Source organism: Toxorhynchites rutilus, chromosome 3 (genome assembly GCF_029784135.1).
Source record: "Toxorhynchites rutilus septentrionalis strain SRP chromosome 3, ASM2978413v1, whole genome shotgun sequence".
In the NCBI taxonomy this organism is placed as follows: Eukaryota; Metazoa; Arthropoda; class Insecta; order Diptera; family Culicidae; genus Toxorhynchites; species Toxorhynchites rutilus.
Genome location: NC_073746.1, coordinates 305,935,306 through 306,007,394, shown reverse-complemented (window position 1 = coordinate 306,007,394; position 72,089 = coordinate 305,935,306). Strand labels below are relative to the sequence as shown.

The following is a 72,089-nucleotide window of genomic DNA, read 5'->3' as shown; positions in this document are numbered from 1 at the left end:
CAATACAGGTCCAGTTACATTATAATTGGAAAACAAGTTTAGTAACTTATGTCGATCTATTGTTTCAAAAGCTCGTTACAAATCAATGAAAACACCCAGTACTACTTTAGCCCAGTAGCACAGCAATTGTTGTGGCAGTCAACAACTGAAACTAAATGCGACGTTGCAATGATCGCAGAATCGTACCGAGTTCCTCGCGATAACGGAAAATGGGTGGTGGATAAAGCAGGGATGGCTGCAATACTAGTGATGGGAAGGTACCCCATCCAAGAAGTGGTGGAAAGCTCACAGGAAGGTTTCGTGATCGTCAAAATCAACGGAATCTTCATGTGTAGTTGCTATGCACCCCCAAGATGGTCAGCGGAGTAGTTTCACGAGATGTTGGACGTACTCACGGATAAGGTCAGCGGCCGCAAACCAGTCATCATCGGAGGAGACTTCAACGCCTGGGCTGAGGAGTGGGGAAGCAGATGCACCAACGCCAGGGGGTACAGCCTACTAGAAGCCTTCGCAAAACTAGACGTCACACTTCTGAACGAAGGCACTAGCAGCACCTTTCGAAGGGACGGCCGCGAATCCATCATCGATGTAACTTTCTGCAGTCCATCACTGGCGGCTAATACGAAGTGGAGAGTGTCGGAGGGATACACACACAGCGACCACCAGGCAATCCTGTATAGTGTCGGCCAACGGAATCCCGCAGCGGTACGGAATACAAAAACCTTTGAGCGGAAGTGGAGGACAAAGGTTTTTGACAAGGAGCTTTTCGTCGAAGCACTACGCATAGACAGCAGAACTCTTAATCTGAGCGCCGACGGGCTGACAGGAACATTGGTGAGGGCATGCGATACAGCGATGCCGAGAAGACTGAACCCGACGAATGAACGACGTCCAGCCTACTGGTGGAACGAGACACTCAGCATCCTCCGCGCTAACTGTCTACGAGCCAGAAGAAGAGTCCAGAGGGCACGAACCGATGTAGAGAGAGAGGAGCACCGCGCGTCTTTCCGAGCGACCAGAGCCGCCTTGAAACGAGAGATACGTAGGAGCAAATCGAACTGCTATAGGGAGCTGTGTCGAGACGTCGACGCAAATCCTTGGGGTGAAGCATATCGAATCGTGATGGTGAAATTCCGTAGTTCAACGACTCCCATGGAATTATGTCCGGAAAAACTCGAGGTCATTGTGAATGGACTCTTTCCGCAGCACGACCCACCGACGTGGCCACCCACACTGTACGGTGAGGACGAAGCAGAGAACGCACAAGTCACCAACGAAGAACTCATCGCGGTGGCAAAAGGTCTAAAGTTGAAAAAAGCACCCGGCCCCGACGGAATTCCCAATGTGGCCCTGAAATCGGCTTGCTTTCCCCGACATGTTCAGGGTGGTGCTGCAGAAATACCTGGATGACGGTCTCTTCCCTGCGGAATGGAAGATACAAAAGTTGGTGCTGCTCCCGAAACCAGGAAAGCCACCTGGAGATCCAGCGTCGTATAGGCCTATTTGTTTGTTGGATACTTTGGGAAAGCTCTTGGAAAGGGTTATTCTCAACAAACTGGTGAAATGCACGGAGGATGACCACGGATTGTCGAAAATGCAGTTCGGGTTCCGGAAAGGAAAGTCGACAGTGGACGCTATTCGGACAGTTATCGAGAAAGCTCAGGTCTCGCTTAAACAAAAACGAAGAGGCGACCGCTACTGCGCGGTGATTTTGATTGACGTGAAGAACGCCTTCAATAGTGCCAGCTGGGAGGCCATCGCCGAGGCGCTACACAGATTGAAGGTCCCTAGCTACCTGTACAGGATACTGAGGAGTTATTTCCAGAATCGGATCCTGGTATACAACACAGACAGGGGACAGATAGTGAAGAATATCTCGGCGGGAGTTCCACAAGGTTCCATCCTAGGTCCTACGCTTTGGAACACGATGTACGACGGTGTTCTAAGGCTGAAGCTACCCAGAGGTGTGGAGATCGTGGGCTTCGCGGACGACATCGTAACAACGGTAATCGGCGAGACGCTTCAGGAGGTGGAAATGTTGGCGACTGAGGCTGTAGACATGATCGGTAGTTGGATGGACAGCGTAAAGCTCCAGATGGCACATCACAAAACCGAGGTGCTGTTAGTGAGCAATCGTAAGGCAGTGCTGCGGGCAGAGGTATCGGTCGGAGGACATACCATCGTTTCGAAGCGGGCGGTGAAGTACCTCGGAGTCATAATCGACGACCGGTTGAACTTCAACCAGCACGTCGACTATGCATGTGGGAAGGCGTCAAAGGCCATCAACGTGGTGGCGAGGATCATGCCAAATAGCTTTGGCCCAAGCAGCAGCAAGAGGCGTCTCTTGGCAAGTGTATCTTCGTCGATACTGAGGTATGGTGGCCCTGCCTGGTTGGCGGCTCTGGAAACCCACCGAAATCGGAGGAAGCTGAACAGCACATTCCGACTCATGGCCATGCGAGTCGTAAGTGCTTATAGGACCATTTCGACAGAAGCTGTGTGTGTAATCGCCGGAATGATTCCCATCTGCATCACTCTGGCGGAAGATAGCGAGTGCTACAAGCGACGGGAAAGCAGAGGTATCCGGAAATTGATGAGAGCGGAGTCGTTGGACAGATGGCAGTATGAAAGGGGTACGGCAGAAAATGGTAGATGGACGTACAGGCTGATACCGGTACTTGCGACCTGGTTGAACAGGAAACACGGTGAAGTTAACTTTTACTTGACGCAGTTTCTGTCTGGGCATGGCTGTTTCAGGCAATATCTACACCGGTTCGGGCACGCAGTTTCACCCCTCTGTCCGGAGTGTGGAGATATGGAGGAAACACCGGAGCACGTCGTTTTTGTCTGTCCCAGGTTCACCGAAAGGCGCGAGGGGCTGCCTGCACTTCATGTCGGGAATATTGTGGAGGAGATGTGTCGCGACGAGATGATCTGGAATGCCGTGAGCAGTGCAATCACACAAATCATGTCGGAGCTGCAGCGAAGGTGGAGGGCTGACCAAAGTGCTGACAACGTCCGACGGTGAAAGGTGAACAACGGCGACGGCTGTTGCAAGAGATGGTACCTCACGAGAGTAGCTGTGACGGGGTGCGCGTTGTGTTGGAGGGCACCACCTAATCGGCTCTCCGCTGGGAAGAGAAATCCTGCGAGGGTGACTGTGACGGGGCGCGCGTCAAGTTGGAGGGCGCTTCCTAATCGGTGCACGTCTTGACAGGTAAACGGATGCCGATTTAATAACTACGACGGAGTGAGTGTCAAGGAGGGCGTCTTCAAACTGGTGTATACCCCACGAGAGCTGCTGTGATGGAGTGCGCGTCATGTTGGAGGGCACTACCTAATCGGCGCTCCGATGGGAAGAGAAATCCTGCGAGGGTGACTGTGACGGGGCGCGCGTCAAGTTGGAGGGCGCTTCCTAATCGGTGCACGTCTCGACAGGTAAACGGATACTGCCGCGGAGAACAGCAAAAGGCCTGCCTGACAACGCCTGATCGTGGCCTGGATGGAGGAACACCGCGAACATTTCGAAGGAACGAGCATCAAGGATGAAGCCACGATCAAAATGGTGAATACCCCACGAGAGTAGCTGTGACGGAGTGCGCGTCAGGTTGGAGGGCACTGCCTAATCGGCGCTCCGTTGGGAAGAGAAATCCTGCGAGGGTGACTGTGACGGGGCGCGCGTCAAGTTGGAGGGCGCTTCCTAATCGGTTCACGTCTCGACAGGTGAGAAACCCCGCGAGGGTGGCTGTGACGGGTTGCGCGTCAAGTTGGAGGGCAATTCCTAATCGGTTCACGTCTCGACGGGTAAATTCAAAATGCCTGCGAAGAGGACATCAGCGCAGTGGAATTAATAACGAATGGAAAGAAAAAAATATTGAGAAAAAGGGAAGGACAACGCTAGTTAGCGTTGAAAACTCGAGAAGTGCATGAGCACAGCCGCCCCCTGAAGTAGTTGCCTAGATGTGGTCCCAGGGGGAATAAGGCAACGAGTAGAGGGCTTGGTTTTTGTGGGTGCGATCCCCACTCGACGTCTGGGTTAACCCTTCCCAGGTAAGGCTGGTAGAGCGTTCCTCACCTCTTAAAAAAAAAAAAAAAAAAAAACCCAGTACTACTTTCTTCGCCTCTATAGTCTGTTTCCACTTCAAGAGTAACAAGTTGAGAGCTGTTTCACAAGAGTGATTTTTTCTAAACCCTGACTGTTCATCTACCAGTATCCCATTTTCCGTTATATGTTCCAATAATTGATCTTTGACAACAATTTCTAGAATCTTTTCGTACAGTGGTAACATATTAACTGGCCTACGGTCTTCTGGTTTGGATGATTTTGGATTTTTTGGAATCGGTATGACAACAGATTTATTCCAACTGTATGGGCATTCGCCACGAAGCATTGACTCATTTACTATATATAGTAGATTCTCTTTGATTAAATCAAATGCATCTACTAATACTGTTTTATTGATATCATCAACACCTGAACAGTTTCTTAAATCCATTACTATCTTCCTCAGTGTTTCCATGCTGATGGTTCTAAAGCATCTCAATTCTGAAGACAGACTTGGAAAAGCAAAATAATGACGATTCGTAGGAGATACAATATCATTGTGGATTTCCTCCACACTTGACGTGAAAAATTTGTTTAGCTTTTCTGCTGTTACGAAGTCACTTTCCTTATTACACACAAAGCTTTTATTTTTTTCCACAGTTTCTTTGGATCATGCTGAATTGCGCTGATTTCATTTTGAATTAATTTATTTTTGGAGCTTTTTAGTTCACGTACATAAATGTTTCTCCATACTCTGTATGTGTTCCAATTTCTAATACTCTTTGTTCGTTTCGCTATTAATGGACAATGGTCTCGTCTTCTATTCTCTCTTTATTCATGACAGTTTTTTCAATTTGAAATATATCAAATATCGACAATGATATTTAGCTACTTATTTGTATTGAACTGTAAAATGGTTTTCTCGAGTCAATAAATATGTTGATTCGAAATGATTTTATTCTGTATTGGTATATTTGACATAGCCCCTCAATCTACGAGGGGCGGAGGCTTGGTTTATACTTTTGAGCTTTTTCATGTTGCGCATCATCCGAATAGGAATATTTTGATCATAGACGTATTGATATAGAAATCATTTATGTTTGAATACGTCATCAAATGTTGGAACATCATAATCGACAAAGTGAAGGGTAGCAATACAAAAATTATATGAAAATAAAAATAAATAACAGTTGTTTTCGATTTTTTTTTTTAAATCTTTTAAATATTTTTCACCTTCGAAGCAGCTTGAACATTCTGAAGCGAGCTTGTTAAAACTGAAATCTCTCATCGTTCGCGACGCTTTACATTTTGCCCCCCTTTTCCACCGACAATATCAGGCAAGTGGCTGCCGATGCTAACGCTCCTTTGCCACCCACTTAACGTGCGAGAGCCTTCTTCCACGAGAGGAGGTACTTAGCAACTGTGGCAAGAGTAATCCAGGTTGCGTTTTGCTTTCTAGCTCCGAGCGCTGGGGTTCAGTGGGGAACCGACTGAAAGTAATGGATGCAATTTTACGGTCTGTATGCAAATCTTTGCCTTGAAATGGATGTGAGTGGATATAAGGGTTAGTTTATGTTTCCATAAAGTAAAAACAGATGTTGGATCCGTTATGAGAATTTACCGAATTGTTATGGAACATAAATATTTTCCATTGACTGATCAATTTGAGAACTGCTTACTACACTCTGTTTAATAACTATAGAACCATTGTTAATTTTTATGAGTTTCCAGCGAAATAGTAATTATCTTCGTCTATAAGACTTGTTGCATTATCTTGGTTGTTCTGGTTCAGAATAAATATATTCAAAATAATATATTCATATTTTTTTTTGGTTAACGGTTGTTTCAAACGAGAATGGATAGAGGTACAAATTTCGATATTTCGCAGCTTGCTTTAAAACATCGCCTTGTTTTCAGTCAGCGCTCAACTTCTAAGCGGAACAGACGTATTGTCCTGCTAGAAGTCACAAGCCAGCTATATTTTTCGGATTTTCGGATCGATTCTCGGATTGTTATATATATTGGTTTCATCATTATTTTGTTTCGTGAAGTTCTCCCGCCGCGAATATCGCCGCGATGAGTGTTCGACGCGAAAACACGTTTCGCATAGATTATGCCTTCATAATGAGGAGCTTCACGACTTTGTTGCTTCCGAGCTGGGCCTGTCGTATGAGCAAGTCCTTCGTCTCCAGCCAAGCAGAGCACTTGGCTGTGCCTTTGTAAAGGTCATCGGTCTAGAACTAGCGCAGAAAATAGTGGCAGAGCACGACAACAAGCATGAGACAGAAGTGGACGGTAAAACATATAAACTTCGTATTACATTGGAGGACGGGGCTGTAGAGGTGAAGCTGACAGACCTATCCGAAGATATAACAAACGAACAAATCGCTGAATTTCTCAGCGCCTACGGTGAGGTACTCTCGGTCACCGATCAACTCTGGGACAGCAAATATCGCTTCGCTGGACGCCCGACTGGTGCTCGTATTGCGCGCATGATGGTAAAGCGCAATATTGAGAGCTACATCACCATCGACGGTCAAACAACGAATGTGACGTACCCCGGCCAGCTGCAGACATGCCGCCACTGCTGTGAATTTGCACACAATGGCATCTCCTGTGTACAAAACAAGAAACTACTTGTGCAGAAGACATATGCCAATGTAGCAAAGCAAAAGGGTTCACAACCTTCTGCTCCGAAACCTACCTCATCGAAACAGAAGACCATGTCTGTCGCACCTTCGACAGCGAGCGCCGCTGAGAGAGGTAGACAACAGACACAACCACCGACTCAACAACAAAACCCAACCCAACCTTCGCTCGCTGCTCCGAAGCTGTCCGCGAAAACAAACCTTCCCGAACAAAGTACCTCTCTTATGGCACCACCGCTGTTGGTAGGTTCAATCAGCCGAATGGTTACACGTCAAAACAACGATGGAAATGAAACAGACAACTCGTCAGCTTCGGGAAGCAGTCGGAGAAAGAATAGTAGTCGTCCTCCAGGCAAGAAGCAACGACAGAACTATGCTGACGATATGGGCGAGGAGATGGACAGCGAAATATAATGTCTCTCACGAACTATAACATTACCACGATCAACATCAACACCATCACCAACTCGACAAAACTCAACGCACTACGGACTTTTCTACGAAATTTGGACATCGACATCGCACTCTTGCAAGAGGTAGAGAACGAACAACTTCTCTTGCCTGGTTATAACGTCGTTTGCAACGTGGATCACTCACGCAGAGGAACGACAATAGCGCTTAAAGAGCATCTGCGTTTCTCAAATGTCGAGAAAAGCTTAGACGGACGATTGATTGCGCTACGGGTAGAGATGTGCCATCCGCTCATGAGCTGTTCCGAAGAATCGACTCTTTGAAGTGAGTTGACGCGGAACAGCTCGCAAAAAAAATCAAACAGCTCTTCAGCTCACTTTGATGATGATGAAGGAGAGAAAAGAGCTGTAGAATTGAAGAGAGTGTGTGAGCTGTAATATTCAAATGAACTGACCGTCTCTCGCTCTCCGTGTTATGATATCAGTTCAGTTTCATTTGTTCCTTGTCTTTTCAACTGTTATATTCGGGTTGACGGAATTGGGCTTTGTTTTAGGGGGCGCCAAAAATAATAATTGACTTTCAGGCAGAATGAGCACGTTTTTAAAATTCAAATTATGAATGAAAATTAAAATCTGTGTATTAAATTAGTCTAAAACACTTTGTTTGTAGGCGGTGAAAAAATCTCAAAAAATTCTTCTTGAAGACAATTTTATATTATAATGAAAAGTCTCAGTAAAAATATCGGAAATGTATAGACCAAATTGAAAGTCGCCACCAGATGTCGACTCTGACAACTGAGCTGAAGAGCTGTTCATAAAGAACAGCTCTTCTAGATGAGCTGAGCTGATCTGAGCTGTTCATCATGATGAGCTGGATTGCACACCTCTAGCTACGGGTGCAAAATACGACTATTTGCAGTATTTACGCTCCCTCTGGTACGAACCTCCGAGCGGAGAGAGAGCGCTTCTTCACCAACACTCTGGCTTACTATCTCCGTCATAACACAGAACACACATTGATAGCAGGTGATTTCAACTGTGTGTTAAGGCAGCGTGATGCGACTGGATACAATCCCAGCCCCGCTCTTCTATCATCCGTGCAACAACTGCAGCTCCACGATGTTTGGGAACACCTCTGCCCGAATGTGCCCGGTCATACATATATTACACAAACTTCATCTTCACGCCTTGATCGTATGTACGTAAGCCGTGGACTACAGAGCATGTTGAGAACAACCAACACCCACGTTTGCTCCTTTACTGATCACAAAGCCGTTACGGCGCGAATCTGCCTCCCGAAATCAGGTCGCGAACCTGGTCGTGGCTTTTGGTATCTCCGTCCTCACCTATTAACACCAGATAACATCCACGAGTTCCACGTGCGCTGGCAATACTGGACCCGCCGGCGTAGACATTACCCATCGTGGATTCAGTGGTGGCTGTCGTACGCTAAACCTAAAATAAAATCATTTTTCCGTTGGAAGTCGAAGGACGCTTTCGACGATGGCCCTCCTCCACTTACCCCGTACATGGAAATTTATATGTTTGGGCAAATTTATCTAAAAAGATAATTTTAAATTAATTTCTTTGAAAGCTAATGTCCTTGCATTGTCTTTGATTCCTATGTACGTCCATCAAAACCTTTTTTATAATTTTTTTTTTTTTGCATTTTGCTGCATCATCATATTTTTACATTTCAACAAAACAGTTCAAACGCAAACACAACCACTTATTTACAAAGCCACATTAGTTCTGACAAATGTCACACAATTCCGTTTGAACTCATTCACACTAGCTTCTTTCATTTGTACCGGTAGCATATTATAAAGCCTTATCCCTTTGTAGAACAGTGAATTCTGAGTGCTTGCTAGCAGAAACGATGCCGTACGGATGTTATTAGCAGATCTTGTACTATATCGGTAGATGTCCCTTCCTCTTATTATCCTGGACGTCAAGTATGCTGGAGCTGAACCTTTTGCAATTTTGTGTATCAGTAGTAGCGTGAGATACGTCACGCGTTGCTTTACTGAGAGCCATTGGAGTGTTCGAAGCATCAACAGAACGGGAGTCCTTCGATCGCATTGCAGGATTATACGCATGATCTTGTTTTGGATTTTCTGGAGGCGACGCATTTGCTGATCATTGGCGAGATACAAGATTGATGGGCAGAAATCTATGTGCGGTGATATCAGGGCTTTGTACAAGTGAATCAAACTCCACTGCGATAAATCTTTCTTTAGTCGACAGAGAACTCCAAACTTCTTCGCAATCTTTTTCACTGTGTGGTCAATATGGCTTTTGAAGCTTAGTTTATCATCTATTATAACACCTAAGTATTTAATTTCACAAACACGTTCTAACAAACGATTATCAATCGTCACATTCACACTTTCACTATACACTGACTTATTGCTAATTAACATGTATTTTGTTTTGTCAATGTTCAGCTTCAATTTCTTAAATTTCAGCCATTTGGCCAAGTTTGAAAGATCACAGTTCAATTTTTCAGTAGCAGCAATAGCATTGTCGGAAGAAATGTATATCACAGTATCGTCGGCAAATAGGTTTATATCACAGTGCTTTAGTATTCTCTTTAAGTCGTTAATATATAAAATAAACAAAATAGGACCTAACACACTGCCTTGAGGCACACCAATATTTGTCTCTTTGGTATTGGATATCACAGAATTGTACTTGGTCCTTTGAGTTCGACTGTCAAGGTAGGATACAAACCATTGTAGAACAGTGTCAGTAATACCATACTTTGTAAGAGTGTTCAGTAGTTTTCTTCTCGATATCGTCTCAAAAGCCCTTTTCAAGTCTAAAAACACCGCAATCACATTTTGCTTCTTCTCGAAGGTCTCCTTCCATTTTACAAGGACTAGGTTTAAAGCACTTTCACAAGAATGTTTCTCACGGTATCCAGATTATTCAGGAACTAGAAGGTCGTTTACTACAATGTATTCCAGCAACTGTTCCTTGACGATTAGCTCCAACACTTTCTCGTACACTGGAAGCATGTTTATCGGGCGATGTTCTTCTGCTTTCACTGTTCCATTCACCTTCTCGATGGGCACTACCACCGATTCTTTCCATGAGTCAGGTACATTTCCAGTGGCCAAAGAGTCGTTTATAATATTTAACAGGGGTACTTCAATAGCTTCAAATGCATCTTTCAAGATTCTGGAATTGATCTCATCAGATCCTGATTTTTCCTCCAGCGACCAAACCACCGTTTTGAGTTTTTCAAGAGTGATTGATTGAAACTTCGACAGCTTACTACCAGTGAAATTTTCTGTCAGTTCTAATGGTTCGTCTACCTCATCTATTGAGTCACTGATATCCTCGATGCTACTCACAAAATATTCGTTGAACTTTTCAGCAATGACCTGCTCGTCACTCACTTCTTCTCCATTAAAGTTAATAGCTTGAGGGTGGACTAGCTTTGGTTTGATCATTTTTTTCAAGATCTTCCATAGCTCTTTGGTGTTATGTTTGTTTACTTCTATCGATTGCTGCACGTATTCATGCCTTGTTCTCTTCAGTGTACATGCATATTCGTTCCGGTGGACTTTGTATGTTTGCCAAGCTTGGTCAGAGCGTTGTTGGAGGAATTTTCTATATGTAGCATCTCGTTTTCGCTTCATTCGCTGTAACTCTACGGTGTACCACTTGTTTGTGTTTTTCAATTTAGTTAGCGCTCAACTTCCGAGCTGATCAGTCGACGTTTTTAGACAAGCAGATTTCGGAAGTCGTTCACGGACTACTAAATACGTTTTTTTTATCGGTTATTCTTCTAACGTTATCCGCGACGTGACACCTCGCGATGCCGCGCCGCGAAAATACGTTTCGCGTTGACTATTCGCAGTTTCCGAAGTTACTCTCCCATGAAGAGATCCATAAGTTCATTGGGAAGGAGCTTGGTCTTACGAGAGAAAATGTTCTCCAACTCCAGCCCAGCAGACGACTTGGATGTACCTTCGTTAAGGTCAACGACTTCCAACTTGCCGAGAAGATAGTGCAACAGCACGACAACAAACACGATTTCGTATTTGATGGAAAGACCTACAAGATACGAATTACGATGGAGGACGGTTCGGTAGAAGTCAAGTTGCTTGAGCTACCCGAGAGCGTCACAAACGACCAGATTACCGATTTTCTCGCAGAATACGGCGAAGTCATTAGCATTCGTGACCTACTGTGGGACGACAGATTCAGCGAATTTGGTGGTGTAAAAACCGGAGTTCGTGTTGCTCGAATGATAGTCACCAAGAATATTCCCTCTCTCGTTACAATCCAGGGCGAAGAAACTGCGTTGAGGTACAAAGGACAACGACAAACTTGCCTACACTGCCATGAGTTTGTACATATAGGCATTCCATGTGTACAAAACAAGAAACTGCTGGTACAGAAGCTCGCAGCAGATCAATCGTACGCTAGCGTAACGAAAAGTAAACCGTCCGAACCCTTACAGAACAAACAAACGAATCCAAGTAAACCGACAAAAGGTCCGCGTACAATCGGACTTAACGATATTGCGGGTCAACACCCAAGTCTCCTTGGAGTAAGTGAGATGCAAACTCCAGTACCCAACAAGAAACACACGATGCCACCCCCCGCAACACCTGCGACAATGAAACCCTCCACATCACAAGCTGTAATCCAGCTCTCGCCGATTTCTGTTCCGAACGCGATCACATCGCATCGCAGGCCTGATGGCAATGAAACCGATTGCTCACAAACCTCCCAGACCTCGAATAACAGCCGACGCTCACGAAGACAACCGCCGGGCAAGAAAATGCGCCATTCCGGAGAAGACACCATCACCGCCGAACATGAACATGTGAGAATTTCTGACGACGAATGCATTTAGAAATGGATAACGTAAGCTGTAATATTGGAACGATAAATATCAACACCATCACCAACCAAAATAAGATTAACGCCCTTCGCACATTCGTTCGCTCAATGGAGCTAGATATAGTATTTCTGCAGGAGGTTGAAAACGACCAACTTGTATTGCCCGGTTACAACGTTATATGCAATGTCGACCATACGAGGAGAGGAACGGCAATTGCTCTGAAAGAACATATAAAATTCACACACGTAGAGAAGAGCCTGGACGGTAGATTAGTTGCCCTGCGTGTTCATAATGTTACGCTGTGCAATGTGTATGCCCCTTCGGGTTCCGTTCTACGTGCCGAACGAGAACGATTTTTTAACAACACCATCGCATACTACCTTCGTCATCACTCCGATCACATCATATTAGGAGGCGACTTCAACTGCGTTATCAGACAATGTGATGCGACTGGTCAAAATTCGAGTCCCGCTCTTCAAGCCACCGTTCAGCAGCTACGTCTGTTTGATGTGTGGCAGCAAATCCGTCCACGAGAGATGGAATACACATACATCACACACAATTCATCGTCCAGGCTCGATCGACTCTACGTGAGCAATGGTCTCCGAGAACAGCTGAGATCAACAGCTGTCCATGTGTGCTGTTTCTCGGATCACAAAGCAGTTACCGCAAGAATTTGCCTTCCTCTCCCCGACAGAGCGCATGGTCGTGGCTTTTGGTCCCTACGTCCACATCTACTCACCGCCGAAAATATAAACGAGTTACAAATAAGGTGGCAGTACTGGACTCGTCAACGGCAAAATTACCGTTCATGGATGGAATGGTGGCTGTCGTGCGCAAAACCTAAAATCAAGTCTTTTTTCCGATGGAAGTCTAGAACAGCATTTGATATCTTCCATCGTGAACAACAACGATTATATCAGCTACTACGGCATGCGTACGATGGCTACCAAAACAACCGTGCCATGCTTACCACCATCAATCGGATAAAAGCAAAGATGCTAACACATCAGCGAGCTTTCTCCGAAATGTTCGTGCGAATTAACGAAACCCTCGTTGCTGGTGAGCCGCTATCGACCTACCAGCTGGGCGAGCGAGTGCGCCGGAAAACCACTATCGAGCGGCTGAGAAATGAGAGAGACGAAGTTATGGATGATTCTACTGCGATACAAAACTACATGGTCGAATACTTCACCAATCTATATACAGCCGGACATGTAGAAGAAAATAGCGCATTTCAGTGCGAGAGAATTATACCCGAACAAGATGACGTAAATGGAGCGTGCATGAATGACATCACAACGGCTGAAATTCTTACGGCTATCCGCACGAGCGCATCAAGAAAATCACCAGGCTCCGACGGACTGCCGAAGGAATTTTATTTACGCACTTTTGATGTAATACACCGTGAATTGAATTTGGTGCTTAACGACGCTATCAGGTCAAATTTCCCACCTCAGTTCGTCGATGGGGTGATCGTGCTAGTGAAAAAACGAGGGACGGGGGACAGCGCACGCTCCTACCGGCCAATAAGCCTAATCAACTATGATTACAAAATATTATCACGTGTTCTAAAACAGCGGCTGGAGAATGTGCTCCGAGTTCATGGAGTTTTGACTGGCTCCCAAAAATGTTCGAACGCTAAACGCAATATATTTCAAGCAACTTTAGCATTAAAAGACAGGATCGCACAACTAAAAGCGAACAGGCAAACAGGAAAATTGATCTCTTTCGATCTCGACCATGCATTCGATCGTGTAGACCATTGCTTCTTGTTTGGTACTATGCGAGCTTTGGGCTTCGATACAGCGTTTGTGGATTTACTCTCCCACATAGCATCATTATCTTCCTCTCGATTACTCATCAATGGGCACCTCTCCGCTCCGTTTCAAATCAAACGTTCTGTCCGTCAAGGAGACCCTCTCTCAATGCATCTGTTCGTGCTCTACCTTCACCCGCTTCTGCGGCGATTAGAAGAAGTGTGTGGAGCAGATCTCATCATCGCTTACGCAGATGACATTAGTGCCATTTCAACCAGTGTCGATAAACTTGAAGCGATGCGAGATTTATTCCGACGCTTCGAGCGGTCAGCGGGGGCACGTTTGAATGAGGAGAAAACTACGGCAATCGACGTCGGCGTTATAACCAATCCCATCGTTGTTCCATGGCTTCGCACGGAGAACTCCATAAAAATTCTTGGTGTGATTTTCGTCAACTCGATACGATCAATGGTAAAGACGAATTGGGACTTACTCGTTACAAATTTCTCGCGTCTAGTGTGGCTTCATTCCTTACGCAGCTTATCTTTGCACCAAAAGGTAACGCTGTTAAACATTTTCGTATCATCAAGGATATGGTACATGGCAGCAAATCTGCTTCCGGCTACAGTACACGTGGCGAAATTAACAGCCACTATGCGAAGCTATCTTTTTCGTGGTGCATGTGCAACCATTCCTATGGAGCAGCTAGCGCGAAGACGGGAGGATGGTGGGCTAAATCTACAACTGCCAGCGCTTAAATGTAAGGCGCTGCTCATCAATCGACATCTGCAAGAAATCGTCTCTCTTCCTTACTACTGTTCTTTCCTTTCCCACACAAATGTTCCTCCTTCAGATCTCCCCTGCCTAAAGCTTATCCTAAACCATATCCCAAATTTCCCCTTCCAAATCCGACAACAACCTTCCGCCAACCTCATCCATCACTTTTTCCTCGAACAAACAGCCAAACCGAAGGTCGAAACAGCAAATCCTGCAATCAATTGGCCACGTTTGTGGATGAATATAGCTGCTCGGAACTTATTGCCTTCGCAACACAGCACCCTTTATATGTGGACAAATGAAAAATTTTCACACCGGCGACTAATGTACGTAATGAGGAGAACAAACGATGAGAGTTGTCTGCACTGTTCTGCCACCATCGAGACAATACAACACAAATTTTTTGGGTGCCCTAGAGTACGGGCTGCGTACGATCTACTACAACAAAAGCTGCTAGTGATAACTGGCAGGCGTCGCGTTCTCCATTCAGATAATCTTCTCCGGCCCTCACTGGAGGGGATAGCAGCGAATGAGAGAACATTGATATTGAAATTATTGTTGACTTATATCACCTTCATTGATAGATGTAATGATAGGATAGATATTGATGAACTAAAATTTTATTTTGATGTCGGGGATTAAATATTATGTAAATAATTTTAACTAATCATACAAACGACAAATAAACGTATTATGAACTTAAAAAAAAAAAAAAAAAAATTTAACAAACTTGACAACCACTAGTTGATTAACACATATTTTCATTACTTCAATGAAGCCGCTAGCTTTCTCATGGAAGTTGTTTAAACTCACTACTTCTGACAATTTTTCCCTTAATAAATTCAAAAGGGCAGTACGGCTATAGTTTTTCCAACACTTAATTTTCACGTCAGTTTCATCAACTTTGTCCAAGCTACCGTCAAGAGACACACACAAAGTTTCGTGGTCGGCTATCTTAAAATCCGGTACAACACAAACATTGATATCACAGTTCGAGAATATTAGGTCAATTAATGTTTGACTAGTACGGGTTATACGTGTACATTGTTGGACTAGTTGCATGAGTCCTTGCGCTTCAGCCACAAGCTTTAACTGGGAAGCATCTCGTGAATTGAACCAGTTGATGTTGAAATCGCCAGCAAGTAGTGTGAATTTGACAGATCAACGATTTCTTCCAACCACGAATCCTCCAAAATTCGCAGAAATATCGAATCGCTTGCTCCCGGTGAATGATATAAGACTCCATAATGACCGGGCTTCATACCATTCAGGATCTCAATCGCCACGATCCAGTTTTTGTCGGCTTGCTCTCTGAAGATTAGTCGATGTCTCAAGCTAGAATGGACGTACATCATGACACCACCGGTATGTCTTGAGTCCGAGTAGTAACTTATTATTTTGTATCCATTGATCTGGAAATGATCATCTCCTATGGTTTCAGTGACGTGTGTTTCATTGATCATAACCAGTTTTGGTTTCAGGGTTTCTACAAGAAGACGAACTTCAACGAAATTTGTAGATAATCCACCACAATTTAGATAGATTACCGGATGATAATCTTCCGTAACCATTAGTTGCTATTGGTTTCGTTCAAGCAGCTGTCGTTTTCTAGCAACCAGTTTTTTATAAACAGCACATTCGTTGCTGTATGCAAAATGCTCCGTGTACAAATTTAACTTCCGACTTTTATTCATTCTATCACAGTTGGCGCAGCAAACTGTTTCCGATTGGCACTCGCCTGTTTTATGGGCACCAGCACATTTTGCGCAGGTCTCAGAATTTGGACAAATCGTGCTTTTGTGATTGAAATCACAGCATTTGAAGCACCGTATGATTCCAAAACACTCTGCAACCTGGCATCGTTCCCAACCGACATTCACTCTCCCTAAATTGAGAAGTTCTTCGTGACTCTTGGCATCGAATTCCACAACAAACGTGAATGAGAAGTGATTTTTATAGCGTGTTATCAACTTGAACTCAAACCGCTTCGGTAAATCATTCTGCTCCTCCAAAGCTTTGATCAACTGTTCTTCATTCAACTCATCAGACACTCCTATAATTTTTAGTCTTGGTCGCATTGGTTTTGGGACGATGACGTCATATTCTCCCCCACATTTCTCTTTAACCGAATTCACCAAAGAACTAACATTTTCCCCTGTTTTCACTTCCAGAATGACAGAGCCATCCCGCCCCTCACGTACAGCATTAATTTGCTTCGTGGTTTTCGCCGATTGTTTCACATCCTTCGATCGAACTATCACTACAGGCTCTCTGCTTTTCCATTGCTTTGGAGTTGATCTCTCGCTCCTCACCATATCAGCATAAGTTGTGCGCCTTGCTTCATTTACTTTATTTTCCCCAGGAATAGGAACATGAAGGTCCTCAATTCTAGGTCTCTTCCGCGATCGAAGATTGCTACTTGGACCAGACGGAGTAACAATATCACCCACTGGCTCATTTGTTTGATTTCTTGCTCTCTCCCATTCAGTTTCACTCGACTCCAATTGATTAAATTTCTCCTTATTTTCTTCTGCCATTCTACTAATTTCCTTCGCTAATTTTCCAACTTCCATTTCAATTTTTAAACTCACACACGTTTCCATATCTTTCATTCTTCTGTCCAATTTTTCTTCCCATTTTTGCACACTTTCACTGAATTTTCCAAGAATTTCATTGCATTTTTTCATCACATCATTGTAGCTAACTTGCTGCTTGCGGCACCCATGACACATATATTTCAAACCACGATTTGTTTTCATTGCTTCCATTCCATGCCTATCTATTTCTTCCGAGCATTTTCAATGCTTAATCAAACCACACGATCCAAAACAAAACACTTTGTCGCTTTCTTCCTTTATCGCTTTCGCGCAAACACCACACTGCACGGTCGATGACATCGTCTTCTCGGCCGCTGACTCGTAGGTCAGACTGTGTTGATATATCTGTAGCCCACTTTTGTTGCTCGTTCACGTTGTACGGTAAAAATTTACACACTTCAATCGAAGTTTTAAGCTTATTACTCAACACTTATCAAACACCAATTGCATCAATTAATTATGCTCGTCAAGTTCTTCACATAGATACATTTTTTCAACACAAAAAATCGTTCGAATGACACTAGAAATCCAACTTAATAACGCAGCGATGTTAAGTACATCCATTCACAATGCATTCTTATACTTATACTTCAATCATCAACATCAACGGATGTACACAGAACTACGGCTAGCGTACGATGGCTACTACCACAATCCTGCAATGCTCACCACTATAAATCGGGTAAAAGCGAAAATGTTGACTCTTCAGCGCAACTTTACGCAATCATTCATCCGTATAAACGAATCATACATCTCGGGTGAGCCTATATCAATGTTCCAGTTGGGCGACCGGCGAAGGAAAAAAACAACCATCACACAGTTACGTGACGACGACGACCAACTCATCGTCGACCCTGCTGCGATAGAACAGTACATGTTTGATTACTACAAATCGCTGTACGCTGCGGATCAGACAGAATGAGACACAACGAACACATTTGAGTGCGAGAGACTGATTCCAGAAAACGATCCAATAAGTGAATCTTGCATGGATGAAATAACTCCGTCCGATATTATCACAGCCATCAAGACAAGCAACCCGAACAAGTCACCCGGCAGTGACTCTTTGCCACGAGAATTCTACCTTAAAACATTTGATATCATCTGGAGAGAGCTAACTCTCGATTCAATCCGAGTTTCGTTCGTCTACTCGCCAAAATCGGAAACTTGTCTACCTCACGACTTTTGCTAAACGGGCGTCTGTCGATAGCATTCCCCATCGAGAGATCTGTTCGCCAGGGAGATCCTCTCTCCATGCACCTTTTCGTCGTCTATCTAAACCCATTGCTTAGACGGCTGGATGAGATATGTGATTCAGACCTCATCGTTGCGTACGCCGACGATGTGTCGGTAATCAGCACGAGCGCACCAAGAATGGAGCAGATAAGAGAAACATTCCAGCATTTCGAACGTGTCTCTGGAGCAAGGCTGAGTCTGGAGAAATCTATCTCGACATCAGTGGGCTATACTGACGTCATGCCACTCACCATGCCGTGGTTGCCGAACGAAAACACAGTCCGCATTTTGGGAGTGACTTTCGCTAACTCCACATACGGCTGATGAACAAATTAAACTGGGATACGCTTGTTTCTACATTCTCTCGACTGGTTTATCTTCACTCACTTCGTACGCTCACCTTGCACCAGAAAGTAATACTACTGAACGGTTCCCGGAATAAATCGCCACAGAAAACGACTGCAACAGAAACCACCGCTTATAAAATGTGTAGTAGGCTATAAATATTGTGGCGCGGTATTGTATTTCAAAACAAGAATTAACCGGGCAAACGTATCGCCCCAGGCAAACGTAACGCCCCGGGCAGACGTATACCGTCCGACGCTCGCTAGAGCTCGGTCGGACATTGCTAAAGGATCGTATCCTATGTTTCAAACTAACCGGGCAATCAGTGGATCCCAGGTTTGCGTGCGAGACACCGCCGCTTCCGACGGCGGGTCGGCGGTGGACTCGGATTGCGTCATCTTGGCGGCATGGGCCGCCTCGATTCCTTATCCTCGCCAAATGGGGACTTCGTCCCCATTACATTGTCCTCAGAATAAATTTCGAAAAACGAGAACAAGAGAATAAATTTATAATAGAAATGTGAGGCACATGATGTTTTTCCCGCGCCAAATATTTCTAGCCTACTACACTTTTTCTAAGCGGTTGTTTCTGTTGCAGTTGTTTACTGTGGCGATTTATTCCGGTCACCCTACTGAACACATTCATCACGTCCAAAATTTGGTACCTTGCATCCATTCTAACACCGACTGCCGTTCATGTGGCAAAGCTAACTGCGACGATGGGAACGTTTTTATGGCGGGGATTCGTAGCACGAGTTCCAATGCAACAGCTGGCGCGGAGAAGTGAAGCAGGCGGCTTGAAACTACAGTTGCCAGCTTTCAAATGTAAGGCGCTGCTGCTAAATCGACATGTGAGTGATATTGTTTCCCTTCCCTTTTATATGTCCTTTTTTACCCAAAGAAATCCCACCCCTCCCGCTGATTGTCCTTGTTTAAAATTCATCCTTTCTAATCTTCCTACACTCCCTCCACATATCCAACAAAATCCCTCCGCCGATACTATTCACAACTATTTCATCGCACAAACGGAAATCCCAAAGGTTTCTCGTGAGTATCCAGCGGCAGACTGGAAAAAAATATGGACGAACATAACGGCTCGACAACTGAACTCGAGTGAGCGAAGTACCCTTTTCTTGCTGATCAACGAAAAACTCGAACATAGAAAAGTGATGTACTGTATGAACAGAGCCGATGATGAAAATTGTGCGTTTTGTAACACTAGTTGTGAAACTTTGCAGCATAAACTCAGCGAATGCGTACGAGTAGAGGAGAATACTGCAACGGAAAATAACGGTGCTGCTTGGTGGATGGCGCAGACTCGAGATAGCAGATTTGTTACGACCTCAGTTAAGGAATATACCAACAACAACAAAAATTCTAATTTTGAAAATGTTTTTGAAATACGTCATCTTTATTATGCACAGTAATAATGCTATTGATGTAGATTCACTAGAATTCGAGCTGAGAAACGAAGTTTAGAATAATTATTTTGTAATTACTGTTTTTTAACTTCTGGAAAAATAAAGAATTTATACACCGACAAAAAAAAAAGGTTCTCAAATGGGGTTCTCAAATGGGGATCAACATAGGGTAGGAGCCTGCCTGTTGGTCTCAAATGTTCCTATCTCACGCCTCCACGAAGATCATATGACGACATTTTTAGATCGGGCGTGAACTGGAAACACACACCTGGTCTTGGCTCCGAGAACGGGTGTCGAAAGTGGCTAAGTGAGGGGGTGCGAGCGAGTCAGAGCGCTATATCTCTCCCGGGGAAGGCCTCCCGGGTCATGGAGGCCTTGCCAACCCGCTGTCTCCCGGGCAAAGGAGATACACCCAGAAAATGGAGCTACGTTCACGAAGAGTAATTAGAATGCGATCACCCGAGGAGGGTCCCCGAACTGGAGCTGGTCCTGGAACGGGCGTAAGAGCGAGCGGCCAGCGGCTGGAGGGCGATGTGCAAGAGCGGGCCACCAGCCGGGTTCAACCCGAAGAGCTACCGCCACACGGAAACAGCAGCCATCGACATCACCCAAGAAACGCTGCGCCTACGAGACGTGTTGCGACTGCCAGACGACAGTCGTCCACACTTGTGGGTACCACTAGGCGCCGGATCATGTGGACACACGAAATGAATGAATTCGTGATCCGCGCCTATTACATCTGCACAAAAAAAAACATATCATTTGAGATAAATAATAACAAAGAGGATTTTCCTCAAAAGCAGTTTTTTGCTAAAAAAACGTTTGAAGTGAAATCATTGAAAAGTTCAAGAATGCGATTATTGTATCTGTTTTTTTTTATAGTTTTCATGGTCTCGGGACCAAGGGCGCATATATATTTTTATATTTTTTCTGGAAAGCTGAGGACTTTACATTTTTACATAACATATCCAAAAAAGATGTGTTCTTTTTCTTTTTTTAAGTTATAATTTTTCAAAGTTAACAGACGGTTCGAAAAATGAATTTCTTCCCTTTTTTCCAAACATGACAATTTCAATTCATAACTTTCGAGCTACAGGACCGATTCGAATGATCGATATAACAAATTGAATTTGAAACATTGGATTTTGTTTTCGTCATTATTGATTGTATTTGTTTTTTATAGTTTACATGGTCTCAGGCAAAACATCAAAGTCGACCATTTTGTGATAGTGTAGTGTGTTCTCCAAGCCAAGTCCTTCCATTTGATACACATATCCCATTATTTTTTTTAAAGAAAATTTGAATTCAGCCACTTTGTAGCGGCGGACAAATTGGATTTTTGATATTATGGAATACGCAAAATTATAATGACCACATGAATAAAGGTTTAGTATACACCTTTATTTATGCTGTCATTATGATTGATTAAATTAATAATCAAATTTAAGAGCAAATAATCAAAAGAAAGGGCATCTTTCATTTGTTAACCATATGTGGAAGATGTATTCTTTCAGACGAATCTGCATCATCGGAGAATTGAATAAAAAATGTACACTCTGACAAATATAAACCGAGAATTTATAATTTTAAATCATCCCGCTAAACATTTTTCATTTTTTTTCATTGATACTACTGTCAATGGTTAATGTATGATTTGAGCGTGATCTGTCATTTAGTTTGTTTACAGCGTCTTCCAGAACAAGTTTACTTTTTTTTGGCTCAGAATAATACAATTGGTCAAAGATTTTGTGTGAAATTTTTTGTTTCAAAAACAATTTCTTTTGCCGAAACGTTGAAAATGAGGCGTTTGAGAAAGCAAATTCATCGCAAACGGCCAGATTTGTGGAAAGACAACACTTGGATTTAGCAGCACGATAATGTACCAGCTCACCGATCGATCAAACAATTTATGATCGACATGTGTTCAAACAAAAAATGAAGTCCTGTCGGATTCGGTCCCACATATTGCTGGATGTATTCTGTTGAATGGTAGACGCGAGGATTACCTCATACACACATTTTTAGTTTGGTTAGTCGACAAAATCGATAGGCCCTGAGGAAATCGAGGGTGTAATTTCTTTAGAAATTCCAGATATGTCTACTGATCAAACCGTATTCTGAAATCCGATCGAGTCAGAATTACCCGAATGGATTGCAACTTTGCATTCTGTAATTCGTTCGACTCAAGTCCAATCGAGTTGTACAAATGTGGCAACGTTGCCACACAATACGACATAGCCGACATTGAGCCCCGTATTCCATTTATATGACCCAAAAAAGGTTATGGATTTTCGGGTGGAATAAACACGCTTTTAAAACAACAATTTTGAATGAAAAATTAACTACACACATCAAATGTGTTCTATGTAAAAAAATAATACATTCTCTACAAGTGGGGAAAGATCTTGAAAGAAAATTGTTTCTGGTGATGACTTTATATTATAAAAATATATTACTTTTTTCACTTTACATTTAACTTTTAAGAGATCAAACATGTCAGTTACGTTAATGAAATACATTGAATCAAGAAACATTATACACACTTTCGTTCAAATCTTTTCATTTGTTCTGTTTTATTGATCGAATTCGATTAATTTTATAGATCGTTAAAACATTCAATCACGCTTACAATACATTATACATTAGGTTTCATTTAACACCCGAAATATTCACTGAAAATAACTTACAACGTTTGCCGGGTCAGCTAGTTAAAACTAAATAGAAAAAAAATGAAAAAAAGATTGTGGTTTTGTGAAAAGATTGTCCAATTGGAGTTAATTTCTTCAATTGAAATTAACTTTAGCGACCTTGAAATTCATGTTCCGTTATTTTGAAAATAATATTGGATTTCAGATGGAGTATGCATTTCGAATAGCGTTTCATTCATTCAAAAATTTGAATTCGAGAGGCACCGACTGTTATCGATTGCGAATGTACGAAATAAACTTTTTCGAGAGAAAACTCAAAACATCAACTTTTGGCGGGACTAAGTTCACCGGGTCTGTTAGTACTAGATAGATTGTTACTGTCTAAGTAATATCAAATACTTCGGAAATATTGAATCAAGTTGACTTGATAATTTCAAAGTGCTTATCAATTCGAAGCATATCTTTCGGTTAAATCTTGATTCGCGGTAGCTTCGGATAAGTTTCTCGCCTGCTAGGAACGTAAGATGCTCTCGTATTCTCGAGGTTTGTTTTGTTGTCGAACCAGAGACTCTGGGGAATTTTCATTTCAATATTTTATGTTTAGGGTAACACGGGGTGAGTTGGACATATGGGGTGATTTGGACCACCCCAATATCTCAAAAAGCATGGCTCAACTTAGATTTTTTATAATGTCATCTCCTTTAATTGTTGAACCGTATGTAACTAACGTAAAAAAACTTTGGTAAAATTCGACAGGTCGAAGGAAACGGTAGCATTAACACAGCAAGCACTTTTATTGTCAAAAAATGTGAGTTTTCCGATCGTGGTTTTAAGGTTTTTCCCGCTGATTAAAGACATTTTTCGTGTATTGTGCAGTAAAGTTCTGTTCTCCTACAGAAGAGGAACAATTTGATGCAGCGAAACAGTAAGTTTGATAACAATAAATGAAATTAATTGCATTTTAATTTTTGGGTGTTGTGTGAGGTGACATGGACATGTTTTTGTAGGGTGAATTGGAGATTTAAGGCTTTTCTTTGGTCTAATTGATTCCAGATGCCACTAAATTACAAAAAGAGGATGGGCAGACAACGTTGGAAGAAGGAGGAGCTTGAAAGACCAACGCAGGCCATCAAGAACGGATTTTCTTTGACCAATCATTGACAGTGTTTGAAAATGCTCGAACAACAGTGAAAAGTTCCATGCAGAATTCGAGATGGTCTCAATCCAATTTTTCGGGTCTGGAATCTGGCCACACACCTGGTATCGATCCCAGAACACTGTTACAGATTGTAACATTATTTATAAATACTTTACATAAACATAAGTATGTTTTTTTCGATGAAACACACACTGGACCAAATCACCCCACAGATGGTCCAAATCACCCCACATCAAATTTTGATGTCCAAAAATCGTCTCTTTTATTTTATGATATATTTGGTAGTTTGAAGCTTAATATAATGATTAAACATTATTGATTTAGAGAAAACAAGTGTAGCTCAGTATACAATGTGACATTTTTTATTTAGACCGTATTGGTTTGGAAATATTAGGCGATTTGCTTAGGTGGTCCAAATTCCTCCCTTTTCCCCTACAAATTATGAATACGTGCCGCTGTCCACAAAAATAATTCTACGTGTCGCTGTAGGGTAACACGGGGTGATTTGGTCATATGGGGTGATTTGGACCACCCCTTTATCTCAAAAATTACGGCTCAACTTGGATTTTCTATAATGTAATTTTCTTCTATTGTTGAACCGTATGTACCTAAAGCAAAAAAAATTTGGTCAAACTTCAGAAGTAGAGGGAAACGGTAGCATAAATACATCAAGTACTTTGAGCGTTAAAAAATGTGAGTTTTCCGATCGTGGTTTTAAGGTTTTTCCCGCTGATTAAATAAACTTTTCGTGTATTGTGCAGTAAAGTTCTGTTCGCCTACAGAAGAGGAACAATTTGATGTAGCGAAACTGTAAGTTTGATAACAATAAATTAAATTAATTGCATTTTAATTTTTGCGTGTTGTGTGGGGTGACATGGACACGTTTCTGTGGGGTGAATTGGTCCTACAGGTTTGAGACTTTTCTTTGGTCTAATTGATTCCAGATGCCGCTGAATTATAAAAAGAGGATGGACAGACAACGTTGGAAAAAGGAGAAGCTTGAAAGAGCAACGCAGGCCATCGAGAACGGATTTTCTTTGACCAAGCATCAAAAGTGTTTGAAAATGCTCGACCAACAGTGAATAGATTCATGCAGAATTCGAGATGGTGTCAATCGAACTTTTCTGGTCTGGAATCTGGCCGAGACACCTGGTATCGATCCCAGAACACTGTTACTGATTGTAACATTATTCCAAAATACTTTACATATACATAAGTATGTTTTTTTCGATGAAACACACACTGGACCAAATCACCCCGCATCAAATTTTAATGTCCAAAAATCATCTCTTTTATTTTATGATATATTTGGAAGATTGAAGCTTTATATAATGATTAAACATTATTTATTGAGAGAAAACAAGTGTAGCTCAGTATACAATGTGACATTTTTTATTTAGACCGTATTGGTTTAGAAATATTAGGCGATTAGCTTAGGTGGTCCAAATTCCCTCCTTTTCCCCTACATAAAACTGTTTGCAGACTTTCGGTCTATATGGTATTAGTTTTTATTGTGATTCTAAGGTTTGGGTCATTGGATGGATTTTAGTAGTGCGAAACATTGTAACAATTTTGTTCGTTCCAGTTTGTATTACATAATACAAGGACAGGTACAGGAACAGGTTATATGCACAAAATAATTGGAGAAAAATTTCTATGTTGCTCCAAAAAAAAAAAAAAAAAAATTCTATGTTGCTCCATAATGACTTGTTTAAGGAAATCGCATTTCAATATAAACATTGAACTTTTAACATTTGTTGATTCAAACTCATTCGATATCTTTGATAATATTTGAGAATGTTATGAAGTATCCATAATTTAAATTAGTCTTATAATGCTTCAAAAGTCTTGTGGCAAATGCGGCCAACGTTGCATTAAAACATGCAGTTTTTTTATACATTGCTATATTTTGAAGCAAGATGGTTTTGCATATATTCAGTAGTGTTTGTGATAAGAAATGAAATTATGAGCATCGAAAAATCCTGCCAATTATTTCATTTTTCCAGATATTTCTAAGAAGTGCGTTTACCTCGACGGCGCGGTTTACCCCCCGTTCCCCTATATACATCACAGCAGAAATGTTGCTTTGTTCGCCAAATCCTGGAGGGCACGTGGTTTAGAATGGTCTATGATTAATGTCGTGATTACTTCTTTTTACTACTTAAAGAGGCTTGTAAACATTTTGTTCGCAAAACTAAAATTTAGAACCTGTAAGACAATCGTTGCAATTTTTATCTGATTCTAGAGAAGAATTCTTCTCACGCCATCTAGAAAAAAATCCACGATTTTCTCCAAATAATTTCAGCTGCAAATGACAAAGCAGCAGCCATTTGCAGCACTACGCTGTCATACCGACTTTTTCTTTTTCTTTGTTACACCCTTGCTCAGTGACACGTGGCGTAATCCCTGTTCTGACGCCGTCTGACCCGACTAGCTTTCCGGCCTATCAGTTTGCTCGTATTTTCGTCCCAATGACTCCCAGTTGTTGGGTAATCGTCAAGCATCCAGCTGTGAGGGTATTTTCCTCCGACGAGATAATCATTATCAATTTGGGCAGCAGCTGCCGATACTGTGTAATGGGCTTTGGCGCTCCCCTAAGATTTTTGACACACAGACGGCCTATCAGAGTACAAAGATCGCAGCGGGTAATAGGGGCGCCAGGGGGTCAACATAATTAGCTGGAAAGAAGGCCAGTTAGTAGAAAATGGCTGTTGTTCATTACGGCAAGCAGAGTTGGTTTGGTTTGTTTGTTTTTTTATCGGTGCAGTACCATAGTACCAACAGGCCGAGCTCTGTAATCTCATACATGTTTACCTAATAAATTTTCGCTGAAATTCGACTCACTCCGGAATAAACCCAAATAGCCCCCTTCAGAAAAATAATCGCTTGCGTAAGCTGTAAACAATGATTCAGTAAATCTTGCTGACCAGCGCTGAGTATTATATAAATATCAAAGATGATTCTGCAATACATTTTTACTCACACTTTCATTTGTTCTTTCCCATAAAACCAGTCAGTACCAACTACTTCCAACGGTACAAAGGATCAAGATTCTCGAGCTCCATTCATCTCTCTGGTGGAAAACATTTCCGGGAAAACACACTGAATGAGAAATATAATCCTAACTTCTCAGAATAATTTTTTTGCTACCTTTGTTGTGGGCAGCACTGATGGAGTGATGTCTGATTATGTTTACTACGCATCATCCTATCAGTGACCATTAGGGTTTTGACGTGGGACTACGTCTAACCGGAATATATGGAGGGTAAAATGAAAACCTAAACACAGAACATGCAGGAAAAAATGAAAGATTTCGAATGCTTATAGCTCGAACATTTCGTACTGGATAGGAGAGATGTTTGCATCACTTGATAGGGAATGTTTCTACGTATCTATCGCAACTAACAAAATGTTGTTTTTCATTAGATAAACAATTGAATAACTGTAAAATATTAGGCGTTATCTAAACTCCCTAACTGCATCGTTTTGATTGGCCCGATTTACGGTTTCCCTAACACAGCCATCAAAACCAAGCAGCCTTGGGGAAATCGGCATTGCAAATACATGAAAGTAGGGGGACTTTTGTTCTCATCGAAAAATGTTCCCTAACACAGACTTTAAAACCAAGCAGCGAAATCGGCATTGCAAGCACACGAAAGAGCCTAGAGGCGAGTGAACTGAAAAGTTTAAACCCTCTTAAAGCCAAAAAGAAGAAAAAGAACACACAAAAGTAGGGGGAGCTTTTGTTCCCACCGAAATGTGTTCCCTAATAGAGATTTCTAAACCAAGGTGCCTGGAGAAATCGGTATTTCAAATTCATGCAAGTCGGGGGTATTTTTGTTCCAACTGGAATGTGTTTCCCTAACACAGACTTCAAATCCATGAAGCGTGGGGAAATCGGCATTGCGAATTCATACAAATCGGGGGTATTTTTGTTCCGATTGAAATGTGTTTTCCTAAGCGTAAGAACACACTGGACGGCTCTCCCGCGCGGATTTTGCAATGACAGGCCGCCGCGGGGTCTCGATAATGGAATGTGAATGAGATAAAACACATCAGGCGGAGCGGGTGTGGACGGTTCTGAAGTCACTGTTATAAGGTTCCTCATTCTCTGCGGTGGCTCGATGGAGATGATGCACCGCAACGGTTTTGTGAAAGTATTTGTGTATTTTTGTATCAGAACTAACACATGTACGCTTTGTTGTTGTTTTTAAACAGTACCAAGAGTGGATAATGCAAAAGTGCAGTGCTGTGATTTTTAATAAAATGAATGAAAAAATTGAAATTGAGAAACTGATTTATGAAATAGAGAAGCGTCCCGCTCTGTGGGATATGAAAAGTGCGGATTACAGCAACCGCATACGCAAGAAGCAGAGCTGGGAGGAAATGAGTGTTATTTTTGGAGGCGACAAAATGACAACAACAGATCGGAATGAATTGGGTAGGTAGTTATTTTTATATAGAAATGATGTATTATTCTTTTCTAGAAAGAGCACAAGAAGGTTACCATATGAAACCACCATGGCTTTCCAAATTCTACACACGGTTTATTGACGTCTAATGTTATTATGCCAATCGACAAGAAAGGTTAGGTAGCGGACTCGGAATCTTTCAGGAGGCGAAAGAGGAAACATATTTGTGGAAACGCATAAGGTCAAATCACGAGCACTATAACTATAAGAGTCCCCGCATACTACAGACTTCCTGTCAACCAACAGTTTGGTCGGTGCAAAAACCGACCCAACTGAATCGACGTAATGTGCGCACATGCATACCTCTCCGTACTGATTAAGAAGCCGACCAACAAATCAGTCTGCAGTTTGCGGGGGCTCTAACAGTGCTAATTATTGTTTCTTGTTTTGGCTTTATACAGACTTATTCAGGTTAAGAAACATTTATTTAGATACAGTTGCATTCAGGCTTTTAACAGAATGTTGTAAATACAGTGTTTATATACTATGCAAAGTATTGTTATAGAGAAAATTAGCGAATTTATCTCTGGTCGAATGTGCCATTGGATTTCCTCGATTTGTGCTGTCGGTAGAAATTGGTTGCCATTGGTAGTCGTTTTCAACCCCAATGTGCAATTGGACTCCATCTCTTATTCGTACAAAATTATGTAATACACACGCTGCTTTAACAATACTTTCAGTTAAGTTAATATCAACATCGATGGGTCGATGAAATATGCGCCATTTGTTCGCCAGTATCCCAAATGTACATTCGATATATCTTCTGGCCGTGGATAATCGTTTGTTGAAATTTTGTTTAATAAGATTCAATGATGTGCCTCCATAAGGTTTGAGCAAGTTCTCAGACAAAGGGAAAGCATCATCTCCGACTATAACATATGGGAACTGTTCAGTTGAATTTTCAAGCGCGCGAGGGATGGGTATTTGTAAATTGCCGTCACACATCTTTTTGTACAGTAACGAATTTCTGAATATTCCAGCATCACTGGACTTTCCATAAGATCCAACTTCGATGTAAGTAAAGCAATAATTTGCATCACACATTGCGAAGAGAACAGTTGAAAAATATTTTTTATAGTTGTAAAATAATGATCCGCTATTAGGTGGCTGTTTTATTCTGATATGCTTGCCATCTATGGCACCGATACAATTCGGAAACCTTGCATATGTTTCAAATCCTTTCGAAATTTCGAGCCATCTCTCAGTTGAAAAAGGAGGCATAGTGATTTCGCGAAGGCATATCCAAATAGCATTGCATACATCTCTCACAATAACACTAGCAGTAGATTTTCCTACACGAAAGTTGTTGTGTAGATCAACCAAAGAACATCCTGAGGCGAGGTACCTGTAACAAAGAAATTGAATTTGAGAAATTACTACATTATTCATATATAAATATCAATGTTTATACAATAATGCATATAAGAATTTCTTTTTCAGAAACCATTCTGCAGAGAAAATGGAAGAATATAAGGGATTCATTCACAAAGTACTTGCAAGGAAGAAAACGAAAATCTGGAAGCGGGGGAGGTGTTTCAAAATCCCCTTACATGTATTCTCAACATCTTCAATTTTTAAGAGACACGATTGAACCTAGAGAAACAAGTAATTCTCTGCAAGAACCACGCGAACAGCAGCCGGATTTCGAGTACGTGGGCAGTTCGTCACATTCAACGCCAACACAAAGAGCTCTCCCGCGAATTGGCAAAAGAAGATTACATCCTGTCGAAGAAAAAATAATTCAAACATTGGACAAATTGGAACAGAATAATACGACAGAGAACGATGAAAACCGTCTTTTTATGCTGTCAATGGTACCAAAGATTTCATCTTTACCGAGAACTTTAAATTCCAATTGCAAACTTGAAATTATGCAAATCATAAACAAATACGAACAACTCGCAATAACGCAGAATAATGAACAACCAACATTTTCATCAGCGGTCCAACAACCGGTCGTTCTCCAACAAATGAAGCAACATCATATTATGTTGCTCAAGGAAGAACAATGTACCGAAGAACACAACGTACTGAATTGCCGTCAACCAGAAGAGTCCACGTCTGCATTAAACTCATTAGTATCAATGTATAATTTTTCGGAATATTCCTAAATTATTAGGGCTTATGCTCTATGATAACAAATATTTGTTAATTACAATATGTAAAGTTGAGATTGCTTTTTTTTAATACAAATAAATAACAAATACAATGTGACATGCTTGAATTTACCTCAATGTTATTATGAGTTTCTCCTCAGGTGGAATACAATTTCTCATCCTAGTGTCTTGATTCGTTATGTTATATTGTCCTTAATAATGTGAAGTAATTCATCGAAAGAATGTGTTGACATTCTAGTAAAGTTGAAAAAATGCTCCTCGTGATTCCTCAATTCCATATACAAATTCTTGAAGTGGCCTTTTTTCTGTCGTTCTGTTAAAATTGGATGCACCCACATTTTCCTGTTTTTCGTTTTCTTTTTCCAACGACAATACAGAAGAGAAACTAATAATATTTTCTCGTTATTCATTGCAATAATTTAAGTTATTCAATGTTGATAACAATCAACCACAGTGAGAATGAGATTGACAGCTCCACATACATTAATATAATGACAGCTATTCAAACCGTCGCTATGTGTGTTTTACGGCTATCTCCTGCTGCGACTTGTCATTGCGAAAACCGCGCGGGAGAGCCGTCTAGTGTGTTTCCACGCTAACACAGACTTCAAAACCGAGGTTTCTGGGGAAATTGTCTCTGCAAATAAATGCAAACTGCGAGTACTTTTGTCCTCGCTTGCCTTTGTGCAGAGTGGAATATGTCTGTCCTAACATGATTTTCTAAATTTAGGAACCTGGGAAAATCGTGCAGACACTAGAAGCGAATAAACTTCCCAGTTTCAAGCAAATTCGAGATTCAAGAAGTATGTACACTTTTGGGATGTAAACTTCAGAGGGAAATGTAAAATAAAATAATCGTTTGATAATTTTTTTTTGTCTTTATTGGAAAGATTTTCAGCCTTAGGCTGGTTCATCAAACGTTTGATAATTCTTCCGTACATATATTTTGTTCTAGTCATCATACCAAAAGTAAAAGGTCCGTCATTAAATTTACTTGTAACGAAGAACAATCAATCACAATGAATGAATTGACTTTACACGGCATTTGTTCATTTTTTTCACTCACAGAGCAAATATATTGAACTCAATTGAATTTGGAAACTGTTTCATTCAATCAAGAGTTTAATCAATACAAACGAATGATTGCTAAGCTAAGGTAGTTCCACGTCAACCTTGCGGTTATATCATAGATATAACCCACTCATTTTTTTAAAATATTAGTAACTATTGAAGTACAGGAACGATTTTTTTATCCCATTTATTTTTATTTATTTATTTAAGGCTCATTAGCATTTTATTTATAGTGAAATCTATGACATAATTCGAATGCTAGAACACCCACTACAGGTGCTGAAATCAATCGAAAAACACTTGACCCTTCATCAAATATTCATTTCCTCGTCCGTTGCAGCTTCTTGAAGGCAATCACGGTGATAAGCATAACAAAATCATCCAATGTAATAAAATACGAACGTCAATCCTATCAATTTTGCAGTCGATCGATATCGAGAAGTGTGTGGCTTCATGGGAAGCCCTTCGAAATTGGATATGGATGTTGAATTCAACCCCTCTTAAGAAAATGTTGCCCTTTTGAAAAAAGGGGGGAGGGAGGGGGGTAGGGTGCTTTTATACTCCATGAAGAATATTGATGAGGGTATATCACACGTCAGAAGGATCGCTACGTCGCGATGAAGTTTACCTCGGACAGAAGGTGAAAATGGTTCACAAAAATATTATCTCTCAGACTTTTGATAGGTCGTTTCGTGTCGGATGCTATTATAACTGGGATGTTCTATTATTCCTGTCAAGCTACAATCCATGCCTTTTTTATTCTCAATTAATTATTTTTTTCCTATGTTATGGCATTGCAGTAAGAACCTGACGGAAGATTGATCATCTGACCAGATTCCGCATAATTAGTCGCCTTTCAAGCAAATACTGTTCACGTTGTAAATTGCACTGAAGATACTTCTGTTGTGTTCTTTCAAGGATGCAAAACAGCATAGCATTCGATTCATAATTTTCTCCACGCATCTTGTATCGAGTTAATTGAACGGAATGAATTATTGATGAACTGTTCCGCAATTCAAATTCTCCACGTTCATTCAGACGATGGAGCTCAGTGGTGCCATAGGCAATCCATGGGCAAATGAAATGACTGACTGATGGATTGGATCTAACATCTCGCGCCCATTTCCTCTATTTGCCGACAGACGAGTTGATCGTTCGGAATCTTCGTATTCCGGGAGGGAGGGAGCTACTGATTATGGCTTGCAGCGACTATCATGTCATTAATATTCATTGGAAAACTTTCAACGGCTCGAAGAAGCTACTAGATTCGGATGGGTCGATAACAATTGAAAGGATGTTTTGATTGAATAAGATGCAATTATTGGTGATAAGGCTAGTGGATAAACATACATTATCTGCCATTCTATACTTCATTTCGAAATAAGCAAAAGATGCATAACTAGAGTATATTATTCAGTTTTTCGGAATATGCTCACGAACGACATTACTTACCTGTTGATTTACGTTTTTCGCTATATCGATAGATAAGTAAAGAATGAAAAAATAAATAATCCGAGGGTATTCTCACTGTATAGCTAAACCTGTTTTTGTGCGCTTTTATGTTCGATTTTTTTCTATGCTGGGGTGTTAGTTAAAAATTTCGAAAACGAAAGCGTTACGTCGGAGAACGAGATTTTGAGCGTTAATAGCTCCTAAACAAGTGAAGGAAATGGTATCATAAACACTTCATTCGAATGATAAAATGTCAACGCCTTCCATGCTTGTTACTTCTTGATCCAAAAACTTGTTTCAATAGCCTTAAAATTGCTTTCGAAACAGGCGATTGAAATCACATCAATCGGTATAAAAGCGAGTGTCGCTCGGAAATCTACTCAGTTATGATTGCGCACCGATTGAGGTACTATCGCTGGAATGAATGGATGTTTCCCTAACACAGACTTCAAAACCATGGAACCAGGGGAAATCGGTTTGCGCTTTTGAAAATCGGAATGTTTCCCTAACACAGACCATGGAGCCTGGGAAAATCGGCATTGCAAAAAAGATGCAAGTTGTGGGTACTTTTATACACGCTTGCATTTCTGCAAATCGGAATATTTCCCTTACATAGACTTCAAAACCATGGAGCCTGGGGAAACTGATATTGCAAAATAGATGCAAGCAGCAGGTACTTTTGTTCTCGTTTGCGCTCTTGCAAATTAGAATGTTTTCCTAACACAGACTTCAAAACCATGGAGCATGGGGAAATCGGCATGGCAAAATAGATGCAAGTAGTGGGTACTTTTGTACTCGTTTGCGTTTTTGGAAATTGGAATGTTCTACTAACACAGATTTCAAAACTATGCCGCATTGGCAGATTGACATTGCAAATGCATACATTATCTGCCATTCTATACTTCATTTCGAAATAAGCAAAAGATGCATAACTAGAATATATTATTCAGTTTTTCACGAACGAACATTACTTATCTGTTGATTTACGTTTTTCGCTATATCGATAGATAAGTAAAGAATAAAAAAATAAATAATCCGAGGGTACTCTCACTGTATAGCAAAACCTGTTTTTGTGCGTTTTTTATGTTCGAATTTTTTCTATGCTGGGGTGTTAGTTCAACATTTCGAAAACGAAAGCGTTACGTCGGAGAACGAGATTTTGAGCGTTAATAGCTCCATGCAAGCGAGTACTTTTGTAACTATTGTCTATAGATGCCGTATTAATAGTCACCTTATGTTTGAAGAATTTAATGACTTTCGAGTCACTCTGTACTTCAGTAGAGCTGTCACATGTCAAAATACAAATAAAAACAGAAATTACTCTCTCATTAGCCATTCGGCCGTAGTTCAGTGCGCATGGTATCTAAGGAATTTCTCGTGAAATTTAGTTTATTCAATCTGATATATTGGACAAATCATTAGTTTGGACGACTGTTCACATATTCTAGGAGAGGTGAACAGATATTTTGTTCAATCTCAGTGATTAATTAGCATAGAAATTATTTTGATGTTTGGGGGCAAAGTGGTCATAGCTGAATAACAACTTGCAATGTTCTGTTTACTAAAGCTGATATACTACATCACATTCTGCTCTTGAAGAAGATCCTTTTGTGGCTTTGACCTTGGATAAATATGCCATTCCAACTAAACCAAGCCTCATTATGCGGAACTTTATGTGTTTCTTACTACGTTTTGTATGCATGAGAAAATTCAAATTTAAACTATAGGTGAATACGCCGAGCTTGTTTCATACATCTACCTAGTATCTCAAATATGATGTGAACAAATTTGGACGAAAAAAACGCATAAATCTATCTCATTTAGCTTGATATATACGAGTGACCACTTTGCCCCCACTAGTTGACCACTTTACCTCCAAGTAAAAAAAAATGGTGAAAGGTTTTTTTTTCACCTTTTTTTCTAATGATGAAAACTGTACTATTTTGATTTTTTTATAGTAAAAGCCGTTTGCTATCTTGAAGAACAATGAGTTGAACTATGATATTCTTCGAGAAACGAGAATTGAATCGGTATGTGGGTGCTGGAAATGGGCATATTCCTTAGGGTGACCACTATGCCCCCACTTCCGCTATAATAAAACAGCTCGGATGAATAAATTGCAAACATTTTTTTTACCCCGAAAATATTCATTACATTTGGATGTATGTATGTTTGCGTCGTGTTGACCCTTTTCGAAGCCACCCATTTGCTGTTGCCATCCCGTTTTTTTTGCCGGGCATACGACGCACAAACACACACACACACACACACACACACACACGCTGCATCGTCATGTCGTAATTAAAATAATGATTCAACATGCAGTGAGCTAGTTTCGCATCCAATGGACGAGGAAATCCATCCCATACATCCACATTTGGGTGGGTGAACATTTGTTGAGAGCACTCTCTGGGCTACCCCACACCTAACTGGCACCATTTGTTGGATGTTGTTGTGTACGCTAGTTGGCTTTTCAATATTGAATTATTTATCGTGCAAGTGTGATGCTCAACTGGCCGAAGTTGAAATTTTAATGGCGTTGGTCACACTTTCCGGACTAAGAGCACTTCGTGTGAATCAATTCCAACGATGTAGCAAATATGTTGACTTATGCGCTTTTCTGTTAACCACTATGTTTAGCAATGATTACGAAAGGTCTTTGTCACCGTCCAAACAAATAATACGAAGCAATCCTTAATGATTCATTTCGACGGAGGAAAAGTGTTAAAGAATATATTATTATTTAAGAGTTTCGGTTGAATGCTGTTATCCCTACTGTTTTTTTATGTGAATATTCCTAAAGTAGCATTTGAGAATTACGATTATATAAATTAAAAACATGACGGATCTAGCGATAATCGGAAATGGCGCACCTTCCCTGCTACGATGGAATACGGTTCACCGGTGTTACTTAGTGTCGCTCTGCGAGGTTCTTTGGCATGCGAAGATAAAGTGCCTCCTCCAACACGTAATGTGATCCGGTGGGTCTTTATTACCTACCTCTCGAGTGTACTGCCGCGGGTTTAACACATGCGCTCGGAAGCAAACGAGTGAGCGAGTGAATGAAAGCCATATTTACATAAATTATATATGAACTAAGCGATTACGGAAAGTGCGTTGATCATGGTTATGTTGCTCTGCGGGATGTAAATGTAAATGCGGACAACCACTTGGTAGCAATGATTTCGAGGATGTATCGGTCGGATTATCTGTGCTCTAAGAGAGGGTTATAAATATAAGTTGCTGCAGGACCAAGAATGTTGCGGCAACATAAGTGCCCCTCTGAGCTCTATATTTCGTCTAACTCACTCAATATTTTGAGGGTTTATTTTTTGTTATGTTCTTGCCTGTCTTACGTTTGACGCATCGCATTACAACATTTATAGTATTTCATTGTAATTTCGTAAACATGCACGATGAACAAGTGATTACCAATTTGCCCAAAAAACGTCAATATAAATTATGGAGATTGTTTAATGCCATTTGGTCACTATCTACCGCCTCAAAATTCCACGAAAGGTTATTCGAGGGTGATTTACATCGTTACAGGAAAAAAGAAAACTCATACGAATAAAATAAGAAAAAAACTTTTTAATTAAACGATTTCTTTGTGATTAAACATAATAATAATACAGATAATGTACTAAAAGCTAGAAAATAATTAGGCAAATAGCAGTTAGCAGTTATCATACCCCTTCCTTCATCAATCAAGGACATTGATGAGACTAAAATAAAATGCGAGGCATATGATGAAACCATTAAAAGCGGATAGTGAAGATCCAACATGCCCCACGATTTTATTTTAGTCTCATCATTGTCCTTGATTAATGAACATTCCATTTTTCCCAACTGTCGGTGCGACAGGTCAGGAAATTCCAGGTTTTTTTTTAAGAATTTGTTCTCTCGACTCGCGTTGGTTTACCTCCATTTTCGTTGAATCGCATTAAACCCTTATCATAATAAAACATTATTATATGTGGCATCTGAAAACAAATTAATTTTATCATGAATGCGCCTTGAGTTATGCGACCAACAATACAAAAAATGGGATTTTCTCAATGAATTCGTCAATTGCATGCGTTCAAATGATATCTATTATGGCAAATCATATTTTTTACAATAGTGTCTTAACCCACGTAAGTAAAAATACCTCAATAATTCTAGGAAATGCTTAAAATGCGTTTTCTATATAAATACACTTAACAGACCTGTGTGTTTACTATTATAACATTGGTTTCTCGAGACATGTACTCATTCACCACTAAAACACTGAGTTTCTAGCGAACAAAATAATAAATCGGTGCTCGTCGCCATCTGAAAAGTTTATTTTTGTTGTTTTATCATAACGTTTCAGCTATACACACGCCAAAATGAGTACACAGAATTGTGGGTAATGCAATACACTAAAATAATATATTATAATTATCCAATAGTTGATTGTTTCAATAATCTAGAGAGTGACCATCTTACCGTCTTCCCCCGTCTTCCCCCGTCTTTCCCCGTCTTCCCCCGTCTTCCCCTACAAACATACAAACAGGGCAAGCTTCAACCGTTTAAAAATGGTTCACATCATCTAAAAAATTTGAAGAGAAATTGAAATTAAACTTTTATTCAAACGGAACTTTCTTCTGGAATAATTATGTTTGGCTTGGTAGCGTCTAATGGTCTGAAAAATAGGTTGGAGAAAAATAAAGTATTATAAAGTCGATTTCTCTGCTCTGGCCTTCTAGTTGTGAAAAGTTTCGAAAAAATAATGTAAATCATCGAGTGCGACTGTCTTGTGAGCAATGTTTCAATTGCCTGTTTGATTGCCTCCATTTTGACGTAGGACTACGTCTAACCGGAAGATATAGGGGGTGAAATGGAAATCTAGGCACTGAACAAGTAGGAAAAAATGCAAGATTTGGAACGCTTATAACTCGATCATTTCTCAATAGATCGCAAAGGTTTTTGCAACAATTGATAGGAAATATATCTACGCATCTATCATAACGAATAACATTTCATTTTTCTTGAGATAAATAATTGAATAATTGTGAAATATCAAGCATTGTCAAAATGCACTATGTGCCCATTTTTGATTGGTCCATTTTGTGTTCCTCAAATCGTACCGACCAAAACGGGCAACCAGAGCAGCAGCGAAATAGAATGAAGCACGATTGGGAAGGAAAAAGAAAAAAATGAACGAAACATTGGTCGCAGTCTCACACATGCGTAATTCTCGAGCCAGCCAGTCAGCTTAAAAATCCCCGCTCCGCTGCCGTAACGATCATTCTCATTCAAACCGTACACCACATCGGTTCGCATCACAACACATCAACAAACCAACCCAAGCAGCCATGTCTGGACATGGTAAAGGAGGAAAAGTGAAGGGAAAGGCAAAATCCCGCTCGAACCGTGTTGATCTGGAGTTCCCCGCAAGGGTAGCTAGGCCGAGCGCGTTAGTACCAGTGTACCAGTCCACCTAGCCGGCGTTATATAGTTTCGGCCGCCGAAGTGATCGAGTTAGCTGGCAAAGCTGCTCGCGACGATAAGAAAACCCGCATTCGGAACAGAACACATTCGGTTCGGTGGACATCAAGACAACAGGCAGTTGCAGCGAATGGCGAGTGGCAAACGCAATCGCAAAACGGCATCAGGTAGCAGAAGAAAAAAGTTTGTTCTTTATACAAACTGCTTTGGTGGCAAATCCAGAACAAGGCGGCATCGAGGGCGTTTGAAATGGTTTTTTTCAAAACCACGAGTACTAAGTTTTCTAAATTGGAACCATTCCATAAAATAAGGCGCTTTTCAGGGCCATTAAACCTTCCAAAAAAGAGTTTAGGAAATACAGTTCAATGCTTTCTAAAACAATATCCAAAATAATAATAAAACACAAATTGATTTTTTCATAATTTGTTTGCCAGGATATGATGAGTATGTGAATTTGGCAGAATTGCTTCTAGATTGAAAGTACAGTAATTTACACTTATCTCGACATTTAGCTAATTGGACGGACCTGTAATTCGACATATTTAGTTGGACATTTTTGTAAACATAGAGTTCGGGGTCCAAATTATGACCCCACATTGAAAGTCGACACTGTACCACTGTCATCGCAAATGTTCAATTACAGGTTAAAATTACCTCCAATCCGATACTGAGTGGTGGTAATGCGACGTGCCATTGAATGTAATTTACTGTAAAATATGTCACAAGCTGGATGGGAAGAAATTTTCCAACTGTGAAAGCTGTGGCGAGTGGCAAATGCAATCGCTAAACAGAAAGGTTTAGCCGAACAAGATGGGGATATCGAGTGATAACAAAACAATAAACTCTTTAGATTGAATATAATTTTGTGATCCTGAAAAGGACCCTTTTTAGCCTGCATGTGAATCCAACGAGCGAACAAATCGTAATGAATGTATTTTTTTGCCATCGCTCCCTTGTAACGCTCATTCATTCGTCTCGTTGGACTCGCCCCTTTGGCTGAATCTGCCGATTTGTCTCTATCCTGTGAGTGTGTACTGCTAGAGTATAATACACGCGGACCCCAAAAAAATATCTTATTTTCTTTCAAACCGTAAACCCGTGTGGTTGTACGGCATCGGCATCGTGGACGTAACAAAGGAGGACAAGTTAAGGGAAAGGCAAAGTCTCACTCGAACCGTGCAGGTCTTCAGTTCCCTGTTGGTCGCATTTACTGATTGCTCCGCAAGGGTAACAAGGCCGAACGGATTGGTGCCGGAGCACCAGTATACCTAACAGCGATTATAGAGTTTCGGCCGTCGAAGTGCTCGAATTGGCTTGCAAAGCTGCTCACGACGATCGGAAAACCCGCATCAAGAACAGAGCAGCTTCGGTTCGGCGCTCATCAAGGCAACAATTAGTTTCAGCGAATGGCAAAGTTTTTCTCCGGCACGTCGCATTAAATGTAATTTACTGAACAATATGTCACAAGCTGGATGGGAAGAAATTTTCCAACTGTGAAAGCTGTGGCGAGTGGCAAACGCAATAGCTAAACAGGAAGGTTTAACCGAACAAGATGGGAATATCGAGTGATAACAAAAACACAACACCAAAGGTTCTTTTCAGAACCATCAACATATTCATAAAGAGTAAACAGTAAACTAATCAATTTTTCAGGTAGATAGGTAGGTATTCACGTAGGAGAAGAAAATAAAATAATATATTTAAAATATATATTTAACAAAAGCTGTCCCCTTTGTATAGTCCTACGTCACTCCGGTTATGTTCCCGACATTACCCACCCGTCTTTTTTTATTTACTTTTATCTCAGTTTATGCATTTCCTAAACGAAGCTTGATATCTAGTGAACCCGTTCACGTATCAATACGGTGCTCCTATTAGTAATAGATAACGGTACTCAGTATCAAACAAAGTAGTCACCCACATAAGACAACGCACAGTGCGTTGAATGCGTAGGAATGTGGGACAAATATCATGACAGCAGTATTCAGCCATTGAAACACATTGGTGTGATGGAAAAGATTGTTCATAAGTTTCTGAACTACTGTTTGCCTAAATGTCTCATGTTATTTGAATAATCGCATAAGTGTCTCAAGCGACACAATCTTTGTTTATCTAAAATGAAAAGTTCTGATCATTTCTTTTCAAGGAAAAATAATTCCGACCAGTGCGACACCCAAATTCAATACGACCGCAAAAGGTTAAAGAGCCGGAGGATCGGCGCGGTAAATGTGCAATACTAATTCGCCAGCATCAAATCCAACCAATTTATGAATGATTGATGAAGTCCACTTGTTGGCGAAGATTAATCAACTGGGGGATTGGTGTTGGTGACCGAACTCAGTTGGAAGCCACTGTAAATGAGGAGAGGTCCCCATAAGAGAGCTTTATCTGTTCCGAGACTTCTGGGTTTGTTTGCTGTCATTTGTTACGGTTTGGTCCCAGCTTTCATACTGGTGGTGACTAATTGAGAGCGGCTAGATTGCAGAGAAATAGAGATATAAACATTTTATGTGGATTTGAATGGATTCTCGAATTCGATTGGAAATGTTCTTTCGGGAGACTTTTTTTTGACGTAGAACTACGTCTTTCAGGAAGGGTGCCAAATCAGAAAACAGGTCACGTTTTTATGAAATAAAGTTAACGTTAATAACTATTTTCACTGTGAGTGAATTTTCATGATTTGCATACCAATCGAATCGGAAATTCTCTAAGATTTGTTTGATATGCTTTACATTACAATTCACTAATCTCTAAACGGTTTAAATTCATGAAAATTAGAAGAACTTCCTTCTTTCCCATACATTTGTTCTGCCGATTTGTGTGCTAACCCTACTCGTATTTCGAATGCTTATAACTCGAATATTCCTTAACAGATCGGAAAGATGTTTGCATCTATTGATAGGACATATTTCTACGCGTCTATCACAATTAATAAAATGTTATTTTTCATGAGATGAACAATTGAATAACTGAAAAATGGTCAAGCGTTATTTAAACGTCCTACTGACAAGTTTTGATTGGCCCGATTTACGGTTTACCCAACACAGACTTCAAAATCGATGTGCCTGTGAGAATCCGCTTTGCAAATATACATGCAAGTCGGGGGTATTTTTTTGGTGTTGAGTTCTTTTATACCCGGAAGATGTTTCCCTAAAACGTACTTTTGGACTGAGAAGCCTGGGAAAATCGTCATTTCAGATACTAGAAGTGAATGTACTTTCGCGGTTCGAGAACTACGTAAACATGAGATGTGCAATAATTTTAGAGGGAAATGCAAAATACAATGATCGTTTGACAATTCTTCCGTTCACATATTTTGGTAGTCCTAGACATCATATCAAACGTAAAAGGACGTTTATCAAAATTATTTGTAACGAAGAACATAATCTATTACAAAAATTTCGATGTATTCTAAAATAATATTCGAAGTAGCAAACAAGCGGTTGTAGTGGATACTGCGTAGTTCTACGTCGAAAATATGCGGTCGTGTGCTAGATACTACCCCTTATAATTTTTTTCATTCCACGAATAGAAGGTAAAACTTTCCCGTAAGCCAGTAATTGCACCATTAGTGAATTACAAAAAGTCAGCTCGAACGTTCACCAATTTTTACCATCGATTTATTTTCGGGGAACTTGCATGCATATATTTGTTCGATTTGGTTTTAATTGATCAAAAGGGATGTTCATATTGGTAACAAATGAAACACGGGTTGTTGAAAGGGTCGTGATTTACGCGAAGTAATATTCATACATTCATGTCGAGTTTCCAAATAGAAAGTGTGTCCTTTTTCCACATTGCCACCATTACCACAGTTGTGTGCAGGTGTATTTCATCCCCATCCAATACAACTCCGGTTCGTTTGAGATTATTCCAACAACGATGTTCCCTCAGGCCGACATTAAAATTTTAAGTATTCCGCTCGAGGATTATGTCTCCATTCCATTGAATGCCATTCGTGCAAGACAGAATGAGTTCATAAAATATGAAACGATTTGTAAGATACCACGTATTTCCGCTGTTGGAAAAAAAAACAATACTAAATTTTTTATGCATGTTCTTTTGTTGCTTCAGTGAGAGAGATAGAGAAGTGATGTGCAATTACCCTGAAGGAAGTCTCTTCACATATATATTATTTGCCCTGAAGAGTGTGTGGTTTATGGTTTTGATATACTTTTTTTACACAAAAGTACACAGTTACTATAATGAGTACCGTTTCGATTTTATTATCTTTGCAGATGAAATTAATTTTTAATTTTTATTCACTTTGTTAATATGCAGGTAGTATGAGCCCCAAGTTACTTATCAAAGAGAGGCATTCTATCTCCAGTGTAGTGTGAGAATTACGACGAACTTCCAACCTCTTTCCCTGCGTAGGTTTAAGCAAGATGAGTTATCTAAAAGATAATTTATTTTTCTCAGCATTGGAACCAGCTTAGCGGAAAAAAACGAACTGATTTTATTGACAGATATAAATTCGCATATAGTACTGCAATGTCAAAAATAACCCAAGCCGAAACCCGAAACCAGTCTTGTCCGCCTTGGAACCAATACGGATCCGACATTCCTTGCAGCCATTGGTCCACCAAAACCCGAGTCCAACTGCCAGCCTTGATTTGAATTGACATGGATTGACATGACATGATATCATTCATATCTGTGTTATGTGCGCAAAGCACAGACTTTTGTAGACTACTTTTATTTTTTTAAACTAATCCAAAATAAAAAAACAACAAAATATAAAAATGCTTCGTTTACCTGTTCGGTTGTTTGTACCCCGGGTAATGAAATGCAACAAATGTATGCAACTCGGTCACACGGCCGCCTATTGTTGCAATAAAAAACGTTGCGCAGATTGTGGAGAGAACCATGATGAGAATCCTAGCGCGAAAGAGCACAAGTGTCTTCATTGCGGCGGGACTCCTCATGATATTATTCAATGCCCGGTGTACAAACAACGAGGGGGAAAAATCAAGCGTTCCTTAAAGGAACGTTTCAAGCGAACTTATGCAGAAATGCTTAAGAGTTCCGTTCCAACGACTCAGGACAATCCCTACTCCATTCTGCAGAACGACGAGCCTGTTGCTGACGCTCCCAATGCAGGAAGTTCCGGTACATCGCAGGGTGCCATCAGGAAAAGAAAAATTACTTCTTTTCCTTCACTCCCCAGAAAGAAAACCGAAACTTCCCAAGTTGGAATGAAACCTCGTATCGAACGTGCTGAGAATAGACCGAAGCAAGTACCTCCTGGTTTAAGCGGTTCTTCTACGTACCAGGGGTCCTCAGCACTCCCCGGAGCAGAACCCAACACGTCTGTTCCTTTTTCGCGGTCGAGGCAACAGCCACAATCTGGCTTGCTTGCGCTTTCTGACCTGGTGGACAACATTTTAAATGCTTTAAATATAAATGACCCTCTTAAAAGCATAGTATTATGTTTGCTTCCGATTGTGAGAACATTTTTGAAAGAAAAATGTGGTTTTTTAGCAGCGTTCATTTCCCTCGATGTCTAATCCAGTGCAAGAGGTCAAGGATTTGATCACTGTAATACAGTGGAATTGCAGAAGCATCATCCCTAAACTAGATCAATTTACATTTTTAGTTCATAGTTCTAACTGTGATGTATTTTCCCTTTGTGAAACATGGCTTTCTTCAGCCGACGAACTGAATTTCAACGATTTCAACATTATTCGCCTCGATCGAAATGACTCGTTTGGTGGCGTACTATTGGGGATCAAAAAATGTCACTCCTTCTATAGAGTCACTCTCCCATCGATGACAGGCATTGAAGTTGTCGCTTGCCAGACACAAATCAATAGCAAAGACCTCTGCATTCCCTTGATATATATTCCTCCAAGAACTATGGTTGGCCGCCATCAGTTTTTTGATATCATCGAGGCATTGCCGGAGCCGCAGCTAATCTTAGGTGACTTCAACTCACATGGTACAGCATGGGGATCACTCTACGATGACAACCGTGCCACTTTGATTTATGATCTGTGCGACAACTTCAAATTGACAGTTTTGAATACTGGGGAAGCAACTAGAATAGCCAACCCTCCGGGCAAGTATGCTAGACATATCACTTTGCTCTTCTTCGTTATCCCTGGATTGCATGTGTAGGTAATCCAAGATCCCCACGGTAGTGACCACCTGCCAATAATTTTATCGATCGCCAATGAATCAGATTCTCGTGAGTCAATCGATATTGCGTATGACCTCACGAAAAATATTGACTGGAGAAAATTTGCAGAAATAATATCTGAAGCAATTGTTTCAATGCATGAACTTCCTCCACTCGAAGAGTATAACTTTATATCGAGTTTGATTTACGAAAGCGCACTTCAAGCTCAAAAGAATCGTGTACCTGCCACCACTTTCCGACGTCGTCCTCTATCACTTTGGTGGGACAGGAAGTGTTCAAAGGTCTACCTTGAAAAATCATCCGCTTTCAAAAAATTCAGGAAAACTGGATTAGTGGAATGGTTTCTAAAGTACCAAGCACTAGAAGCCAAACTAAAAGGTTTGATTAAAGCAAAAAAGCGTGGATATTGGCGGAAATTCGTCAATGGTTTGTCAAGGGAGACCGCTATGAGCACTCTTTGGAATACGACTAGGAAAATGCGTGGCTGGAACCATACAAACGAAAGTGAGGAATACTCTGACCGTTGGATTTTCAAATTTGCAAGGAAGGTTTGTCCCGACAGCGTTCCTGCACAAAACGTCGTACGCGACATTCCACTTCAAAGCGATTATGAGAATTTTTCGATGGTGGAATTCTCAATTGCTCTTCTCTCATGTAACAATTCAGCTCCGGGGTCGGACAAGATTAAATTCAACTTGTTGAAGAATCTTCCCGACTTGGCGAAACAGCGTTTGCTGAACTTGTTCAACAAGTTTCTGGAGCTGAATATTGTCCCACATAACTGGAGGCAAGTGAGAGTGATAGCCATACGAAAACCCAACAAGCCGGCTAGCGATCACAACTCGTATAGGCCGATTGCAATGTTATCCTGTATTCGTAAATTGTTAGAGAAAATGATTCTACTTCGTTTGGACAAGTGGGTTGAAGCGAACAATTTGCTGTCAAATACGCAGTTTGGCTTCCGCCGAGTTAAAGGGACAAATGATTGTCTCGCGCTGCTATCTTCTGAAATCCAAATCGCACTTGCTCGCAAAGAACAAATGGCTTCCTCGACATCAAAGGGGCATTTGATTCAGTTTCCATGGAAATTCTCTCAGAGAAGCTTCATAATCGTGGACTTTCACCAATCCTGAATAATTTCCTGTACAATTTACTGTCAGAAAAGCACATGTTTTTCAATCATGGCAGCTCGAAATCTTCTCGTTACAGTTTTATGGGCCTACCACAAGGCTCCTGCCTAAGCCCCCTCTTGTACAGTTTTTACGTCAATGATATGGATGATTGTCTAACTAGAGACTGCACGCTGAGACAACTTGCAGACGATGGAGTTATTTCCATCACGGGTACTAATCCCGTCGTTCTGCAAAAGTCGTTGCAAGATACCATGAACAATCTGTTCACGTGGGCCCTCAAGCTGGGTATCGAATTCTCTACGGAGAAAACTGAAATGGTCGTTTTTTCTAGGAAGCACGAACCCGCCCAATTCCAGCTTCACCTATCCGGCAAATCGATCCAACACTCTATGTTTTTCAAATACCTGGGTGTATATTTTGATTCTAAGTGTACCTGGGGGAGACACATTGCGTATTTGAAACAGAAATGCCAGCAAAGAATCAATTTTCTCCAAACAATAACCGGAACATGGTGAGGTGCCCATCCAGGAGACCTCATTCAGTTGTACAAAACAACGATATTATCAGTGTTAGAATATGGCAGTTTTTGCTTCCGATCAGCTGCCAGGATTCATATTCTCAAGCTGGAGAGAATACAATATCGTTGCTTGCGTATAGCAATGGGGTGTTTGCATTCGACACATACGATGAGTCTCGAAGTTTTGGCAGGAGTACCCCCGCTTACTCTTCGGTTCACAGAATTATCCTGCAGATTTCTCATCCGTTGCAAGATCATGAATCCATTGGTAATTGATAACTTCGAAAATCTAATCCAGCTGACTTCTCAGTCAAGTTTTATGTCTTTATACCATGAGTACCTTACCCACGACGTGCACCCTTCACCAGGCATCTCCAACCAAGTTTGCTTCCCATACTTTTGCAATTCCTCTGTCATTTTTTATCTGTCCATGCGACAAAAAATCCATGGAATCCCAGATCATCTACGCTCAGATTCTATTCCGCCGATATTTTCGGCAGAATATGGGGGTAAAGTTAGACCTGATAAAATGTTCTTTACTGACGGTTCATTCATAAACGGGTCCACTGGCTTCGGCATCTTCAATGAAAATTCCAGTGCCTCTTTCAAACTCAAAGATCCTTGTTCCGTGTATGTCGCAGAAATGGGTGCGATATATTATGCTCAAGGGATCATTGAAACACTGCCCATCGACCATTATTTTATTTTTTCAGACATTCTCAGCTCGATGAATGTTGATAAACGCTCATCTTATTTCCTAATAAGAATAAGACATCTATTGAGTGTTTTGGTCGAAAAATTATTCAAGATTACCTTAGCATGGGTTCCCTCTCATTGCTCGATTCCGGGGAATGAGAAAGCGGACTCGCTAGCTAAGGTGGGCGCTTCAGAAGGCACACTTTTTGAAAGGCAAATTGCTTATAATGAATTTTTCCACATTCCTCGTCAGTATACGCTCGTAAGTTGGCAGCGCATGTGGAGTGAAGATGAGTTCGGTCGTTGGTTACACACGATTATCCCTAAGGTCTCGACGAGTGCATGGTTCAAGGGATTGAATGTAGGTCGTGATTTCATTCGCGTGATATCTCGGCTTATGTCCAATCACTACAACCTAAACGCGCATCTTTATCGCATCGCTCGCAGCAAACAATCTTTGTGATTGTGGCGATGGCTACCACGACATCGAGCATGTTGCCTGGTCGTGTATCCGGTTCCATGCTGCTCGCTCTCAGCTCTCTAGAGCACTGAGAGCACAAGGCAGACAATCGGATATCCCCGTCCGGGATATCTTAGGTAGCCGGGATCCTGATCTTCTGCTTCATCTATACCTGTTCCTCAGAAACGCCGATGTCAACGTTTAATGATGTTTCCTTCGTTGTGTCCCCGTTTCATATCCCTCCTATCCGATCGATAAACTTTTACTTAGTCGCGGCAATACATACACACACTCTTTACAGATACACGGGCCAAAGGTTGTGCAGTCCACTGAACATTCAACAAGAGCCAAAGGTTGTACCACTCATGACAACTCTACACGAGCTGATGATTGCGCCGGCTAGTGACCATTCTATCCTGGATTCCTCGAGTCGAGAAAGACGCACCACGCTAGATATGGGGTACAGACTAGGGGGGCGTTGCTGATTAATGGTCAGCTGCATCCCAATAGGAAGTATCCCATGTCGGCACACGTACAGAGCATTGGAGACAACAACATCCCAATTACGAAAACACTTGTAATACTAACCTCAAGCCAACCGCGAGTAATCGGTTACATATTACTAACATAGACAATAAGAAAAATTGTCAAAGTATTGGACTCCCGGCCCCGTGAGGCTAACGCCATATGAGCCTTGATAAAAATATATATTTTGGAAAAAAAAATATAAAAATAGTCCATCATCACTAAGATCATGATAGACATAATAGGGATGAATACAAATTGAAAACAAAAAGTTACAGGAGAGTTGTGTCCGAGACACGACCGCATAGTTGACGTAGGATTGCGCTAGGTTATGTAAACGAGAAGAAGGATCTTACGCCATTCAGTGGCGTCGACTTTCGGATTTGGTAAATTAATAAACACAAACGCTATTCGTACAAGCGTCGCCTCTCTACCGTATATTGTCAACTGGCATCTGTGCAAAGAAAAGACTCTCGGGGCTTAAATACTAGTTTACAAAAATAGGCTTAAACTCTACACAGAATATTTACAAATTATGCTGGGCGGAGCATCGCACCAGCAGTTAGAGTGGGCTGTGATGGCCTTGGTCAGACGCGTTCTTCGGAGAGAGAGAGAAAGCACTTCTTTGTGGGTCAAAGTAAATAGGAAAAGAAAGTGCTGAAACATGTGTGCCGGATGCGCGCCACATGTTTGGTTAAATTTCTGCTGCTAGCTAAACTCGCAGCGGGGCGGAAGGAAGACAAACTCGCCGCTGCCGTTGGTGCGCGTCGAGTTATACAATCATAAATAGTAAACGAACCCTTGGGCCAGATTGCTGGCTCGGGTATCGTATCACATTTTATGTTTATATCGCCCAGCGCCCTCGGGGGTGGTTTATTGCCTTAGAGGTCTTGAATATTGATGAGTTGGGTTTAAGCGTGATCATATTACACCTTTCCCCTTTCGGAGAATGACGTAACATTGAGAAGTCATTCAAGTTAAATTAGGTGGAAAGATTCGTCTGACCTTACAATTTTAGTGTTTATTCAATGTTTGTGATATGTACATTTTTCGTGTATTCAGGTAAAAATTAAGTTTGTTTATAAAGATTATCCTTATAATATGATTATACGGATTGTCTTCGTTGGGTGTTCTATTTGCTTATAAATATATTTATTTTTAATATTTGTTTAATATATACATTTTACATTTGATAATAACTGTCGGAAGGATTAACTGCTAACTAGGTATCCCTTTCCCCTTAGGGTGGGGTTGCTCATATGGTATTATTCTGTTTTTATGTACAGTCTGGACTTTATTGGTTTGATCATCTCTTATTGTTACGTTAGGGTGTTTAATGTCAATTATTATATATGGTCCTACGTATACTTTGTCTAATTTGGATCTGTTTTCGTTTGATAGAAATACTAGATCATTAATGGCTACTTTTGATGGTCTAGCCATGGTTTTCTGTGTCTCATTTCTGGCTTTTCTTACCTTATCAATTATTTCCCTAGCGGTATTTGATGCTATTTGTAGTTTATATTTAAGTTCTTTGTAATATAAATCCATGTTGTAAATTGGTTCTACATATGTGCTTGTTGTGAGGTTTTGTGGTAATTTAGCATTCGTTCCAAAAACTAACTCGAATGGAGTGTATGAGAAATCTGTGTGTGGTGTTGTGTTGTAGCAGAATGTGTAGTAAGGCAACCATTCATCCCAGTCACTCTGTGCTTGGTTGACGAATTGCCTTACGTACTCGTTAAGACAACGATGGTTCCTTTCCAGGCTTCCTATTGATTGAGGGTGATATGGAGTGGAAAAATTTTGTTTAAGCTTCAGTAATGAAGCTATGTTTTCGAATAACTCGTTCTTATATTCAGTTCCTTGGTCTGTTTGGATGAGTTTTGGAATTCCATAGACCAGAATTAAGTTTTCTATGAAGGCTTTGGCTATGGTGGATGCTTGTTTGTCTATTGTGGGTTTAATAATGATGTATTTTGTTAAGTTGCATTGAATGGTCAGTGCGTATCGGTTTCCATTATTGGATCTGTTAAATGGTCCAATTGTGTCAATCGATACGCAGTCGAATGCTTTTTGGGGTGTTTTAATTTCGACGAAATTTTCGTTTGTTCGTATTGTGTGTTTATTTTGCTGGCATTTTATGCACTTCTTGATGTAGCTACTGATATCTTTTTTCATGCCACTCCAAGAATAGAGTCTGCTTAACTTTTTGTATAGTCTGGTGACTCCTGTATGTCCACCAGTGGGTGTATCGTGATTGTTTTTTATAATTTCGAACCTTTCGTTTTGGCTTTCTATCACACGCTTGGGTGTGTAGAGCACTATTTGCAAGTCTTTGAGCGTGTCATTACAAATCTTCTTAAAGGTTTGCACGCTGCATATTTGGAAAATTACGCTTGATAACGCTAGAGCTATCATGCTAATTTTCAAGTTTTTGGCCATATTTTCAACTTTCTTTACTAGTTTTCCCAGGGATTCTTTTGTGTTGCTTGCATTTTCAATTATTGTCGACGACTTTTCTTCGGTTCTTTTTTTATTCATTATTGCGCATTTCAAATTTTTGTTTCCGCTAGCGTTTGTTTCTTTATTCATTTCTAATGCGCGTCCGCATAGAAGTTTAGGTAGGTTTTGCCATTCTCGGGGTTCAATAGCCTCGTACGCTCTGAGCTGATCAGACTCAGTATCGTCGGGGTTTGAATTATTGTCTGTAATTTCTGTGTCGTTATTCGTTTCGTTTAGTTTTCTAGTCATTGCTCTGGTTTGTATACCCAGGACTTTTATAGTTTTAAGTGCCTCGGAATTAATTGCTATTCGTGATAGCGCATCTGCAGTCACATTTAGCTTACCTTGAACGTATTTTACATCAAAATGGAATTCTTCAAGATCCAACCTCATTCTTGTGAGTTTTGATGAGGGATCTTTCATTGAAAATAAATATACTAACGGTCTGTGATCCGTTTTTACTGTGAATTTCCTCCCGTAGAGGTATGGTCTAAAGTACGTAATTGCCCAGTGAATTGCTGTCAATTCCTGTTCAATTGTCGATTTATTGGCTTCACCTTTTGTGAAGGCTTTGCTTGCGTATGCAATGGGTAGTTCTATACCGTCGTTTTCTTGGGCTAAGACGGCGCCGCATGCTATTTTTGAAGCATCGGTTATTAGGGTGAATTCTTGTGTGAAATCGGGGAATTTGAGAACTTTTGGTGAGATAAGTTCGTTTTTCAATTTATTGAATGCATTTTGGCATTCGGGAGACCAATCAAATTTTGCGTTTTTTCTGAGCAATTTGTTTAATGGGTACGCTATTTCTGCGAAATTTTGTATGAACCTCCGGTAATAGTTGCAAAAGGCAACAAAACGCCTCACTTCATCTGCTGATGATGGTGTGGGGTAGTTTGTTACCGCTGAAAACTTTGATTGGTCGGGCTGTATACCTGCCGCTGAAATGTTGTGACCTAGATATGTTACGTCTGGTCTGAAGAAGGAGCATTTTTTGGGATTTAATTTTAAGTTGTAGTTTTGTAATTGTTTGAAAACGTTTTCCAAGTTAATAAGGTGATGGTTTATTGAGCAGCCGACGACGATGATGTCGTCGATGTAAAGGAATGCACATTCAGGTGGGAGTCCGCTAAGTGCTATGGACATCATTCTCTGAAAGCTATTTGGTGATATATTTAGACCGAATGGTAACCTATTGAATTCGTAGTGACCGTTAGAGGTCGAAAATGCTGTGTACTTTTTTGATTTTTCGTCAAGTTCGATTTGGTGGAAACCTGACATTAAGTCTAGAGTTGTAAAATATTTGGCTCTGCCCAAATGATCGAGGATTTCGTCGATTCTTGGTAGGGGGAATTTATCTGGGGTTATCTTTTTATTTAGTTGTCGAAAGTCAACCACTAATCGCCATTTTTTATCTTGAGTATTTGATTTCTTTGGGACTAAGAGGATGGGAGAATTGTATGGTGAGGTGGAATTTTGGATTATTTTGTTATTTAGCATGTGGCTGATTTGGTTATTTATTTCTGAAATTTGTGCTTCCGGGGTTCGATAATTCTTTATGTAAACGGGTGTCTTGTCTTGAAGGTGAATGGTTTGCTTGTAGAAGTTGTTGGTTGTCAATATGTCGTCTTCTAGTGCAAAAATGTCGTTGTATTTAGTGCATAATTCTGTTAATTTCTCCTGGGCATGTTGGGGTGTATGATTCAAATTGAGTTCCTTAATCAGTTTCTCGTGTCTACCTTTTGGGTTTTCTCCTAATTCCGTTGTAATGTGATTTATGGTGTATTCTTTAAGGGGGATAGTGGTGGGGGCGAAGGTTTTTGGGATTGATGTTGGTGTGGTATTTGTGTTAATTATTGTAATGAATTGTGAGTTTGGGTTTATTATTGTGTTTGCGCAAAAAATGCCTGGTTTGATTTCTTGTGCGATCACAAGGGCATCATCGTTTAGGTTGAGTGACGGGAAGTGTTTTATAATTTGGCATCTAGGGGGAATAATGTAATTGTTTTCCCAGCTATCTTGAATCGGAATTTCAATTTTGGTGTTTTCATAGTTGAAGGTCATTAGCCATGTTTTGAGGCATAGGTTACATTCATATTTGGTGAGGAAATCTCTGCCTAAAATGCCATCTGCAATTATAGGAAACTTGTTGTTGACGATTTGAAATTGGTGTGGAATTTGGATATCGTCAAAAATGATATTTGTATTTGTGCTCGCTATGGATTCGGTCTTTCCCTCCGTAACTCCATTAATAATGCATCTATTTCCGGGGTGTATTAATTGTTTTCCGTTAATTTTTTCTTCTTTTACTATTGAGATGTCAGCGCCTGTATCAATTATTAATATACATGGTTTGCTTGACATTTGTAAGTATAGTGTAACGAACATTGAACAATTCACGTCGCATTTAAAAATATTTAATGTTGGTCTCCGTAATGTTTGTTTTCCTCCAATGTCAATGCCGGTTCGGACTGGAGGGCATCCGTCGGTTGTGACTCGTTTCCCGTTAGGCGGATGTATTGCTGAGGGCGGTTAAAATTTGTATTCCGCCTATTGTTGTTGTTGTTATTTCGCTGTGGGTTTATGTTTGAGAATTGGTCTCGAACTTGGTTTTGCTGGCCAAAACGGTTATAGTTATTACGCGGTTGGTTTTGGAAATTATTTTGGTTGAAATTGTTGCGGTTGAAATTGTTTTGGTTTCTACCGCGGTTATGGAAGTCGTTTGGCCTGCGCCTGTAATTATTATAATGTGTGTCAACGTTGTTGTTGAAACGGTTGGCGTTTCTGTTGGTTTGCGAGTATGCAAATACTGATGCGCTCGCATTATTTAAGTTTTCCTCCAACGCTTTAGTCATCGCGTCGGAGTATGAATTGAAATTCCCTGCTCTTATGATGAGCGAGGTTTTTTCGTTTTTTAACCCTCCGGCTAAATGTTTGACGCCTTCTTTGTTTGCCATAGATTTGGCAACTTGGGGCGGAATTTCTTTAGCGGTGTACGCTGTTTCCAAACTGAACACCAATTTTTCTAAATCCAGGCAAAATTGTTCGATTCCACCGTTTTGTTTCAAGTTAGCCATTTTAGCTAGAACTTGTTCCGGTGGGCTGGTCGTTATTTTAGCTTTTAAAATTTTGCTTATCTCGCTCACCGATGTCGGTGTTTCAGTGAATGCATTTCTCGCCCGTCCCTCTAGTTTGGTTAGTATGACGTTAATTATGGTTGCTTTGTTTTCCGGTGTTTCAAATGTTTTCACCAAGTTTAAAGCGTCAGCGAAGGCTTTCAGTTTGTCTATGTTTCCGTCGAATTGCGGAACTATAGACGATGTAGTCTTGATTATTTCGAGTATGCTAGCCATTTTCGGTTTTCTTTGTAACCTGAGGCAAAATAGGACGGCTAGCGCAATTTCCTTGAGTGTTCTTGGTCTACCCTTTTCGATTGACGCCTTAATTGCGTTCAAAAGTTGGTCCGCCTTTTCGGTTATTTTTATGATTTCTGAGCCGTGGGTTGTGTCTAGTAACGTAGACGACAATTTTTTAATCTGTTTCACAAGCGCTTCCGCTTCCGTGAGGCGTTTGGCTAAGGTACTTTTCCTTAGTTTTCTGACCAGTTCCTGTTGTATAGTCAGGTGTATATGTTTTAGTTTTTGTATATTCAATTGGATGAGCTTTGTTACTTCGTCCATTCAAGGAGACAAGGAAAAATGGTTATCGGTAAAGAATTTATTATGCTGAGGCTGCGTTCGAACGCATGTTTTAAAATTTTCGAATTCTTTTAGACGGTGTCGACTACGGCTGCGTGAGCTTTTGCCGCTTGCATAGCATGTGCATTCATGCATGCCTTATATGCTTTGTAAATTTTCGAAATTAGTAGTATGGATATGAGGGCAAGTGTGACGCAGATAATCGCTCCTTGAGCTTCGTGCATTACACTGTGGTTCTCTAGGTGATTTAAAATTTGGATTTGAGCGTCGCCCGTGTTACTAACGGGTTTGGTATTAAATAACCCCATTTTCAACGGTACATATGTAAAACCAATTTTGTGGGTATTGTAATTGCTTTTTTTTTTTCTAATTCCTACTACCTATTCCTACTGCCGCGTGGGTATTACGATAAAAAATATTTTGTGCCTCGACTATAAATTTATTACATGATATCCGTATATAAAAGGATTAGACTAACTCGAGTCTGACTTACGCCACGTTTTCTCCGCAAGTGTCCTCTTCTCGGGGGTGGGGGGGGCGTGGGTGCCTCTGCGTCCGTCAGATCTCAGGGGTGTCCAGTTGGATCCAAATCGATGTTCATTTTTTTTTTTGAAATACTGCTTGGCTTGTAACTGCTATTTATTCTGTTCCACTACTTCACTGTCCGCTGTACGATTGTGGTTCCACTTATGTTTTATGCTCGTACACTGGTCATTCGTCCTTCACTTCAACGTGGTTACAACCACTTTACACTAACGGTTTTTCGTGGGGTTCAATTTCTTCGCCTTCTTGGCGATTTTCACCGAATTTTTCTTTATTCAAATTACCCGCACTCACACTGCACCCGGGACGGTTCAAAAGTTCGTTTAACTTCTTTTTTTTTTGTAGAGAATTTTTCAGTAATAACCAGTCGGGTCCAAGGTCCGCATTTTAGGCTGACTTCAACACGCGATCACGGAATCGGTTCACTGATCGTAGAACTTGGTTAACTGATCGTGGAGCGCGGCTATTGGTTTCTGTAACGATAGCGATAACTGGTCATTTGCCACTTTGCCATCACGCGGGCCATTTGCACTTTTTCACTAGTTCCGAAGTGACTCGGTGTCACTGGTCGCCATGTAAACGAGAAGAAGGATCTTACGCCATTCAGTGGCGTCGACTTTCGGATTTGGTAAATTAATAAACACAAACGCTATTCGTACAAGCGTCGCCTCTCTACCGTATATTGTCAACTGGCATCTGTGCAAAGAAAAGACTCTCGGGGCTTAAATACTAGTTTACAAAAATAGGCTTAAACTCTACACAGAATATTTACAAATTATGCTGGGCGGAGCATCGCACCAGCAGTTAGAGTGGGCTGTGATGGCCTTGGTCAGACGCGTTCTTCGGAGAGAGAGAGAAAGCACTTCTTTGTGGGTCAAAGTAAATAGGAAAAGAAAGTGCTGAAACATGTGTGCCGGATGCGCGCCACATGTTTGGTTAAATTTCTGCTGCTAGCTAAACTCGCAGCGGGGCGGAAGGAAGACAAACTCGCCGCTGCCCTTGGTGCGCGTCGAGTTATACAATCATAAATAGTAAACGAACCCTTGGGCCAGATTGCTGGCTCGGGTATCGTATCACATTTTATGTTTATATCGCCCAGCGCCCTCGGGGGTGGTTTATTGCCTTAGAGGTCTTGAATATTGATGAGTTGGGTTTAAGCGTGATCATATTACAGTTATCTGTTGATTTTGGATATGTTTGAAGAATTACATCGTTAAAATATTCGATAATGATGTGGTGGCACTGAAAAGGGTCGATTTGTTTAGTTGTTGGGTATTGTTTGTTCACTCCACCAGTGTTCACCGAGTGATGATGACAGAAGGTTGGTAAACAGTCGTTGGATAGTGCGTATCAGATAAAAGATACTGAAGTGGAACGAGATATGATGAAAACCGCCCTCTTTGATACTAGATAAGTTGCCTCCTGTGATATGTATGGATCAAATAAAGAAAACAAAACTCACCAATATAATATAAGATAATTACCAATACCGAACACAATTATCAATTTTTCTCATCAGTAAAAACATGTTACTTCAATATAGAGAAAATTATTTGAAATGGAAAAAATAATTTTCTTTTATAATTTCTACGTTCTGAGTGTTTATTCAACCCAATGCGAATTTTATTTGGACTAAAAACATCTAATACTATATGTAGAGCACATGGAAGATCACTTTTTGTAATATTTCTTCATTTTTCCAATTTTGCTCGCTGTATAAACTTTCCTTGAGTGAAAATGAACACAACAAAACAGTTAGCGGACAATCCGTTCTCGAGCGGGAACACACCTTGGTTTTTATTTATAAAAATTGGAATAAATCGTTTCATATATCAAGTCATTTTTAACACAACTGCTACCATATACAATTTTACACTCACACTTGTGCTAAATCTTTCACAATACACGATCGGTCATTGATATAAAATTTCACGAATTAAAATTTTATTTGCTAGAATTAATCGTAACACTCACCTTATTTGCAATATCAAAATGTTCCCGACTTGCATATATTTGCAATGCCGATTTCCCCCGGGCACCTTGGTTTTATATCTCTGTTAGGGAATACATTTCGGTAGGAACAAAAGCTCCCCCTACTTTCATGTATTTGCAATGTCGATTTCCCACAGGCAGCTTGGTTTTGATGTCTCTGTTAGGGACCCGCCGCAAGTGTCGTCAGTTACGACCAATCAGAAGTATTTCCGTTAGGATAGGGGTTGAGATTTTTCAATTGTTCGATGGTAAGTATCATGACATATATTACATTCTTCTATATAAAAAATTTTTATGGAGTGCCGAAATCGCTTGACGCAAAAATTTCATCAATCCATCATGAAATGACTGAGTAATATGCGTTTGAAATTGGACAATTTTCAAGATGTACTCGATTTTCGATTTTCAATGTGTACCCCAATATGTTCCCGAAAGACGCAATCCTAAGTCAAAAAATGTGTTTTAGATTCGTTATGTGGCGAAATTGAGGTCACAATCTACAGAGTACAGATTTACCAGTGGAAAACCGATTCTGGTTACGCTTTCCACAAACAAAACCGAATCGAATGGTTGATTTTGCGGGAGTGGGAGGTATATTCGGGTACGTCGAACGTTTATGGGGATTGTGTAAAGCCACGTGTTTTGATGTGTGGTGGTTGCGTGTGATGCTTTGCCCCAAATCAGGGATTCGCGTGGGTAACATTATTGGAGATACCGTAACTCGATTTATAGTTTAGTAATTAAATGTGGTCGATAAAGACGAGGTGTAAACAACACAATTAACCGATACTAATTTTTGCGAAGTGTTTTGAGGCGCTGCAAATTACGGTTGATAGTTTTTTTTTTTTTTTTTTATTTAAATCGTTTATTTTTACAGGCTCAGTTACATAGGTTTAAAGGAGCCGAACTCCTTACTGTATTGTTACTAGTATATATACATTTTTCCTTAATTCTAATGTTAATAATATAGGAAACCGATTACTCGCGGTCAACTCGAGTTTAGAAGGGTGACATATTTTCTTCAGGAAAAGGAGGGGATATGAGGATATGTTGACATTGATCACACTCACACTCTCAATCACACTCTCAATCACACTCATCACACTCAATTCTTAAACCTATCTTATATCTAATATGTATTTACATTTCATCTTATTCTTAAGAAGGGATCCGATCTCTCACAAAGGAAAAGGAAAAGGAAAAACTAAGGGTATAAGGGCAATCACACACGAAGATCGATAGCTTTAAGGAATACATATATTTGGGACATGTAATCAAGGTCTAACCGAGCCAACACGTCTCTCACCGGCACATTGGGCTGCCTTCCTCGGGCCCGAAGGGTGACTACTAAATTCGATCTGGCGGCAAGATACAGCTCGCACGACCAAACAACGTGCTCGATGTCGTGGTAACCTTGGCCACAAACACAAAGATTGTTGTCGGCAAGATTAATACGAAAGAGTAGCGCATCTAACGAACAGTGATTGGACATGAGTCGGGAGAAGGTGCGAATAAAGTCCCGGCTCAAGTCCAGACTTTTGAACCATGGTTTGAGGCTAACCTTAGGGATAATCGAGTGGAGCCACCGGCCCAATTCATCTTCGTTCCATTTGCGTTGCCAGTTAACTATGGTATTTTTGCGGACTAAAGAATAAAATTCATTGAAGGCGATTTGACGCTGATAAATATCGCCTTCAATTGCACCTACCTTTGCTAATGAGTCAGCCCTCTCATTACCCAGAATTGAGCAATGTGAAGGGACCCAGACAAAGGTAATGACATAACAGCGTCTGGATAAAGCACTCAAAATTTCTCGTATTCTCTCAAGGAAGTACGGCGAGTGCTTTTCCGGCCTCACTGAACGGATAGCTTCGACAGAGCTAAGACTATCCGTTACAATGTAATAGTGTTCAACAGGTCGTGAGGCGACGCTGTCCAGCGCCCAGTGTATCGCTGCCAATTCAGCAATATACACTGAGCAAGGATTCTGAAGACTGTGTGAGGTGCTAAAAAATTCGTTGAACACTCCAAATCCTGTGGACTCATTCATAGAGGACCCATCAGTAAAGTACATATTATCACAATTGATATCCCCATACTTTGCATCGAAGATCGTTGGAACGATCCTCGATCGAAGATAATCTGATGTTCCATGGATATCCTGCTTCATGGACAGATCAAAATGCACAGAGGAATTGATGTAGTCAGGAAAACAAACACGGTTGGGAATATACGAAGAAGGATCAACCTGCATGGAGACGAATTCATGATATGAGCTCATGAATCCAGAATGAAAATTTAGCTCGATCAGCTGCTCAAAATTTCCGATCACCAATGGGTTCATAACCTTACACCGGATGAGGAACCGAAGAGATAATAAATTGAAGCGATCTTTTAGTGGGAGTAGGCCTGCCAAAACCTCGAGACTCATGGTATGCGTTGAGGGCATACATCCCAACGCGATACGGAGACAAAGATACTGAATTCGCTCGAGTTTAATGAGGTGTGTTTTGGCAGCTGATTGAAAACAGAAACTGCCATACTCCATCACTGAGAGAATAGTTGTTCGATACAACATTATAAGATCTTCGGGATGGGCTCCCCACCAGGTGCCGGTAATTGTACGGAGAAAGTTTATTCTTTGTTGACATTTTTTACTCAGATACCTAATATGGGCCCCCCAAGTACATTTAGAGTCGAACCAGACCCCAAGATACTTGAATGACATAGCATGAGTGATCGGTTTACCCAAAAGTTGAAGCTTTGGTTTTGCTGGTTTATGCTTCCTAGAAAAAACCACCATCTCTGTTTTCTCCGTGGAGAATTCGATCCCTAGCCCAATGGCCCAGGTTGAAAAATTGTTCAAAGTATCTTGTAAGGATTCTTGCAGGTCGGATTCATTTGATCCTACGACAGACACCACTCCATCATCTGCAAGTTGTCTTAGGCTGCAATTTTGTGTAAGGCAATTGTCAATGTCGCTTACGTAGAAGTTGTACAAAAGGGGGCTTAAACATGAGCCCTGGGGGAGTCCCATGTAAGAGACCCGACTTACTGCCGAATCTCCGTGAGAAAAGTTCAAATGTTTCTCACAAAGCAAGTTATATAACATATTATTCAATAGAGGCGGCAGACCCCGAGATTGTAATTTGTCTGACAAAACCTCTATTGAAACAGAATCAAAGGCCCCCTTTATGTCCAAGAATACTGAAGCCATTTGTTTTTTTTCGGCGTAAGCCAGTTGAATTTCTGAAGAAAGCAACGCAAGACAATCATTCGTCCCCTTGCCCCTGCGGAACCCATATTGTGTATCTGAGAGTAGGCCATTCGTTTCAACCCATCGATCAAGGCGAAACAAGATAATTTTCTCCAACAATTTCCGTATACAAGACAGCATTGCTATTGGGCGGTACGAATTGAAGTCGGACGCGGTTTTTCCGGGTTTTTGAATAGCTATAACTCGTACTTGTCTCCAATCATCTGGAACAATATTATGCTCCAGAAACCGATTGAATAAATTCAACAAGCGATGTTTCGCCACATCAGGGAGATTTTTCAGCAAGTTGAACTTAATTCTATCCGATCCCGGAGCAGAATTGTTACATGAAAGGAGAGCAAGAGAGAATTCTACCATCGAAAACTCGGAATCAAGATCGCACCTATCTTGTGGTATATCTCGAATAATTCTTTGCACTGGAGCGGAATCGGGACAAACCTTTCGTGCAAAATTAAAAATCCATCGATGTGAATATTCCTCGCTTTCATTGGATGAAGAGCGATTTCTCATGTTTCGAGCCACTTTCCATAATTTTTTCATTGACGTTTCTCGTGACAAACCTCCCACGAAATTTCGCCAATAAGCACGTTTTTTCCCTTTGATCAAGTTTTTAAATTGATTTTCAAGGTCCAAATACTTCTGAAAATTTTCAGGGGTTCCACGTTTCCGAAAAGCTTTAAATGCATTCGATTTATCTCCATAAAGCTTGGAACACTGGCCATCCCACCATGGATTGGGAGGCCTTCGACGAATAGTGGAACCTGGGATGGGTTTCGTTTGAGCGCGAACCGCGCTGTCATAGATCAAACGAGAAATGAAGTTATACTCCTCCAATGGAGGCAAACCATCTCTGGAATTGATGGCTAGAGCAATCGCGTCCGCATATTTTTTCCAGTCAATGTGTCTTGTGAGGTCGTATGCCATGTTTATTGATTCAGAAGAATTCAACCCATTGGTGATAGAAATTTTGATTGGCAAGTGGTCACTACCGTTGGGATCCTGGATTACATTCCACTTGCAATCTAACGATAGTGAATTCGAGCAAAGCGAGAGGTCAAGAGCACTTGGTTTAGCAGGAGGTTTAGGTACACGTGTTGTTTCCCCAGTGTTCAAAACGGTCATATTGAAGCTGTTACAAAGGTCATATATCAACGATGAACGATTGTCGTCGTACTGTTCCCCCCAGGCAGTTCCGTGAGAGTTGAAGTCTCCCAATATTAATCGTGGCTCAGGAAGGAGTGAGCACATGTCAACAAGTTGCTTGCGGCTAACCGCAGCTCTCGGAGGCCAATACAAGCTGACTATACAGAGGTCTTTGCCTCTGATGTTTGCATGACAAGCAACAGCTTCGATCCCTCCAGTAGGTGGAAGGTCAATTCTAAAAAATGAGTGACACTTATTGATCCCCAATAGTACCCCTCCGTATCTGTCATCACGGTCCAAGCGTATTATATTAAAATCGTGGAAAGAGAGATCATTTTGAGAAGAGAGCCAGGTTTCGGATAGAGCAAAAACATCACAATTGAGTTTATGAATTAGAAATTTGAATGTATCCAATTTAGGGATAAGACTACGACAATTCCACTGTAAAACAGTGATATCTCCGACCTCTCTATTTAAATTAGACATCAAGAGAGATAATCATTGCAAGGAGGGGCCATGTGGTTGATAGTTAAATCCGAGCATTTCATGGAACTCCCAATTCCCAATATGCCCAGAAAACTCATGAGTTTCATATTCTGCATTTAATCAGGATATAATCACAATAGAACAAAATTTTTTTCGGAGTTATGTGGATATCTGAAAAATCGCACTATATTCTGTTGTATTTCGTTACCTTATTCCATAGGATTGGAGTCCACCGAGTATTAAAATTTTGATCAGCAAACAAATTTTGCAGATTTAATTCGATTGTTTATTTGTCGATCAACGAAAATTTAATTTCATGGAAAATCTTAATGGGCCGAAACATTCTGCACAGAGCGAAGCAAATTTCAAGGAAAGTTCACATGTGAAGCCGAGAAAATGGATTAAACTCATTGCTAGAATTATGTTTATTTCGTTAAGCTCGAAATATGACACAACCCACGTGACAGACGTGAAGCTTTGAAGCCACCCAACCGACTCCGATGATGATGATGATGGAATAGAAGTAATTTACATAAAATTGTTTTCGAGGGAAACAGAGACATCATCTCGCGTTATGTTGTGTACATATATGCAAAAACGACTGATTCAATATTTCCATGAACACTTGCTTTAGACACCCGGGATTGGATGTTGTTCGAAAGTTCGTCTTCAACAGCTGACGTTGAAATGTTAGAAATGCCACGGTTTTCCCACCGTAGATGCGGGAATGTTACGGCTGAACAAGTGGAAATAAACTATCATGATTGAAACAGCTTGAGTTCGTTCGTTTGGAAAGACTTGAGATTCAACACAGCGCACGTCATAAGCAGAATAATATTCCTTCCATTCGACGAGACGTACGATTTGGGCATAGTTCTGGAAAAGTGAAACAAGTGTACCCAGCTATAATTCTGAGTATGATACAGATTCACAGAATCGTTTCATTTGCATCAAAATTAAATCGTCTCAGTGAAGCACAAATATTATCTACTACAATAAAATAAAATTAAATATTAAAACATTCACATTTTTCAACCAGGACGACGAAAACGAGCAAAAGTTTTCGCCTAAATTTCCAGGCAATTTGGTGCAATTATACAACTAACTTTTGCAGGGGAACATCACTTTTGAAAACTGTAAAAACATCACGAAGCAACAGTTCCAGTGGGAGAATGTTTTAATTACTTTCTAATTGCACTTCACTAACGAAAGCGATGATGTTTTCCTACCGACCACTTCTTGACTTTCCAGCTTTGCCCTGATGGAAATTAAAATGATGAAAGGTTACCTGAGAAGCTTATTCCCAATCTGCTGTTGCCAGCTTCCCGTTGGCCACTGGAAATGGTTGATCGTACGTTCCATTACTAGATGTTCAGATCTTTGTAGTTTGACTTTTTTTCTGTTCCACTTGTTTCATTCGGACAAGGAATGTGCCCAATTTTTCGGAACATTATACAGCATTTAATTGAATATGGTTTTATTACCATGGATTTAGCCTCTTTTATAGCGGAAAACGCAGATCGAAAATGTGTTTCTAATAGAAACCATCACATGAAGAATATTGCTAATGCCAGTATGGGTAGAAAATAGCGGTGGATTCCGAGGCGCCCCCTTTCGCAAATTACAGGAAACAGTCTTCAGGCTAAATAAAACTTTCACCATGCAAATATGAGTATGTGAAGAGCTCACATAAGTTTCAGAGAGCACAGGGAGCTCAAACGCGCACTGCTAGAGGCGTCGAAATCAGAATTGTATTTGGTAGTGAAACTTTTGCAGTTTGCAGCAGCTTCCAAGGCGAATTTGCATAGCAGTTTTTGTATCATTTTCTTTGTTTATTGCCAAAGTTTTACGCTGCTTGTGCCATGGAGGAACACTTCCATGCTTCTAGTTGTATCTTCGTCGATTCATTCGCCCCATTTAACCCTTAATGTGTGTCTTGCGAATGGTTTGTTTTTGACGTAGGACTGCGTCTTTCAGAAAGGGTATCAAATCAGAAAACAGGTCACGTTAATACGATATACAGTTAACGTTAGTAACGACAAAATTATAGGAGGTTGTGTTCAAGACACGACCGCATGCTTGACGTAGAACTACACTGTTATTGTATTCAAGTCACTTGTTTATAACTTCGGATATTATTTTATAATGGTGCAAAATTTTTAAAATAAGTGTTTAGTAGAATGGTTTGGTCGCCCTGAACTGATTTTCTTTATTGTAGAATCAGTTGACGATAATGAATTGATGATTCATTTTTGCCCTCGTAGAACAATACACTAGCTGATCGTACGTCGCAATTTTTTCATGTCATATGGCAACACTTGCAAGCAGAGATGCCAACCATCCTGATTTTTCAGGATTTCCCAGACTTTTTGGTACGGTCCCTGATATCCTGACAAACACTCTTCTTCTTCTTCAATGGCACTAACGTTCCTAGAGGAACTTCGCCGTCTCAACGTAGTATTACTTGCGTCATTTTTATTAGTACTTAGTTGAGATTTCTATGCCAAATAACACGCCTTGCAATGCATTCTGAGTGGCAAGCTCTAGAATACGCGTGATCACAGTGCAAGTCGGAGGAAATTTTTTTGACGAAAAATTCCCCCGACCAGAACGGGAATCGAACCCGAACACCCGGCATGTTAGTTATGACGCTAACCACTCGGCCACGGGAGCACAAACACTCTATTTTCCCTGATTTTTATAAAATTATCCAGATTTTTCATGATTTTTTACTTTTTGCAAAATCAGAAAAAGAAATCCATATAAATATACTGGGAGTTTTGCTGGTTGTGTATGAGAACTGCCATAATAGTCTACATTAAAAAACTTTCCGGTCCGCGCTTATATAATGCTTACTCTTTCTTTCAATTATACTCTATCTGTTCGAATTTTCCAAGGAACAGTGTCGACATTTTTTAAAATTTAGAAGTTAACGTGAAAGAAAAATAATCTATGAGAATAATACGCCAGAAGGTTCTTGCAATTCAATCTCAATAAAACGAAGTTTAGAAACAGAATAGGAACGGAAACGATGGAAGGAATATTAGCGACCAAAAATTATGTACAGTTAAATAGAAACGATACAGGTTTCATTACAATTTCGCAGCAAATCACATCCGCAGCAAGTAAGTATCTTTTGTTATTAAACTGTAACTATTATTAAAAAGTGTTTTATTTCATGAAGAATATATATTGAATTGTTTGTAGAGCAAGAAGTTGCAAGAATGATCCGTGAGACACGACAAATGAATTAGCAGGTTCACTACATATGTTTAAAAACTCCGTTCATGTGTATCAGTTGAAACATGGTTACGTAAATCGTTACGACTCGTACGTTTTATCTATGCATCGATTTTTTAAAAGCAAGTCGTGGCGGGTGATACAAGCGGGTCATTTGAAACAATCCGACTGACCCAGTCTTCACCTGAAAAAAAATTATGATCTAGTTCTGGTGGTATTGGAGAAGAATTCTGCATTGTGAGATTCTACCAAGCAACCAATCGATACATTCCCACAAATACTGCTCGCAACTGGACAAATAAGCTTCCAGTTAATTTATAGAATTGTTAGGCTACCTGAAAGATTTCAGAACTTCCTGAATTGATTTCAAAATAAATATAAAATGCATATAAAATTCAAAAAATAATACTTTTGTTTACTCAAAAATGTGTACGAACTTTCCGGACAACCCATATCAGCTATCCTGATTTTCCCTGATTTTTTTTTCGTCCTCCCTGATTTTTCAAAAAAATAGTTGGCAACCCGGCTTGCAAGTATCAAATATCATGCTACGTGTTATTAAGTATTGCAAATTGCACCTCTAGGCATCATTCGTACAACGTAAAGCAACCAGCACCAAACAAGCGGTCATAATATTGTAGCGTGTACCACATATTTCATTTGTGAGCCCCTCGTACAATTAATTTCTTTATAAGCTCAGAGCTTTTCACTCCTCTTTGATGGTGTATGAGATGCCCGGCAGAGCGAGTGCCGGTTTCCCCTTTTTTCATTTTTCAAATTCAACTGAGTGCCGCGGGCTCCGATAGCTGGTGCTAGCTGTCGGCTGCTGCAAAGCTCTCGAGACTGGACTTTCCGCTGACGAGATTTCTCCCAGCGACGGAGAGACAACCTTAAGCGTTTTCTTTTTACTTAAAATCGAATCCCCGGCGCGAGATTCGGCTTGACCGGGACTCGGAGGGTGATAGGTTAATGCCATAGGGGATTGGGGAAACAATTCCGAAAGCGGGCGAAGAATGACTTCGGTACGACTTTTTCTAAAAAAGAGTCTGATACAAAAAAAAGAATAGCCCGCTGATCTGAGGATTCTAGCTTTTGCGGAACCACTTCAGTTCGAACCGTGGAAGAAGGCAGAAGTGGAAAATCTTTTTTTCCAAAATTGCTTCTTTTTGAAATTGTTGGAAAGGTAATTCAGTGATAATTTTTTTTTTAATTTTTCCGCGCAACTAGGAATACAATTTTGAATTTATCCCCGTGTAGCGATAAATTAGTGAGACAGCGTTAGTTTACCCAAAAATTCCCCCTAGAGTGCGAAGAAAATTACAAAAAGGTAAATGTGCGTTTTTCTTTCCCATGTGGCTTTGGGTTTTATAATGGTGGCATCACGTTTCTTGCTACAATACCACCTAACTCAATTATCCAGAGTGAGTACCTCTTAAATTACATGCGCATGTCGGGGACAATAAGCGAGTCGTCGTTACCGACACTCAATGAATAGAGCCACAAAACCATATCCACAAAAATAGATTTCCCGTTGACGAGCGGTAGACCGATTATTTGAACGCACTCTTAACAGGATTATAATATGCTAGCTAGAGAAATCGGGGATAGAGTAGGTAGTTCAGACACCAGGACTTAAGCGGATGATCAAATGATCATGGGATCGAATCCCAAAAATAAATGTACATATAGTTAAATAAAAGTTTGTAGAGTATGTAGGTGAAGTATGAAGTAATGAAAATGATTTTGATGTGTGGGGATTAATTATAATAACTAGCTAATATTATATATGGAGATTGATTGTGAAAATGGAATTTATGGATTGAGGAAAATTTAAAGAAATAACATGCGAATTTGAACTTTAAAACCACAAGCTGTTTTCCGTGAGGTGATGAATTTCTGCACAGAGAGAAGAATAAATCCATGTTGAAGCATAAACCACGTTGTTTACGCGTTCCATATTTTATGGACGGACTGCTGCTATAAATTCTTGCTCATCTAGCTCTAGCATCTAGCTTTAGCATCTAGCTCAATTCGTTTACCACAATACGCGCATCAACCGATCTGTTACTGCTCTTCCGGTTCATTGCCACTTAAATCTCGATCACAGCAGCCTATAAAAAGCTTGAGCAGATAGCAGCAGGTCTCTTATTTCCCAATAAAGTGTCGACAAGTAACACCGGTCATTCGTTCGCATTCTAAATAAATTTGTCGGCGTCAAGAACAATTTTCCGTATTATCGTGAACACACGTAATCCGCCCCCTCCCGCTTAGGTAAAAGAACTCCCCCGAATGCTGCGTTTCGCGAACAACTAGTACAAGAAGGGTGTTGTCATTGGATTTCCTTTTTTTGTAGTTTTGGTCACGAGTCGGGTTGACTCCTTTTCTTTCAGCCCCCGCTTTCACCTCCGAAGCGATTGGGAAGTGATGTGGGGATTCGATAGTTGGATCCAGTGATGATACTTACAGCCTCTTGCTGTTCTTGAGTGTCGCTGTGGTTCTTTTGTAGCCCGTGATCGGGTGATTGTGAAAGGTTTTCCCTTTGGAGTTGGCTGATTGCTTTCCAGGTACTTGGGCACAGTCGTTTCTCGAGCCGGGAATTTGGCAAGAAAGATAAACCCGCCCTAAGGTTGGGTCTCAGATACTGGGCAAAATTTAACCGCGGTGGTTGGTCTCCCCTATGGGAGTGGCGCATAAGCCGGCCACCTACGCTCAAAGCCCCGGTCGCGACTGGCTCTCGTTGCAATATTATGCATACAAAGCCATACATTGGTGGCTCGAAGCGACTAGGAATATAAACACTTCTGATAATTTTGCGCTATTCTCAAAAGAAACGCTTTTTTGAATATTACTGACCTCGAAAAAAGTTGCATTACTTTCTCATGCTCGAGATGAGCGCAGCTGTCATCTTTAGTGGAGAAAGTTTTGCTACTGGCAAGCGAAACCAAGTCACTTACAAAATTCCAGAACGGTATTTACTTTCTCGGTGACTAAATAAACGACATAAGCTCTTTCTGTGAATCTCAATAACCTCGAAAAGAGTAACACTGCTTCATTATGATCAAGATTAGCGCAAATGCAATCTTTGTTGAAGGCAGTTTTGCGACTGGCACGCGAATCCAAATAACTTATAACTTTCCAACACGACGTTTACGATATTCTAGCTTGGTATTCCCCAAATAATTATTTTGCGCACAAACTCAACGTTGCTTCGCCATAGCGTCAGTTCATTGCATTGATGCATTGTCAAAGGCACCAATGAAGCCCTTATGATGACGGAAAACAAGCGATGTTAATTGCTTGGAGTAATGAAAAACACAGAATATTTGCCTCAGCAGAGATTAATTACTCATACCCTAGCGCAAATATTTCCCTTCCGCTATCTCCCCTTCTTGTTTATAATTATCATCACGACTGCATAATTTGCACCACCAAACAATCGCCCATCATAGCATCAAAAAATTAGGCAATTGTTGCATCGCAACAGGGTCAATGCACACGGGAGCAGATACAAATGGGGTTTCGACGTAGCGAAGATGTACTATTTTATGTACGCAAAGTCATATATCGATGACATGAAGCAACTGAATATACACACTTATCTCCGCTTTGCGCTCTTCTCCACAGAAGCCCTTTCTATTAATATTTCCGGTCTCGATTAGCTTAACTGTCATCCTTGGTGGAGATAGTTTTGCTACTGTCATGTGAAACCAAATCACACATAAAATCTTTGAACAAATATTTTCTTGGAGAGATAATTGCGTGTTTCAGAACCTTAATGGGATAGCGTCAGTTTGATGTAAAGATTGCATTGTCAGAGACATCAGTGAGTAACTAATTTGGTCGCGCCCACAGTTCAATCCGAAACGAAGACATTTGATGACGCAAAACAAAGAAGAACAAACGATGTTCATTACTTCGTATCTAGAACGATACTGAAAGTTTGCCTCTGCGAGATCCAATATTTATGCTCTAAGTACATATTCCCCTCCGTTCTTCTTCTTCTTCTTTTATTCGTTCACGGAGACTTTAATCATTCGCCTTTGTTGATCGCCGATAAGTTATTGACGGCATGTGTAAGGAAGCTCACACGAACAAATGTATGGGAAAATGGAAATGCTTCTAGTTGTCATCAATTTAAACCGTTTACAAACCAGGGGATTTCCACATATAGCATACAAAACAAATCTTAGGTAATTTCCGAAACGTTTGGTATGTTAATAGTCAACATACGTTCGTGGCAGAAATAGTTACTAACTCACTAATAGTGACCTGTTTTCTGATTTGGCACCATCAATGAATGACGTAGTTCTACGTCAACATTATTTTTTTCAAGATGACAGTAGATTTCGCCATTTCATGCATTTTGAAGACATTTGGCATCACTTTTTTTTTATGAAAACCCCGATTTCATGAACTTTGTAAAAAACTCAAACTTTGACGGCTGTGCGACATAAGTTAATTAAATACGATTGAGCTGATATTTTGCATAGGGTGGGTTTTCTTGGAAATTAACATTTTTAACTCTCCCGTACTCGCCCGCGAAATCGTAACTTGTATACCCACAGACTGTGTCTCTGTAATATTATTATTGTGTATTTTTAGGCGTTATTGGTATTTATTTAAAGAAAAACATATAACTGAATGATAAAAACTCTAGAAAATATTTTTTCTTTAATTTTATTCTGTTTTAATAGTCATTTACTTCAGCCACCTCATTGATTATTGGTCTGTTAGACAATATGCGCGAGTAAAGGAGGGTTATGAATGTTCCGTTTGAAAATTCGAAGGTAATTTTTTTTCTATACATCCATCGACACTCTAATGGGTCATGCAAAACAGCAGTGCAATTTTGTTCACATCCACTACAACATCCCCGAAGAAGAGGAAGCTCACTGTCACTGTAATAAATACTTGTATTTATAGTTTGTGGTCGAAATTTGAGTGGGAAGAAGAAAGTTAGGTGGCAGCGCAGTTCAATCGAGGATGGAACCAAATAAATAAAAACCACTCACAATTTTTGACGATTCTCTCCAACAATAATGGGTTGCAGAAAGATCCGTAATACGCGGATATACACTTGATACACGAATCGAATACAGCGTTCGTTCCACGGGCAATGATAGAGGAGAGAAGATATACTGCGATTTTAGCTCCTCCCTTTCTCGATAAATCGCAGAAATATTTGCATTAATCGACAGGAAATATTTCTACGTACCTATTACAATAATGAAAATTATACATCCTTTGGAACCAATCATTGTACAACTTGTAAAGGTCAAGCATTATCTAAATGAAAAACCCGCATTCTAATTGTTCCTTTGGCACAAGCAATCTATGCTCTCCAAGTTGTGCTGAACGTTCTATGCATTGAATCATGCGTTTGGTTTTAGAATAAGGGGTTTGCTCTGAAGTATGTTGTACACAGAGAACAAACCCTGTCACATGTGAAAGGACAATGTGAAGAGAGGAATTATTGCAATTTAATCACCGCCCGTTAACAAATTGCCCACTCGGTGAGAGCTTAAAAGCAGCATTGGCAATTTCTATTAACCAGTCCTGGTCCTGCCAGCGAGCGGTCAATATCACTTTGACGGGACTCGATAGTCATGTTGTGAATGTAACCGTGGTGCGATTTTGCTCGCATCTTCAAATCCAAAGGGGAGCACGATGAAATGGTACAGAACGCTGGTTTCAGGTCGCCTGTTGGTAAATGCTTCTATATTCATGCATCGCACACTCACATGCGTTCTGAATCTGCGCGACGTGTGAGGTGAGATGACTGTCGTCGCGTATGTCACGCGATTCCACCAGACGAATGCCGTGAGAAATCTCACTTGAATGAACTCTCACCCTATTCCCGCTGTCAAGTAGACGTTAGTAAGCATCGTTTTTAATTGCAAAGAATCAATAGTAATGGTATAGTATGTACTAGTATACTCAATTTATCTTCAAATTTTGCGTTTGGAAACATGGAAGCAGTTTAAATTTCTTGTAGCCCAGATGGAGGCACATTCTTCGCTGGCAAAGGGATTGAATTTCTGTGAAGCTTCGCACATAGAAGCGCTATTTGAAGATTTGGAGGACATTGACAACCGGCTTGAATAACTTCGGTTCTCCAACTCGGTCGGACAATGAATTACCAAAAACTAAGCTGTCGAAAATAAGTTAAGTGTATTTTGAATAACTGACAATAATCAATCCATTTTATTAACAATTTGCAGTTTTGGACAGATTACAAACACAAGGTGAAGTGCAAAACCACCCATATTAAGAACGTGACAGGAACGACGAAATGATAAATTTATCAGGAGGAAGCGGAGAAAGCGGAAGAGTGCATGGAGTAGCAGCAACTACGACCAAAACCAGTATTCATAAAACATACGCTGTGTTCATAACAAACATCAAATTCATAAACACGAGAGCGCGAAATGAACGCGGCACATAATTCAGATACTGAACATCGCTTTTTACTTGTGTGTTGCGCACCTCATTTTATACAACCACACATATCAAAATATAGCGCTCGTTTTGTCTTCGTTCGTTCTAAGCAAAGCATATTAACAATAGCGCCATCCGAAAGCGCTTGTGTGAAGAAAAATAGCTCAACAGAGAAAGCAAACCAGCTTCAAGCGCGGTGTAAAAGAGGTATAGAAATACGGTGCTAAACTCGGCGCAAAAACGGTGCTGACAACAAAACATTCGATCTGTGTTTCGGAGCTTGCTCATTCGCTAGAGCGCATGTTTATACAAGGAATGAGAGTTCAACTGAGTGCAGAAAACTTGTTACAGATCAGCATCGCGTTGCATTTTGAAGGCTGACCAAAACAAACGGAAGCGTAAAACTTTACAGTATGCAAACTAAATATCCAACATTAATGGATGTAAATTCTGTACAATGTATCCAATACGAAACAAAAACGTTCAAGCTAACAACAGGCTGAGGAAAATCAGACGCCGATTCTATGGCACTAACTGCAGCAAAACAAATATCTGTTTCTGGGGTATCAGAATTTTTTTCTTAAACATGTGCGATCAAAATCTGAAATATCTGTGAATGTGTGTCAATGTCTACAAAATGTGCCACCTACACTTCTAATGCGAAACCAATGATGTTTTTATTTCGTCTTGTCACTATTTTAAAAGGTTTGCAGAATGAATAATAGTTTGTGACAAAAGTTAAAATTTCCAAATATATCTGCGAATATGACATCACTGATTTTACAACCAGTAGAATGAACACCTCGT

General features: G+C 40.5%; 1 protein-coding gene across 1 annotated transcript; it reads right to left on the bottom strand.

Moving 5' to 3' along the window:
• Positions 1 to 52,882: 52,882 nt before the first annotated feature.
• LOC129774400 (probable cyclin-dependent serine/threonine-protein kinase DDB_G0292550) lies at positions 52,883 to 53,818 on the bottom strand. The gene has a single exon (XM_055778132.1). It carries the CDS (start codon positions 53,816 to 53,818, stop codon positions 52,883 to 52,885), a length of 936 nt encoding a protein of 311 aa, XP_055634107.1.
• Positions 53,819 to 72,089: the final 18,271 nt, after the last annotated feature.

Excerpts from the sequence above, each read along its gene's own strand:
- LOC129774400 (XM_055778132.1), bottom strand. The coding sequence starts at position 53,818 with ATGGCTAGCATACTCGAAATAATCAAGACTACATCGTCTATAGTTCCG.